Source organism: Beta vulgaris, chromosome 3 (genome assembly GCF_026745355.1).
Source record: "Beta vulgaris subsp. vulgaris cultivar EL10 chromosome 3, EL10.2, whole genome shotgun sequence".
NCBI classification, from domain to species: Eukaryota; Viridiplantae; Streptophyta; class Magnoliopsida; order Caryophyllales; family Amaranthaceae; genus Beta; species Beta vulgaris.
The window spans coordinates 45,067,344-45,139,432 of NC_079204.1; the positions used below are offsets into that span (position 1 = coordinate 45,067,344).

General features: G+C 36.0%; 3 protein-coding genes, 1 long non-coding RNA gene and 1 other non-coding gene across 6 annotated transcripts in view; 3 read left to right on the forward strand and 2 right to left on the reverse strand.

The window, feature by feature from the left end:
* Positions 1 to 2,267, reverse strand: part of LOC104888716 (hypothetical protein) — a 6,726-nt gene extending 4,459 nt beyond the window's left edge. The window contains exons 1-2 of the mRNA XM_010673755.4: positions 2,070 to 2,267; positions 384 to 469 (exon numbers count right to left, since the gene is read on the reverse strand). Of these exons, the coding sequence (XP_010672057.1) occupies positions 384 to 411 (28 nt within the window). The 5' untranslated portion in view covers positions 412 to 469; positions 2,070 to 2,267. The remainder of the gene's footprint in view (positions 1 to 383; positions 470 to 2,069) is intronic.
* A 17,695-nt stretch (positions 2,268 to 19,962) lies between these two features.
* LOC125496161 (small nucleolar RNA R71) lies at positions 19,963 to 20,069 on the reverse strand. The gene has a single exon (XR_007272863.1). It is a non-coding gene; the product is annotated as a small nucleolar RNA R71 (small nucleolar RNA).
* Positions 20,070 to 33,628: 13,559 nt separating this feature from the next.
* On the forward strand, positions 33,629 to 43,025 carry LOC104888715 (casein kinase 1-like protein HD16). Of its 2 annotated transcripts, none has more exons than XM_048641546.2 (17): positions 33,629 to 34,088; positions 34,732 to 35,214; positions 35,521 to 35,646; positions 35,725 to 35,798; positions 35,881 to 35,950; positions 36,040 to 36,095; positions 36,247 to 36,318; positions 36,427 to 36,521; positions 36,874 to 36,940; positions 37,034 to 37,163; positions 37,239 to 37,457; positions 37,555 to 37,688; positions 41,101 to 41,275; positions 41,366 to 41,456; positions 41,579 to 41,736; positions 41,823 to 42,005; positions 42,572 to 43,025. In XM_048641546.2, the coding sequence occupies exons 2-17, from the start codon at positions 34,789 to 34,791 to the stop codon at positions 42,629 to 42,631; spliced, it is 2,136 nt and encodes a 711-aa protein (XP_048497503.1). In that variant the 5' UTR covers positions 33,629 to 34,088; positions 34,732 to 34,788; the 3' UTR covers positions 42,632 to 43,025. The 2 variants fall into 2 exon arrangements, with proteins under 2 accessions (XP_048497503.1, XP_010672054.1); XM_010673752.4 differs by having other exon boundaries at positions 33,631 to 34,088; positions 41,823 to 42,011.
* A 2,594-nt stretch (positions 43,026 to 45,619) lies between these two features.
* Positions 45,620 to 48,080, forward strand: LOC104888714 (receptor-like protein 46). The gene is made up of 2 exons (XM_048640503.1): positions 45,620 to 47,159; positions 47,296 to 48,080. The coding sequence occupies exons 1-2, from the start codon at positions 45,620 to 45,622 to the stop codon at positions 48,078 to 48,080; spliced, it is 2,325 nt and encodes a 774-aa protein (XP_048496460.1).
* A 22,806-nt stretch (positions 48,081 to 70,886) lies between these two features.
* On the forward strand, positions 70,887 to 71,576 carry LOC130590642 (uncharacterized). Its single transcript, XR_008968475.1, has 2 exons — positions 70,887 to 71,281; positions 71,425 to 71,576. It is a non-coding gene; the product is annotated as an uncharacterized LOC130590642 (long non-coding RNA).
* The last annotated feature ends 513 nt before the right edge of the window (positions 71,577 to 72,089 follow it).

Here is a 72,089-nt window from a genome sequence, read left to right on the forward strand (position 1 = left end):
AAGCAAGCAATAAGACAATGAGTTGCACAAGGAGTTTGAACGATGAAAATATTCAAAAATAAAACAAAAAGCACAAGTGCTCCTAAGCAAGAGACCAATAGAATCAGTAATAGATGTCTCAACACAATGTAACAGCAAGAATCATTCAGGGACTCCCAAAGAAATAGCCAAGAGAGCAAAATTAACGACAGAAAACAACAATGGCATGGTGTAAAGTATAAGAATTGAAAGAACGAGCAAGAGGACATTGCTTGACACGTTCAAAGATATAACAAACATGGAACATAGTGTATAAGCAAGCTAACACCACAAAGTAAGGTCAAAGAAACATACACAAATAGGAGACCAAAAGACGAAAAAAATATATAGTTTTTGGAGATTACCATTAGAAGGCGTTCCAATAGCTGCCATAGTTAATGCAAGGGAAGGTAGATTGAGCTTTGATACGTCCTCAAAATATGCACGCAGGCTAAGCAAAGAAATAATTGGTTAATCTAAGTTTCAATTTGGAAGAAAAAATAATTGCAAATTTCTAAACAATGAGACAGCCTATTTACACCAATGTGAACAAAGACTGCATATTCAACACTAACAGTAAGTAACTGGAACATAGAACATATTACCAAACAATACAAATCCAAATAGTTCAACATTAGAATGGCACAAAAACAATTAGTTTCTCATTTGAACAGCAGAGAGAAAATGCGATTCCAAAACAAAGCTGACATTTCAAAAGGATGAAGCATAAATTCAAGAACGAAAGTGACATCAATAGGAGGCAAAAACACCATCACTCAGTAACAAACACACATGCCAGATATGAACATCACACATAACTATTTAACAAGACCAATGAACGTCCAAGTATAAGACACTAAATTCTAGGGTGAATAATCAAGTGCATCAATCTCATACCAGTTGACAAAAAGAAAATCAACACACTCAATACACCCATCATATTTGATACACCCAGCCAAATATAGCTCTTTTATCTCTTTCTATAACTTCACTTTTACTATAGTACTGCACAGTATCCTTCAGGCCACACAGTAAAGTCTCAACATAAGGTCATTTAACATAATTACCAAACTGCTTCTTCACCATCCTCAACATCAAATAAAAACCAATCAAGAATAAACTGATATTTCTCAAGAACACCTCCAGAACAACTACTCATATCGACACTAACAGTGACCCCCTCAAATTCTTTTTTAACTAAAGACCAAATAGAGGGGACTCAAGGAACATCAATTTAGCACCAATCAATCATGAGTAAACAAATACACCTTCATATTTCTCAAAGAAACACCTCCAGAACGACTCGTATCAACACTTACAGTTGACCCCCTCAAAATAAGACCGTTCTATACTACCAAAAGATCCAAGAAGTGAGGAGGAGCCTCAACTTAGCACCAATCAATCATGAGTAAACAAATAAACCTTCATATTTCCCAAACAAACACGCCCACAACAACGATTCGTATCGACACTAACACAAATCTAAATCATTCTTCTCTACCTCAAGACCCAAAAAGACAGGACTCAAAGAGCATCAGCTTAGAACCACTCAATCATCTCCACAACGACGATACGTATCGAAAACTAACAGTTGACCCCTTCAAATCCATACCATTCTTTTCTCACAACAAACCCAAAAGGAAAGGAGCAGCATCAAATTAGCACATCTGAGTAAATCAACTTCCAAAAACATCACTACTACATCTAAATATAATCAACAACACCAAAACATACAAAACTTTAAGAATAAAACAATCATCAATCAAAACAACAATAATTAAACCCAACAAAGAATTCAACTTAAAACCCTTCCTCTTTCCTCCTTCCACCAATCAAACAGCTAATTAAAAACCGAAAAGAAACAAACAAAACCAACTAAGAAACAAGCAGGATCAAACAATAAACCCCAAAAAAATCCAGTTTTGGTGGAAAAAAACAAAAACCCCAAGTTTATAGCTAAAACCCTAAAAACAGGTAGAAAAGTAGATCTCAAAACGCAGAAGAAAGAATAGAAGAAAAGTAGAGATAGTGAAGAAGGTTTAAAGAAAAACCTGAAGAGAGAGATCCGTCGAAAATGGGTAGAAAAAATTGGGAGCCTCTCAAAGATTGGGGCGGTTCAGTAAGGAAAGAGAGAGGCTTCGAGAAGAAGGAAAAAGAGAAAGAGAGGCTGGCCGCCAAGAAATTTTTTGGGTTTTTAGACAAAAAGCGGTGAAAGGTTGGAGGGCAACCAAAATATAAAGCCCTAACTAACGTCAACCCCTAGTTTCCTTTCGATTTTTATTTGAAAAACTTTTCACTTTCTTATTGTGGCCGACTACAGGACTAGTACTTCTCAATCTCTTTTGAGATAAATCATAATAAACGGATGAGTTTTTTCTTTAGATTATTTGCTCCTAAATTTCTAAATTCTAATAATCAAAACCTTTCATCAATAGCAGATTATAAAACAATTTTTTGATTATTTTAAAATAAAGTAATTTTTATATCTTATTGATTTTGAGTCAGTCAAAATCAAATATAACTTGAATGATAACTGAAATGTTAATGTATCGTCTAATAACTAATTTCCATAAACAAATTGAAAAAAAAAATTGAAAAAAAAAAGATAAAAACAAAAAAAAAAGATAACCCCCACCCCCTTCACCCCCACCGTAAACACGCTCTCTATACTCAAAGTTAATGGGTTATAAAGGTTGTTTTATTCTAAAATAATCAAAAGGTTGCTTTATTATCCGCAAATCGCCAAAAAGTTGCATTGTTAGGAACAAATAATCCTTTTTCTTATTCCCTCCTACTCCTAAAGTAGAAGATTGAAAGTTAGCTTATCATTAATTTACCTTATTTTTACTTATCTGAATTTATCTAATCTGGTGTAAAATTTCTTTTTTCTTATCTGGTTTGTTAAACTTTTTTTATCTGATTTGAACTTATCTTTTATAAAGACATATTATTACTTTGTAATTCTTTACCAGTATATACCATAATTATCACTTTATTACCATCACAACTTTTAATAATAATAATAATAATAACGGTTTTTTCACCAAATACCCCCAACAAATCGCGAAATTCACCATATACCCTCAATGTTTCAGATATTCACCATATACCCATGAGTTTTACTATGCACCATATACCCTTTTTCTAACAAACGTTAGAATGCCGTTTGCTTTATTTACGATTTTGCCATCATTATTTACTAACCCTAATCCCTAAAATCTAAACCTAACCCACCCCCCTCCCTACACCACCCCCATCCCAGCCCTACCCATCCCCCTCCCCCACCGCCGCAGCACTGCCCCCTCCCCCTCCCCCTCCCCTCCGCCGCAACCCCCCGGTCAGCCTGCCTCCGGCCCATCTTCCCGACAACGTGTTGTTTTCTCCTACCACCGCAGCACCACCACAGCTCCTGCTTTCCTCCCTCTTCGGTTTGTGTTGCCGCTCCATCGCTCGACCACCAGGCGTAGCACCTTGCTCGCGTCGATGTTGCTCCTGCACCATTCTTTTCTCTCCTCCTTCACTGTCACGGGGGTCGGGGCTGGGGAAATCACGGGGGAGAGGAGCTGAGCTGGCAGAGGGAGGGCAAATCACTAGGGAGAGGTGATGGGTTGGCAGAGACAGGGGTTACGAGGGAGGGGGTGCGGGAGGGGGAGGGGTGGGGGTGCTGCACCGGTGAACGAAGAGGGGGAGGGGAGCGATGTTGCGGCGGTGGGGGAGGGGGAGCGGTGTTGCGGCGGTGGAGGATGGGGAGGGGGTGGGGGCTGCCAAGGGGTTAGATTTAGGGTTAGGGAAAGGGTTTAGGGTAGGGTTAGATTAGAATTAGGGTTAGGGTTTAATGATGGCAAAATTGTAAATAATGCTAACGGTGATAACGCAGTTACGAAAAGGTATTTGGTGAACGTTTTCGAAAACTCAGGGGTATATGGTGCATTTTTGAAACATTGAGGGTATATTGTGAATTTGTTGATTTGTCGGGGGTATTTGGTGAAATAACCGTAACAATAATCATAATAATAACATTAAGGATTTTTTAACAAAAATAATACAAATTTTCGCCGTTCAGTGAGAATAATACAAACTTTCAATTACACCCTCTATTTTTTTCTTTCTCACTTGGAATCTTGACACTATTCATACTTAGAGAAATCTTCTCCATCTTTTTCAATTTATAAGAAAAAAATATAGTCTTGTGGTGTCTTGTTTGATTTGTCTCAATTAGTACATTGTTAATATTCAATCGTTATAATTTTTACTAATATATAATGAAAGATATTTAAGTTCAAATAGGTGCATTGGAAGACGCATACATGAAAGTGATAATGATATAAAACAGAGGGAGTATTTTATAATATAGCAAACTTTACATAAAATTCCTACAGTAAGTCGAAATCGGATTTAACCTAATAAACAGGTAAAATAGGACACTTATTGCGATTTCATCGGTTGCTTTTTAAATTTGGTGCAAATAAAAAACTAAAAGAGTTTCTTATATATTTTCCTCTCTCTTCCTCCTTTCCTTCACTGAACTCTCCCTCCTCCTCCTTCCCCACCCCAACCACCGGCAAAACCACGTCTCACCTCCTCCACCCCAAAAAACACACCAGTTCTCCCTTCCCCCACCGCTGAAACCCACCCCCTCCACTCCTACACCCCTCGAAAACGATCAAAAGCAGCCACCCCACCCTCGAAAACCACCCAACCTAACCACTCTACCCACGAAAACCACCCCCCTCCACTCCTTCACCTCTGAAAAACACAAAACAAGGCCACCCCTCCCCTGAAAAACCACCCCCTCCACTCCTTCACCCCCGAAAATCACCAACTCCAACCACCCATGTCCTGAAAACTACCAAACCAAGCCTCTGTGTAACTGGGTTCCAGTAAAAGCGAGATGAGAGAGAGAGTATGGCGATATTTTAGGTTAGCTGAGTTGGAAATCTCCTAGATTTTGGGTGATGAACACGAGGGGGGTTCGTGATGTCTGTAACTTGTTATACACGATGGTGGTTTTATGATGAACACGAGAGTGGTCTTGGCGTTAGGTGAAGTGGATTAGGAGGGAGAGAGGGTGATTTCGTTGGTAGGGGAGGGGGTGGGGGAGTAGCATGGGGTGGTTTTTGGACCTTGGTGGAGGGGAAGAGAAAAAGAGATTTTGGGCTTTTAAAATTTTTTTAAAAAATTTGTTACTTGTTTTACAGGTTCCAGGTCATATTGACCCTACTATAGGAATTTTAATATAAAGTTTGATATATTACAAAATAATCAAAAGGTTGTATTATTTTGAGCAAAACGACCAAAGTTTGTATTTTTCTAGTTAAAAGACCCTAATGTTAACAATAGTTATAATAATCATAATAACATTAGTAAAAATAATAATCATCATACAAATAACAATAATAATAAGTTTCTAAATACAAGCATGCTATGACTTAACTTATCTGATATGATATGAATTTATTATTTTCTGATTTGATATAGTCTGCCATGATCTATCTGAAATAATTAAAGATAAAGGTGAATTAAACATAGCCTTGTATTATATAAACGACAACAATATTGGTCTTGTTTAATGAACTTTATTAATATATTTAATGTACAAAAATATTCTAAAATTTAAATTTTGTATTATAAAATAAAAATATCCACACATTGACGTCATTGAGGTAAAATCAAAGCTACACTTTGAATAATTTATCTCTTTAGTTTTGGACTCCATTCACCATAGTTTATAGGATGAATAGTCATGTGTTATAATCTTGCTTTATACTATCTATTTGAATGTTTTAGGCCCTATGTTTTTGAACTTATTTTGGCTGAAATGAAATTAAAATAACTAAATTGAAATTAACTAAAATAAATTAAAATTAACAAAACAAAACTGAAACTAACTGAATTGAAATTTAATTAACTGTACTAAAATTAAATTAATTAAACTGAAACTAACTAAACTCAATTGTATATTTAATTTTCTAAAATAATAACAATCGATAAGAATCAATGAGTATTAACATAATATTATTAATCCTTATTATTAATATTATTATTAAAAAAAAAATAACAACAACAATAACAATAAAAATAATAAAATGACAATAGAAATAAATAAAAAAAATTTGTTGTTATGATTATAATATTAAATATAATAATAATATTAATAGTAATATTGAAAACAAAAATAGTAATTAAAACATTAGATAAGATTGAAGTGAAATGAACTAAACTGAAATTAACTTGATTAATATTAAATTAATTGAACTAAAATTAACTTAACTATACTGAAAGTAAATTAACTGGACTGAAATTAAATTAACTGATATGAAATTAACTAAACTGAACTGAAATTAACTGAAAATAAGTCCAAAAAAACAGTGCCTTAATAGTTAATAAACTCATGATTTCACGATTACCCTTAAGGATTAGTTATATTCTCCTTATGACTTATTTTATTATTGTATTAATATGAGTCGTCTAATCTCATTAAAAGGTTAAAAATTGTGAAGAATTATTATTTTGAACTACTCGAGTGTTAGGAGTGACATAAACTTTTAGTTTTAATTCGGGAGTGTATGAAATTATTGCTTGATAATAAAATTTGGAGTAATTTAAGGGAATCAAAACCGTAGATTAGATAATCAGGAGTGATATTTTGATTAATTTACCATCTGGCCCCATATGGCCATATGAATCATATTTCTATAATAGAACTATGCATGTATGATAAATGAGTCATACACCAACAATGAAAAGTTTTTCATATAACGAGTCACTATTTATTAATATAAAATAGTATAAGAGACCCTAAATTTTATGATCCCTGTGCGACATCTAGATCGTATGTGTTTAGTGTGCACCTGTAAAGCCCCGATCCTCAATCACAATTAATACAAACCTTAATAAAATAGTCTCCTAATTTGACTCGAAATTTCGCCAGCACTTCCTCTGAAAATTGGACAACCCAAAGTGAGAAATAATTTAAACCTGTTTACAAACTCAACAAAATATAATATTCTTCATCTCAAAACCTAAAACCGTCAACGCTTTCGCGGAAACAACCTCAAGAGGGAATCAAACCAATGACACTAATCAGTATTACAAACTAATCAAAGAAATCTTCAATCAAAACCTCAACAAGACTAATATAACTAATACATATTTAAACCCAAGTACAATTTACATTTGGAAGTCTTCGAATACAAAGTTCCGCTATGAATTTCCGTCCTCACCTTAAACTTCGCGAATCCAACAAGAAACATGCTCTAGTATCAACTGCTCATCATTATACAAAGTATATGGATCATTACAGGTTCAACCCCATGGGAAAGAACAACACAAACAAAACACACGTCAGCAAAAGCTGAGTACCAACACTTCACCTTAAGCAAAACCAGAAAACATCAAGATATATACTTCAAAAGATAAAAGTACTACTCAAATTCTCCTTATATTCTTATATGAAGTTTCCGCTATATAAACTTTCTCTGTTAATCTATATTCATTCAAAGCCAAAAGAATTCGTATCTCAAAACTACCTTAATTATGTTCAATACTCGTAATCCTCAAGTTCCAAAACAAATTACATAGTCATGATAAGTAAAATAACCATGTAAGTCATATAGACAAGAATATAGTCAACTAGAGTTACCAATAAGTTTCATTACCGAAATCACAAAGTAATCGAGTAGCATGTCCACGACGTTTGAGTATCCTAATATATAATAATGGATTCATCGAGTCCATATTCACGAGTAATTCATCTTTGATAATCAAATACGAGACGTGGAATAAATATCAATTATTATCAAGTTCAAAGATTATTTCATCAAACAAGAGTTATCAAATAATCCAAAGACAAAGTCAGAGTGGATCCGGGAACCCCGGCCGACCCACTAAATAGCAAATGATAGACCCGGGAGTCCCGGCCGGTCTATAATAATGTAAACCCGGGAGTCCCGGCCGGTTTACCAATAATATCAATGGCCAATAACCTATAGGGGTCGTTTGGTTCAAGATATGGAATGGAAAGGGAATGGATACAAATAGAGGAGGGGAATGGTAACAAAGATGGTTACCTTTATTGAGTGTTTGGTTCAAGCCAAGGAATGGAAATGAAGGGTAACCATTAACTTCAAGTAATGGATTTTGTTACTTGAAAAGGAGGGAAGGTAACAAATTGAGGGAATCCATTACCATCAAGTAATGGTAATAGATTGATGAGGGGTTGAACCAAACAAGAAAAAAGAGAATCGGTAATTGATTCTGTTTCTTGAAATCCAAAAATAGGGAACCAAACGACTCCATAGTGTGCACACCCCTCAACTCAAGCTTTTATGTGACCCGGGAGCCCCGGCCGGCCACACTAGAGAAGAGGACGGTTTAGTATCTTGCCACATACGGTGAATATCAATCAATCCAATATCTCCCCAATTCGGGCGAAGATAATATAACAAAACATCTATATTTCCAATAGTTAGTCCATGTAATCTCTCATTTTCCACGATTAATATCTTTTAAGAAATCAAGAGCAACTAGGGTGCAATCTTTCTTTCACAATGATCCAAAAATCAATAACCTTCTCACGTATCAACCAAATAAGACAATATTATCAAAATTCCGTAATAACACGAGTTCATCGATGTGACATTGTAGTTCATACTATGCATTTCAATCCAAATCAATTCTATACAATTCCATATACGTTCCAAGTAAATGAGAACTAGCCACAACCTATAACATACCCACTCTTGTGAGTCTGTTAACCAATATATATTCATATGCTCAACCAATTATTAAACATAATATAACTCGAAATTAATTCTCATAATAGTCGCTAATGTACCTTTCATAGGTTCTTAACTCGTTAATGCATTTATGGTATTCTAGTCAAAGACCGAATAATGGATATCACATACTACATAAAGTATCTCTAAGTCAACATATCATCTCAACTCGAATAGGTAAATATTCTAAAGTCAATCACTCTAATTCAGGGATACATGAATATAAATTCCATGACTTTTCATGTTTATTTTAAGTTAGTCAAGGTATCCAACAATAACATGTTCTACGGTACTAAACATAATGAACTTATAACTTATGAATTCTGAAAATATTCAAATTACACTCTAGAACTAACAAAATACACCTCTTCACAGAATCTCGTTAAGAGATGTAATAAAAATCTTATACCAAATAACTCAAAATCTCCTTGAAACTAACTAGCTTCTAGTAATCAAATTTTAACCACAATGTTGTAGCATAAACTATGCTACTATCCTAAATGGTAAAGATTCAAGTCACCGAAAGCATCATATAATTTAGAACAGAATATTCGGTTTATTATACCCATTTAGACTAAGTTATTACCAAAACTTAGGCTAACCACTCATATTTTCCATCTTAACCCATAACTAAGTTTCACATTCCTCAAAGAATAACATCATACGCTTAGAGAATTACAACTCACAATGAAAACTTTCAAACGATTTAAGGTGATATCTGAAATTTAACTTCATTAAAAGCTTTATGAAATTCAATAACTCAAATATGAACATCTTGCACACAAAACCAGAATCTCAACCAGAATTACTAAATACTACTACTTAAAGAAAGATTAATTATATAAAGGTTATACATACATCTATTTCTTGCTAACACACTAATCAATTAGTCATTAATAATCTTAACAAACAACAATTTATAAATTCAGAACACGTATATCAACATTCAACATTTTAAACTTCACCATAATTCACAAGAAAAATAAGAACACGCGTCAAAAGGATGAGTGTGGCACAATTTCAGTTTTTAAATCATTAACAAACAAGAACTAATATACTCACAATCAAACATCTTTTAAGCCGACAAATTAACTCAATCTTCAAATTCACCATAAAAGAAAATAAAGAAAAGAGGATAAGTGTGGCACCTCACTAGCGGGCCAGAATTGAGCTGCAAAAACCATGACAGTGGCGGCAGCAGCAACGCGGGACAACAACAGCAGCCTTAGAGGCGGTAGCGGCAGCGACACCGACACAATAGCAGCAACACGCAACAGCAACAGCAACAAATCGAGCAGAGGAGAGAGAAAAACATAACAACATCATCACCGGCACAGAGGCGACGTAAACAAATGGAAAGGAAAACTTCGGCAAGCAAGTCTGGCGGAGTGGCGGTGTAATAGCCCTGTTTTTAAGAGCGTTTATTTAAAAGCTAATTATAATTATTAAGTTAATTATGTTTCGGATACTCTTATTTTATTTGAGTTAGAGTTGAATTATATTGACGTGTTCGTTATGTATTTATTTATTTAATTGTATGTGATTATTATTATTATTATTTTATATTGTGGGTTTTGTGCAATTAGTTCACAAATTAGAAAACCAAAGTCGGTTTCATTCTCGAACCATCCGATCATTAGATATTATTGTCGGTCAATGAACTTTATCACATTCCTTAAGTATCTCTCGTGGGTTCTAAAATCTCAAAACCCAAAAACATTACTTTCTCTCTCCCCGTGCCACTCCCAAAACCCCAAACCCAAAATGAAACCCCTCCCTTGTTCTTTCGGTCAGCGAACCAAAACCCCAATCCCAGCGAAACCCCAGCGAACCTGACCTCCTCTTTCTCGTTCGCCGTCGCCGCACGACTCTTCTGCCTCACCGAAGCCGTGTCGAACCACCGCAGCGCTGTCGTCGCTGCTGCTCTGTTCTCGTTTTCCCCCTACTCGCGCTGCTGCTACGCCGGTGTTGCTGTTGTGTTGACGATGTCGTCGCGCCTTTATCGGTGATGGGTCGCGCATCCTCTTTGGTGGTGCGACCGTGAAGACAGCCCACTGCTCGTGTTCTCCCTCTTTTGCCGTCGTGTTGTTGTTGTGATGATGCTTTGCGGTGCTGTTGGGCGATGGGTACCGCCACCGCGCCTCCCTGTTGATACTAACCCATGGTCTTCTCTCTGTTTTAGTTTTATGACTTTTAGTTTTGGAATCAAATTATCAATTTGATTGTGGGTTGTTGTTGTGTTGTGTTATTACTGTTGTCATGGAACCATAGTTATGAGTTGTTAGTAGTTTTGTTCTGTTTTTGCTCTTGAATTGTTGGTGGTGATGTTATGTTGTTGGGGACTTGGGATAGTAGTTTTTCTGTTGCTGTTGTTGCCACTGTGGTGACTCTTTCTGGTGGTTGTGATTCCTCTTATTTGCAGTTGCTATTGCAGGAGTTGTTCTTAGTTTAGTTAGCTAAGTCGCAAAAGAATCCATTCTATGATTATGATTACGTTGTTTGAAAGTTTATCGAGTTAGATAAGTAACTTCGGTATATGCTGAGTTTATATTTGTAAAATATATAATTTATATTCTTGTTTTGGCTATGATAATAACTTGGTCTTTGATTTGAAAATAATTTAATTAGGGAATGTTAATTGATGAGTTTGTTTAGAAAACTTACATCTACGAAGTATGATGTCATTCTAAACTCGCATTTTAAAACTAATACTTGGAGTTATGTGAGTTTTATATGTCACCTTATAATTAGAATTTAGCTAAGGGTATAACTAATTAGATGGAAGAGTATGAAGTGTGCATAACTAGTATAGTAGCTCTCGTTAGTTTACTCTAGCTAAAGGTTAAATTGTTATTGTTGTTGGTATTGATTACATATGAGTGTTTATGAGTTGTGGTAGTTTATAAATTTATGATTGGATTGAGTTGAACCTAAACGCATAAATATATTGAACCTGAATTACGTATGGAGGTACTAGTTTTGAATCACTAGTTGGGGATAAGTTGTTAATTACGTTAATGAAGTCTTAAATATATGTTTTAAGGAATCTTTGTTAGCGTTAAGAGGTGTGTTGTTTATAAAATACATTAATGTAAGAATGAAGTCATGTTCTTGGTTTTGTTTCTACAATCTATGGAAGTCATCTATATGTTGTTATTGATAGTAGTTTATCGAATTGTGGAAAGGTGACATACCTAATATAGAATAAGAGTTTTAGTTATGAGTTGCTAGTTTATCAAAGTCTTTATTATAGTAATAAGTGGAGGAATTTGGTAATCATACGACAACGCACTAATTATAATTAGATTGGTTAAAGGTAATTCTAAGAAGTTGTTTACTTAGATGAGAATTTACAATATAGTGTTCTCATGAACTAAAAGCATTAGTTGTGAGAGGATTACATGATATGAGGGGTGTTGTCCTATATTGTTATGAGAAATGATTACTGGACTAGACTTTAAGAGTTAGTAAATCCAAATAGTTTTGTCCCATGAAGTTAGAAAGGGATTACCCAATTGCTATTTATAATATGAAGACGACTGATGTTAGTTACCAAATTACGAATTAAATTATTAAGGATGTGTTCAATAAAGGGTTCCAGTTTAATGACTATAAAGGGAGTAATATGATAAGTTATGTTGTTTAATTAGAATTACTAAGCTAAGTTAATACTTTATATTACTGAAGTATAAGCTCCTAGATTACATACATATAGCTATGTAATCTAATTGGAATGAGGTTGACTCGTTCTATATAACTATGCGTTTGGTTTGTAATTGCGTTATTGTTGAATATGTTAATTAGAACTCAACTAATGGTATAACTTGGATCATATTTAGTTACTTATAATCAACCTATGATCGAAGAAGCTTGAGTTGTGTGTTTTAAGTTAACTCTCCTTAGTTAATTCTAAGAGAGAGACTTGTATATTGTGATTGTTGTTAGGACTTGATAAATGATTATGGTTATCTACGAGGGAAATCACTTGGTTTGGTTCGTTATTCAAAGATCGTTACAAAGGATTACTAAATCATTGGATGAGTTATATGAATGATCCGATTGAGTTATGAACGATACTCTAAAGAAAGCTTAAAGGGGAAAGTAGCCTCGTCTGAGTCGACGGATGAGGTGACATGAACAGTGCCCCATGGACTGTGAACCTTGGGGGCCCCACAGGGAAACTTGCCCATTGCTCTGTGGGGCGATAATCGGGCGATATATCAGGTAATGTGAAACCTGTGGATGGCTGATGAAATCAGCGGAAAAATGTACTCCGGACTAGTCGCGGTTATTGGCCAAAAGTAAAGTGAATGGTTGGGTGACGACCCCCACTGTCGGAGTGTAAGCTTTGTCTCCTGCGCCGCGTTCTCTTTCCCCCTGGTTGAAAAGAATGTTATCGCAAAATATGAAAGTTATATCAATAATGGATTCTCGATAAGGAATCGTATCGTGGTAAATTGCTTCGATATTGGATTCCCGATAAGGAATCATATCAGGTAAGTAATAAATGTTTATTCAGTATATGAATATGAATATTGATATTGATTTCCTGATAAGGAAGCATATCATGGTAAGTTATATTGATGTTGGATTCCTAATAAGGAATCGTATCTCGTTATTGGATTCCCGATAAGGAATCGTGATAGGGAAAGTTATTATGTTGCTGATGTCCTGATAAGAATTAATGTAGTAAAATATAAAAAAGTGATTGATAGAGTATCAAGGCATAAGTTTGGATTTCTGATAAGAAGTCAATTAAAGAAAGTAAATGATATCATCTATATCAGAATTGGTTGACTTAGATTCCTCATAAGGAATCGTGATATGATTGGATGGTTAATTAAATATATATATGAAATATGTCTGTGTTATGATTGCTTAGAAATATTTTTGTTGCAGATGTTGTTATGTGAATGATGGTGTAGTACTAAAGGAAACAAGTAGATAAAGATAGAATAAGTATGTTGTCAAAATGAGTTGACGCGATGCATGTTATGACAGTATGACTATGTTGACTGTTGAGTCGTTTTTATGTAAAAGCCACCAAAGCATGTGTTATGTTTATTTACGGGTTTAGTACTCAGCTTTGCTGATGTGTGTACGTTGTTTTATCATTTCTGTGGCCTGTCACTTGGTGGGTGGCAGTTATATGTTCCAGGTTGAAGCCGTGAGTTATTCTTTTCCAAGCTGAAGCGAATACGAGATGGTGCAGTATTATATATGTTATTGAAGTGAGGACGCTCCACTTGTAATAGTTAAATCGTTTATTTTCTATAATCTATTTCTTCATTTAAGAATTGTTAGCTAGTGCTCCTGATTCTCTGTTGGTTGTTGCTCCGCGAAAGCGTTGAGGTTGTTGAGCTTTGGGATTTGGAAATATTTTATAAATTGAATTTGCAAACAGGTTTAAATCATTTCTCGCTTTAGCGTTTTCTTATTTTCAAAGGGAACTCTGTCAAATTTTCTGTAGAAATTTATGGATATAAAGTCTGAGAATCAGAGTGTAGTTATAATAGTTAATCAATTTGAATAGAATTGGGAATCGAGTCCCACACTCTCCGATGTAGTTCGGTGAGTGTGATGGTAATAGTTCGGGTTATCTCGACCAGAGTCTCTTTCGCTGTGCTTAATCCTCTATAAGCTGGTCGGGGAAATCCGGGCTGTTACAGGCGGAGTAGTAGTGCTTGGGAGATGCGAGTGAGCGAGAAAAATGGTGAGGAGTTGGGGTTTAAGTTTTGGGGCTTGAGAGATTCGAAGACACACGAGAGAGAGAAAGAGGGTTTAAGGGGTTTTTTTTTTCAATTCATTGACATTGGGGCGTCTTTGGTTTATGGACCGACTAAAACAATATGATTTTCAGGTTTTCTTTTCTATTCACATCTAAAATGTCTACAACACGACCTATTAACTTAATACTGTAAATGTTTGTAACTACGATAAACTAACATATAACGATCTTATCCTTTTGAACTCCAAGTTATTCAAAATCATTTTCCGAAATATACTTGTAGATTAAACGCGTCTAAAATATTGTTGAATTAACATATAATATCAACAATAATAAACTACTAGAATATCGTTAATAAAATATAAACTTCATATTAGAACTTAAATATGATAAGAAAATCTAATATATATATATAATTTTGAATAATAATGATTATTAAAACACCCTTAAAAATATGGGTTGTTACAGCACCCCTGTAAGACAACCATAACATCAACCCCTAGTTTTGATTTTGATTTTTATTTGCAAGTTTTGAGTTTCTTATCAAGGCGAACGAGCCATTTACTCTTCTTTAGGAAATGAATCGGATTTTCTTACTCCCTCCATAATCATGAGGTAAAAAGACTAATAGTTAGTGTCCGATAATACAAACATAAGCTCGTGAGACATGGCAGTGAACGGATGTGGTGAGTTAGTTAAATGTTGGTTAGCGTCCTAAATTTCGTGTTAGGTTGTGAAAAAATCTATCTCAAAATTTAGGGTTTGAGTATTTGGCTTTGGACATCGAGATTCAGGTATTGGGTTTAGCGTCAATTTTCTTATCTTAGATTTTGGGCTTTGAGTTTAAGATTTTCAACTTCGAGTCTTGGGTTTTATAACAGCGGTTTGGGTTTTGGGGTGTAAGGAGGACGACTTATACAACTTGTCACTTATAAACTTGATGCATAGCGACAAATCTATCTCTTCTGCACCACTTTCGATTAATTGAAGGGTTGAGTTTTTCCTCTTTCGCCATTAATTTTCCTTTAACTCCAGCGTCACTAAGAGCCTTGTAACAACAAAAGAAAATAGAGAAGAAGACGAGTTATTGTTGCTAAGATCTTCACTGGACTTCGAGCTCAGGACAATTGTAAGTTCCTTAAACACTATGATAATAACATGGTGTTGTATCCCTTTAAGGGGAATCCAATCGAATGTTGATTGCTTTATATTTTTTTTCTTGATTAGATTGAAAAGTTTTAGTTTATAGATCTATTTCCAATTACTTCTTTTTTAATCGATTTAATGGAAAAATACAAGCTTTTTGTAAAATTTGAAAGGAAATGGTATCCATAGATACTTAAATCGTGATTTACTATGTTCGAATTGGTGACGTGAGCTTTTCTTTTCGAATCTTATCAAAATAACAAAACGACACATTGTTCTTCGTTAGATCCGTAAATGGCAAAAAGAAGAGAAAGGAAAAGGGTGTGCGTTAGAGTGAAAGGTGAAGCGGGGAAGTGTAGATAGTTGGATTGAGATACAACACATTCTATCTCCTATTAACTTGTTTTATGTTGCTACAACAAATAGAAAATTCTTTAAATTAATAGATACTAGTTAAAACTTATTTTTACTTACTGAAACTAAATTGCTTTTAAAACCCTGTTAATTTCTACTTTTATTACAGAACTCATTATTAGAAAATAGTTTTTGATAGTTCTAGTCGACAAAAATATCAGTGCTACTCAGAAAAATAAATATTAGTTGATAAAAATCAATTTCTAATATGGAAAAATCAATAAGCTGCATAAGGAAATTAACAAAATCATTTTACTTAATTAAAATTATCTACAACACTAGAAAAAAAAAATCAATTTAATTAGTCAAAATTATTTGCAATCAGTAAAGGTTAGTTATGATAAGCAAATAAAATTTTGATCAATAAAATTAAGTTATGATTTTACTAAATATAATTTCAGGTAGATGAATAGAACAAGATCTAAACTGATTTTAACCAACCATAGTTGATTTTACGAAATATTAAATTTAAATTTTAAATCGACATGGCATGTATGAACTTACTTTCGATAAATGTAGGACTTGTTCACTTCAACTTAATAAATACTTTCTCTGTTTCCTAAAAATTTTCCTTGAAACTGTTCCTACATATACCAAGGAGGATCTATTTGTGTGGGGTGTGGGGTGGGTAAAGTAGGAAAAGAAAGGGGTTAAGATAAATACACAAATAAAAGGGGTTAAATTAAGTAGGAGAGAGAAAAGGAGTAAAATTGAATTAATAATGTAATGGTGGACCATATGATAGGGACATGAGAGGGTATAAAGGAAAAAAAAAATATCCAAATAAGGAATAAAGTAAAAGAGGGAATATCTTTTGGAAACGCACTTAAACGGAAAGAGGGGAGATCTTTAGGAAACGGAGGGATTTGGTATTGTGTAAAGAATATTTTAAATTTGTAAGTACAGTTTTAGTATGTAAAAATGTGTTTTAATCAACGAAATATGCTTTAGTAATTAAAAGATTAGTTTTGACTTGTGATATTGATACAGAATAAGAGAAAATCATATTTTATAAATTTTAATTTGTTATAAGCAGTTATAGTTAAAAAAAATCAATCAATAAATATATCTCGTGTTCAATATATATTAGCTTCAATGATGGGGCCTTCTTTTATATTTTCTCAATAACATTAACTTACTTTTACTGTAATGTATAATATGAACAATGTAAGAAATAACAAAAGCATGAACAAGACATAACACACATATATATATTTTTGGGTAAGAGGAAGTGATCCGAACCCCATTCGGGTCTTAATGGGCCAGACACTTGAGAGTAAGGGGGAATGGTAAGGGGAATCCCTAATTCCCTACCCTTAAAGTGCCTCTAGTGGGGATTGAACCCCCAACCTCGGTGCTCTCCTTACCACTAGACCAAGTACTACTTGGTAAGACATAATATATGCATGAACATATATATTAGGTACGAAATTAGGGATAGTACAAGGAAAGCAACTAAAGTATTACTAATATGGGAAATAACTCTCTAAACTTATCTTTATTCTTTATTTTATAAATTATTTAAAATTCTCTTTGTACTCTTTTGAATTTTCCTTACATCTCTTAAACTATATAAACTTTTCATAGTAGATTTTGAACTTTTCTATACATATTTTTGTATTTTATTTATAACTTTCCTTAATATAATGTGGATTCTTCAAAAGTTATTTTGATTTTTATAAAATTTCATTCTTATTTTTATGGAGACTATAAGTTTAGCACGTGCGATTGATATGTCACAACTATATATAGTTTTTAGATGTATTTGATTGCATTTGGAACTCTCTTTAGAGCATTTAGGTGCATAATGGAATGAATTACGTAAGTTGTGCTCTACTACTCCCCGTTTGTGTTTTGATCATTTTCAGGTTACTTTGAGGTAAATTGATTATGATTACCTAAGATCAAGCCTATTAATCATTGAAGATGAAGATATCTTGCACAAGGATCACAATGCATCATTTCGGGGCAATTTCGAGTTAGAATGAAGCAAAGAGTTGGTGAAAGAAGTGTCAAAACTGACACCTGTTCACTATTTTGGCCATAACTTTTGATATACAATTGATAATCAAGAAATTCCAGTTGGGTTGGAAACTAGACTTCAAGGGCTTTTCAATGATAGGTCACACGCCCCAATCCGACATCTGGTTCGAGAGATACATCCTTCACAAGTTGACGCAAAATCACTGTTTCTCCGCCCGGTCGACTGGGCGGTTTTGCCCGACCGGGCGAAATCAATTTTTCACCAAAATGCAAGGAATGTTAGCCCGGTCAACCGGGCGAGAAAAGATCCAAAATCGCTTGCGCGCCCGACCGGGCGGATTTGCTTTTTTGTCGTAAGTTGTGAATCACCGTCGCCCGACCGGGCGGACTCTCAGGACGCGATTTTTCGGGTTTTTTAGCCGGTTTTGTATTTAGTATAAATAGGTTTTTAGTATTTTCGTTGAACCTATCTTATTTTCTACGTTTTTTTAGAGCAAAACACTTAGTTTATTCTCTCTAGTTTTGTTGAACCTTTACATATTGAAGATTATATAGATCGTCGATTTCCTTTTTCATCGTTCTTCAATCATTTGGTATTCTTCTCTACTTAGTTTAATTTCATGAATTCTTTTACTTTGATTATGTTTATCGTTTTCAATATCATCATGAGTGAGTAGTCTATTTCTAGGGTTTAGAGAGGGAAGCCATGTTTATACCTTTTTGATTGTGATTTGATGTTCTTCAATAATTGGATTGAATTAGAATAATTCCTATTGATTTGTTATACTTGTTTATTCATGTAATTGCGCAATATCATGAGTTATGTTTAGCTAATAAGAATTAGAATCGAAAGATCATATTCATTAGAGGCTTTTACAATAGGTAGATTTGATTATGTTGAGCGACCGTACTGGCATATGTTAATCTAGGAGTTGTTAATGCCTGACCAAGGATTAGCGAAATATTTCATTTATTCGAACCTCAATCCAAGTGTTGTTGAACTATATTATATTGATTAAACTGGTATAAGCATGGTGGACCGATCGATTGCCCTAGGCTTTTAATTATTTGATAAATCTCCATTTTTCGCGTTCTATTATTCTAGTTAGTTATTAATTCTCAATTATTTTCCTCTCTGGAAGTAGTTAGATAATTGATATAAATCTGTAGAACTCCTCTCCCTGTGGATCGACCCGTATTTGCCAGTTTCTGCTAAACAGACACCGTGCACTTGCGGTATATTTTAAAACACATCAAGTTTTTGGCGCCGTTGCCGGGAGACGGCTAGTTTCTATATCTTTCTGATTAATTATTTTACTATTTCTGCTGTCTCATTGGAACTTCAAGTTCCAATTGAGGCCATCTCACTGCACATTTTTCTTTGTTTCTTTTATGCCCAGGTCTAAAAGAACAGGTTCTCCAGTTCAGACTGATCCTGATCTTGAGAAAACCATCCGGCAGCTCAAGAAGACACAAAAGAAGAAAAAGCAGTCTGCTAATCAGGAAAAAGCCACGGAAGAACCAACTGAACCAATTATGCCTCCTAAGTCACTGAAGTCTTATGGGTACCTTCTCCTGGCAATGTTCCCACAGGCCCTACTATGCCTGATATACAAGCAGTCAACTTCGAAATCAAGCCTGCCCTCATCAACTGATCCAGCAGAATCAGTTTGGTGGCCATCCATCTGAAGACCCTCAAATCATTTACAACGGTTTCAACAGCTTTGTCGTACCGTTAAGCACCAAGGGGTCACTCCTGATCAGTTGAAGGTCATGGTCTTTGAATTTTCACTAAAGGACAAGGCACAGAAGTGGCTGAATGATGTTAATGAAACTGAGTGGAGTGCTATATCTGAAGCATTCCTGAAAGAGTACTACCCTCCCACCAAAACTGCAGAAATAAGACACAAGCTTGCCACCTTCCAACAAGAACCCGATGAAACACTGAAGGAAGCATGGAATAGATTCAAGGATCTGCAGAGAGAATGCCCACACCACAATCTGGATAAGTGGTTCATCACCCAAGAATTCTACAATGGTCTACAACCCCATATCAAGATACAGCAGTTCATCTGCGGGGAGTCTTCTTAGATAAGGAGGTGGATGAAGGGTATAATTTTCTGGCCAACTTAGCAGAGAATGATCATAGTTCTTCCAGGACTATTACAAAGAAAAAGTTGGATGTTGATGCATATGCCTTGTTGTCTTCACAAGTAGCCCAGTTGAGCATGAAGATGGACTCACTAAATCTTTGCAGTCTAGTATTCCTCCTATGAGTATTAATGCAATGTCTTCCATGGCTCCTATTACTTCTTCCTTTTGTGAAGTGTGTGGTGTTCAAGGCCACTTTGGTCATGATTGTTGCTACAATCAACCTGATCCGAATCAAATGGCGCATGCAAATGTTTTTCAGCAAAGACCTCCACACAACCCATACTATAACACACACAACCCAGGTTGGAGAGAACATCCTAATTTTTCCTACAAGAGCAACAATGTTCAAAATCCTCAACCTCCACCACAATCTTCCTACCAACCACCACATCAAAACATACCACAACATGCTGCTAGACAACCATATTATCAAGGGGCTCCTCAAAACCCCCTCCTGGTTTCAATAGGCCTTCACCCCAGGCTATCAGCAGCAAACTCCTCATAATACCAGCTCTCAAGAGCCTACTATGTCTGATCTAATGAAAATGATGGTTTCTATGCAGAAAAATCATGAGGAGAGCATCAAGGAGTCTGAAGAACACCAAACACTTGGAGACTCAACTTGCTCAAGTGGCCGAAAATAATGCACAGAGGCAACCAGGTTATCTGCCGGGACAACCCATCCCAAAGGAGACTGTCAATGCCGTTACACTTCGTAGCGGCACTGTTTATGATGCTCCTATGCCCATTGATGATGATGCTCCTAGCAAGGAGAAAGAGGTGGTAGAGGAAGAAGCGGAGAAGAGTTCGATGTCTGAGGTCGAACTAGCTAAGGAAGATCAGACAGGAAACGGAGGGAAAAGGTTTCTGAAACGCCTATTACACCAAGGCTACCTTTTCCCCATAGGATGCAGAAGTCGAAGGTCGATCAACAACTTGGTAAGTTCTTGACTATGGTCAAGAACCTTGAGGTAACAATTCCTTTTACTGAACTTATTTCTCAAGTGCCTGTTTATGCTAAGTTTTTGAAAGACATGATTACTAAAAAGAAAGACTTTGGTGGGGTAGATCGAGTCGCTCTAACTGAAGAGTGTAGTGCTGTTTTACAAAATCGAACCCCGCCTAAGTTGAAGGATCCTGGTAGTTTTTCCATCCCTTGCCATGTAGGTGCGTTATTTATAGATAAGGCATTGTGTGATTTAGGTGCTTCTGTATCTGTCATGCCTTTAGTTTTTATAAGAAACTGAATATGGGAGCACTTAAGTGCACTCAAATTACTTTGCAAATGGCCGATCGTTCTATAAAATACCCTCTAGGTGTTTTAGAAGACGTCCCTGTTAGGGTGGGAAAGTTTTATATTCCTGTTGATTTTGTGGTGCTTGATATGGAGGAGGATGCCAAATTCCTATTATTCTTGGTAGGCCGTTTTTGTGTACAGCTGGTGCTGTTATAGATGTCAAGTCTGGGTCTTTAACTTTGAGTGTTGGTGATGATAATGTCACTTTTAAACTAACCAATGCTGTTAAGTCTCCTATGCTTGAGCAAAATTGCTGCAGGAGGAAAATGTTTGATGAGGGGGCACTCATTGCCAAGCCCTCCGATTTGAGATTGAGGAGGTAATATGGTCGTGCGGGACCTTTATAAACCAGCGCTAAGCGGGAGGCAACCCGTAGTTTTTTTCTTATCTTTTTTTTATTTTTTCATTTTTTTCCCTTTTAGAGAGTGAGAGAGCGGAGCGTACTAACGTTAATTTTTCCTCTAAGCATAGTCCTATAGTTCATCTTGCGGCACTGAGGACATTGCCACGTTCAGCTTGGGGGAGGTTTTTGTATGTATTTTCTCTCTTTTACTACCTTTTAGTGTAGATTTTTGCTTTCTTAGGCCAGATTTATTTGCTTTCAGAAAAAAAAAAAAAACAAATATTGCTGAAAAAATACCAAAAATACGATTTGACTGGATTGGTGTGATTGCTTCCCTATGCCCCATGATTTTTTTGAAAGTATATTTGGGCTCTTTATCTGGATAGTTGGGCACTTGAGATTGTGATGCTGGAATGTGAACTCTAAATGCCTTGACCCTCAATGAGTTTTGATAATAAAGCGCTTATCTTGACTGCATACTTGAATTGGTTAGACTGTGAGGATTCATTCTTGCCAATGGATTCATTTCTATATCCATTCTGTTTTCTTGTGTGTTAGTTCCTCATTAGCTGACTGATCTTGACTTTGACATCGTACGCATTGATATCTGATGACTTGTGGCAATTGTTGTGATAGAGGCGTTCTTTTGTCTGCTTTTTGAGCCTTAAAGTAATTTTTGTGATATACTTTTACCTCCTTACCCCGCTGAGCCTAATGACTATTTCAGGTTACTAAACCTCATTACATGCCCATGGCCCTTTTTTGATATTAATCCAAGCCTAGCTTGGGGGAGCATATGTTTGAGTTAGTATCTGAGATAGTTTTTATGAGTTACTTTGGATGGAGATGATTGTATTAAGGTACAAAAGTTGAGAAAAAGAAAAGAATGAGCAAATTGAAATACATGTGATTATGGGATTGAAAAAAATGAAAAGAAAGAAAAAGAAAGATTGAAAAAGAAGAAACAACAAAAAGTAAAAATTCTTTCTTTTACAAGTGCTTGCAAAGAAAAAAATTCATCACACTGCTTCAAGGATGAGTTTATTGAAAATTTTGTGATTTATAGAATTGGGACACTGTTATTGCTATATTCAGGTTGATACTTCTAGTAACTTGTGCTCCCCTATTCTTGGTTTTTCCACCACATTTCCCATACATAATCCATACCCATACCTAAGCCCCATTACAACCCTGAAAAAGTCCTCTTGAGCTTGCGCTTACATTGTCTATCAGATTGATGTGGTCAGTTTGTCAAGGTTAAAGAGTACGTTCGCTACTTGAGTCGACATGGTTAGGATGATGGCATTATTACCTTTCTAAACACATGAGAGTGTGAGTGGGAAGGGTTATTATGGTTGGGATGGTGAGTGATCGGGCACATTTTTTGCCTGCCACAAAAATGTCGAGAGGAGTGACACCCTAGTGAGAGCCTTCTCGAGATTTGTATGTCATCTAAGGCAGCTGCATTTGATTGCTTATTTGGGCGATGGATAAATAGAGTAATCTGAACAGTTGAACTTGAATTGTGCCTGCTTGAATGATTTATGAGCTTTATAAAAGATTTTGATCTCTGTTTTCATATATAAAGGGGCGAAGCAATCATATTCATGTTCATGTCTTGTTTGCTTGAGGACAAGCAAAGGTTTGACTTGGGGGAGTTTGATATGTCACAACTATATATAGTTTTTAGATGTATTTGATTGCATTTGGAACTCTCTTTAGAGCATTTAGGTGCATAATGGAATGAATACGTAAGTTGTGCTCTACTACTCCCCGTTTGCGTGTTTTGATCATTTTCAGGTTACTTTGATGCAAATTGATTATGATTACCTAAGATCAAGCCTATTAATCATTGAAGATGAAGATATCTTGCACAAGGATCACAATGCATCATTTCGGGCAATTTCGAGTTAGAATGAAGCAAAGAGTTGGTGAAAGAAGTGTCAAAACTGACACCTGTTCACTATTTTGGCCATAACTTTTGATATACAATTGATAATCAAGAAATTCCAGTTGGGTTGGAAACTAGACTTCAAGGGCTTTCCAATGATAGGTCACACGCCCCAATCCCGACATCTGTGTTCGAGAGATACAGCCTTCACAAGTTGACGCAAAATCACTGTTTCTCCGCCCGGTCGACCGGGCGGTTTTGCCCGACCGGGCGAAATCAATTTTTCACCAAAATAAAGGAATGTTAGCCCGGTCAACCGGGCGAGAAAAGATCCAAAATCGCTTGCGCGCCCGACCGGGCGGATTTGCTTTTTTGTCGTAAGTTGTGAATCACCGTCGCCCGACCGGGCGGACTCTCAGGACGCGATTTTTTCGGGTTTTTTAGCCGGTTTTGTATTAGTATAAATAGGTTTTTAGTATTTTCGTTGAACCTATCTATTTTCTACGTTTTTTAGAGCAAAACACTTAGTTTATTCTCTCTAGTTTTGTTGAACCTTTACATTTGAAGATTATATAGATCGTCGATTTCCTTTTTCATCGTTCTTCAATCATTTGGTATTCTTCTCTACTTAGTTTAATTTCATGAATTCTTTTACTTTGATTATGTTTATCGTTTTCAATATCATCATGAGTGAGTAGTCTATTTCTAGGGTTTAGAGAGGGAAGCCATGTTTATACCTTTTTATTGTGATTTGATGTTCTTCAATAATTGGATTGAATTAGAATAATTCCTATTGATTTGTTATACTTGTTTAATTCATGTAATTGCGCAATATCATGAGTTATGTTTAGCTAATAAGAATTAGAATCGAAAGATCATATTCATTAGAGGCTTGTTACAATAGGTAGATTTGATTATGTTGAGCGACCGTACTGGCATATGTTAATCTAGGAGTTGTTAATGCCTGACCAAGGATTAGCGAAATATTCATTTATTCGAACCTCAATCCAAGTGTTGTTGAACTATATTATATTGATTAAACTGGTATAAGCATGGTGGACCGATCGATTGCCCTAGGCTTTTAATTATTTGATAAATCTCCATTTTTCTGCGTTCTAGTTCATTCTAGCCTAGTTATTAATTCCTCAATTATTTTCCTCTCTGGAAGTAGTTAGATAATTGATATAAATCTGTAGAACTCCTCTCCCTGTGGATCGACCCGTATTTGCCAGTTTCTGCTAAACAGACACCGTGCACTTGCGGTATATTTTAAAACACATCAGCGATACATACTTTTTTTAATAGAGAAGTATTATTTAATAAATAAAATTTCAAGATATATTCATCATAGTACTAGTACATATATGTTTTACTAAAATGATGATTTTTTCGACTTTTTTATTTGGCTCATGTACTTTATAAAGTTTGTATTGGCCAACGTGCGCTGCATACAGGGGTGTTCATTTCGGATATCCGATTTGAAACTTTGGATCGGGAAAAATGTAACCTGGATCCAATCTGAAAAATTACGAATAAGAATGAATTAAATATACCCGAAAATTTCGGTCATGGAAAAATGCAATCTGAATCCGCAATGAAAAATTTCGGCTAGGAATTGATCAAATATCTGAAATTTAACATCGATCGAATATCTGAAAAGTAATAAAAGAAATTTTTAAGGAAAAAGTTCATAGAATATGTTTCGGATCGGATCATCATATAATTCGAATATCCGACCTTGAAAAGGGATATTCCGGATCGGTTATCTGAAAATATCCGAGAAATTTCCATGTTCCGGATATTTTCGGATACCCAAAAATAAAATCCCTGATCTGTATCCATTCCGAAGTATTCAAAATTATGATAAATCTAGTCGAATCGGCCGGGTCATGGATCGGATTGCACAGATCGGATATTTATGAACACCCATAACCACATATGATTCTCCTTACCTCTCAAACTATTACAAACCAATTTTGATTACCCCAAACCCTATAACGTTAGTGACACTTGGAATTTTGGCGCATGTTTCCATGGCGAGTCATATTTCTTTGTGACTTAATTTTTTTATTATTGGGTATTCCAAGTTTCTCCATTGGGTGAGAAAAGCTCAAATTAAAGACTTCTATGAACTCTCATATCTTCCAAACAAGGAGCCTCCTCGAGACAAATATTTTTGAAGTAAGATTTAAACAAAGTTAAATCTCGAACAATAATCCGATTGGCAGCAAACCTTAACACTTAAATATCTTTGTAAGATATATTTATAAAGATTGGAGGAGGAATTGAGTATAAACAACATAGGATACTTCTTCTTGAATCAAATTCACTTTCATCATCAACTTAAAAGATTGTACACCATTCTCCTCTGCAACACTTGATAGACAACCTCCAGCAAAGTCGCAAGCACCACGAAAAACCATGCATAACCAATAACTTAAAGTAAAAGACTTCCTTTAACAATTAAAAAAATTACCAAGCAAATTAAGGACAACAACTCAAATATACTTAACAAAATTAGAGAAAGCATGAACAGCTGAAGTTGCAAAAATGTCAGTAGCTAATCTATTTGCTCACAAAAGGTTGTTGGCAAGCAAACCGTTAATAGCTACTTCACCATCTTCTCTTGCACTCCCGAAGAAGACACCAGCAAAGTACAGTGTTCAAGTTTGTTGATTTCAAGAAAATTAGAGAAGGTTTAAGTGATCACCTACCTATATCAATTGTTTTAAGTGTTTAAGATCTATATTTCAGGCAATCTACACCCAAAATCATACAGCCAGACTCTAAGTCTACCAGCTTGAGTTAGCTAGAACCTTATTAATTCTAGACATAACTCTTTGATCCCCTTCCTGCTTATTACACTAAGTAAAATACTTCACTGTAGCCCTCACATCATCTAGTTGACACACATTTAAACACTCCCTCATTTGAATGATTTCATGAACTCTTATAGGGGCCTCAACTCTATCTTCCATACAACTCAAAGCATTAAAGTCCCCTAACAAGAGCCAAGAGATTTGACATGTTGCAACAATACATTTCAGACCCTCCCATAACTCCATTCTACCGTGACCATCATTAAAGCCGTACACAAAGTGTAGTAAAACATAACACCATGTTTAGGAGTGACATGACAATGGATAAACTGACTTGTAACTTGCATAATTAACATTTCAAAGGCATCAGGGCACCAACCAACAATTATTCCACCATTTTCATGATAGCTAAGATTATGAGTGAAGCACCAACCTTGGCAAATGTTTTGATAAACTCCCCTAAGATTATGTGCCTTCACCTTAGTATTTAAGAGGCTCAACAATTTAATGTTGTGAGAAGAGATAAAATTCCTCACCTGAGACTGCTTCAATTTAGGAAAAATTGACAGAAATAATCCTAACTATGACCGGTCCGCTCAAAATAATTCGAACTTTGGGTTATTCTAGAATAATCCAAACTATTTAGGGTACCTTCCCAAAATAATCCAAACTTTTATTTTTCTTGCCTTCAATGATCCCTTTTGGGTCTACTATATATAGGATAATTAAAAGTTTGGATTATCTTGAGAACGTACTCCTCATAGTTTAGATTATTCTAGAATAACCCATAATTGGGATTATTTTGAGAGAAACGGTGATAGTTTGGATTATTCTTGTCAATTTTTCCTTCAATTTATTATTTAGACCTCTTATGTTCCATGTGAATATCAATTAAGGTTAGGGGGAGCCACCCCCGACCTTCATCACTCATATTCACCACCTGAGCTCCTTCGTTGACAGAACCACTAGTATCAGGATCATTATTGCCTCATGTAGCTATTGTGTTGACAACAATCTTAGCATCAACTTTGTCCCCTTCTACATTTGGTGGCCCTTCTTCCTCAGCTGCTGCCAGCAAGGCATTATGCACATTAACCATAGGTTGTGTTGAAGTGTTCAAAACAGGTTGAGGTTGGACACCCCCACCATCTAAAATCCCTTATCATTTGTAATATGCTTCTTCTTTTGAACCCAAACTTTCCTCCCAATATTCCTCCTACATTGCTTCTTTTCATGGCCAAATCCCTTACATCTGTCACATTTTTGGACAGGTTTCCACTCAGATTCAACTTTTTGCTCCATTATCACACCTATTTCATGGCATAATTTAATCGTATCAGGTAATTTATGTTGCAGGCCAACCTCAATCACAACCCTTGCAAAAATAAGCTTATCTTTCTCTTTTTTTGCATGGTCCATTTTCACAAAACTCCCAATGATACCAGCAATTTTGAAAAGACTTTTTTCACCCTAATATTTAAAAGGTTGATTAGGAATTTTGATCCAAATAGGCACAATTTTCACATCAGTTTTATCAATTAACATGTTAGGGTCCCGTATTTTAGTGATTAAAGGTTTTTGATCAAAAAATTAAAACCCCTCTGTCGTAACCTTCAAACACGACTCCATTGCTGCAAAGCTCACAATGAACGCTCCTCTGCCAATACTAGCAATCTTGTCTATGCCTAAACTTCCTCAAATGCGACGAAAGTAACCCTCCATCACATTTAACGGTGGGTTAGCCCCTAATACATAACAAAGGACCGCCGATGACCAATACTCCACGTCATCCTGAATATCCTCTTAATCGATTTTAACAATGTTAGGTTTAGATCTTACCCTCCCGTTGCTTCATTAGCCTAAGACATTCTTTGCGAGCTAGTGGCCACCTTAGATGTGCTGGTAATAACATTCAATCAGTCCGACAAAATCGCCTTCTCCATTGATTGATGGATACAGTCTTCCAAAGATGCTGGCGGTATAACTTCAGTCACATCATTGAAATCATCCTCATCAGAATGAGGTTTCTCCGGAATAGTACTAGGAACCTTCAAATCTTGAATTGTAGTCACTTCATCAACACTTTTAGTCTTCATTATCGGCGACGATGATGGCCCGTTCTTTTTTCTCTTTCCTTTATGAGCACTTTTCTTAGCTCGCTCTCTTGCCATGGCGCCAACACAAAATGAGGCAAAATCGCCTTAACCTACGCCGAGAGAGAAAAGTTAGAATAGTTTGCTTCACACTTATTGGTGCAATTATGTCCTTTAGTGATTATATTGCATTGAAAAATCCAAGATCCAAGACATTCATGTCAGGTGACCGTGATGCTTAATTGATTAGCTTTATGACAAAACTATCTTTGGTTGCCTTTGTTACAAACTCTGGTCTATCCCCTAAAATATGTGGCTTGACAATGTCTTGCATTATCCATATTTGTTTACATGTCTAATGTGGTCATTTAGATCTAATTGCTAGTAGTATGTATTATATGAGCTTCCCTTTCATGACCTCTTTTATCACACTATATAGAGGTATGTCTACCAACCTCTCTGTTTTTGCTTCATCTTTTTGTTGGTACCATTTTAGTGAATGGGAAAATGCATATCTTTCCATCAAAAAGATACCTCTCCACTTGATGTTATATGTGGTTTTGCCAGTGCACCTTTGAACTTTATTTTCACTATGAATCTTTTGCTTTTGCATCTCTAGTATGGCTCTGGCTCTCCTGGTGCAAGATAATATCTTTGGCTGATTTTAGTCAAACAAAACCACTTCCCATCAACATGTATAACATTTTACATGTTGTTAGACTTTGGAATTGTGCTGACTATGCTTAGTATTATTTGTAAGCACCACTTAACCCTTGCAACCTTGTTTGCTACTGTTAGATGAGGTCTCATGGCATTTATGAGTTTCTTATTTTTCACATCTATGTTGGCATTGCAAATTAGTTGTACTTGGACACTCTTTCATATTACATGCACTGTCCAACTTGAAGTCTTAAAGATCTTATGTTGATTTGTTGATTGTTCCTTGAGGTAACCTGTATCGCCTCGATTGTTCTTTTTTTCTACAAAATGTTGGAGCTTGTTTACTACACTTGCTCTGTTGTAGTTGGTCAAAACATTTTTTTGTTTCCTTTAATCTTATTATGTTGTTCTTTTTCATTTTCAGATTTATCATATGTCCAGTCATAATTCGTTACATAGACATATGAACCATCACTAATCACTCCATTACTAACTCTTCATCTAATTAACAACCATTTTATTGAATTTATTATTTTCTTCTTGCTCTTAGAAGCCTCTATTGGTTGCAGATCAAGATTAAAGACCTCCGATAGTGGCTCATTTAGAACAAATTGGAGAAGAGGTTCTTGTTGTCTTATTGGTTCAGTGTATATGTGCAATATCTTATGTACATGTCGTGGATAAATTCTTAGTAGTTGTCAATGGACGCTAGACATATTCAAGTCAAGAATTTGTCAACAACTTAAGCCTTCTTTAGTTGAAGCTTAAAAGATAATTAAGTGCAATAATAAGTAAGCTTAATCACTCAATGATGCTAATGCTAAGAGTGATACTACCTCGATTCCCCCTCTTGTGTAACTTTATTTTTTTGGGTTTTGTTTGTTGAAGTCGGATGCTTCAACTCATCAATGACTGCAAGAGTTTTTTAATGGCTGGAGATGAAGGTTTTGAACATTGTAATAAGTGGGGAAAGAATAATAAACGGGTTGGTTATTTATAAAAGTTGGATTTAAAATTTTCTTCAATTAAATTTTGGTGGGAAAAAATTGAGTACCCTGATGTAATTGGTGGTGTTTAGGAAAACTTGACCCACTTGACCTGACCTGATGACTTGCAAACCCGCAACAAAATAATCGGGTAGTTTTATGAATTTTTTTTTCAGTTTTGACGGGTCGACTACCCGACCCGGGAAAATGGACATAAGTCAGGTTGGACAATGGGACGACATTTATTGCTTATCGGGTATCTGTAAAATTCAAGGGCAAATGACTAAAATTTTTATTTGTAAACTTTGTTTCCATATTACTCCTACATTCTTCCTTTTCCCTCCTCTTTAGTGTTCTTAATTAACTCCCTCCAAGGCTCCATTACTCACCAGCTTCCAACCGCCACCTCGAGACTTCAATCCACTAATTCAAACCACAAATCTCCTAAATAGTTGAAGCTGAATTCAAAGGTCCGAAATTTTTGTAATTTCTCGTTCTTCTTGTAAATTGGATGTATCATTGAGTTATGAACTATTATATTGGAGTTTGGCTGCAATATTTGTTTGCCTTGGTTTTTTATTATTTGAAATCTCATAAATATTAAACTGCTCTAGAAAACTCAACTATAGTTATTATTTTAATTTTTGGGTTAATTTTGGCCTAATTCAGGTGATTAAAATCTTCCCCAAACTATTATGTTTCTTATATGCAAACCCAACTCACAGAAACCTCCCATCTCCCTCTCTCTCGTCATCTATGGAAGTTTTTTAGAAAAGCACATTCAAATCGGGTACCCTATGACCCGACACAAGAAAAACGGACACCCATTTTTTCAGGTCGGGTCACGAACCGCTATTTTTACTGTCGGGTTTACCAGCATCCAGTTATGAACACCCCTAGTTGTAATGTTTTTTGTTTGAATGATGTATGTAAAATTTTAAATTTTTGCTATGTTCAAATTCAGAGGGAGTTGGTGAATGTTTTAAAAATTTACCAACATTCCTCCTAAAGAAACACGTGCCAACTTTGAATTATTGGCTCACTTGCTCTCCTTTAATCACCTTTTGAGAAGAAGATTACCACATTTGCTTTTTCATTAGGAAGTGAACTACATAGTGGTTCCATATATGTTTTCTTTGCCAATTATGTAAAAGTTAATGTAGCAAATAAAAGGAGGGAGTACCTTTTAAAAATTCTTGGTCATAGTTGTGACCCTTAACATCAATTTTTCCTTTTAATTATTTCTTACCCTACAATTATACTCCACATTAGAGGTTACCAACATTGACTCGCATGATCGACCCAAAAATTAGTGAATCTTAGGCATTATATTTCAGCATGTGTTTTGGGGTAGGCCTAACATTACCCAATTATTGGGCAAAAAAGATAGGTCATGCATGGACAATAAAAAATTAAAAAATTTAGGCTAAAATTTGGCTTGCTTGAAAATGGCTAAAAAGTTTGTTTGGCGCATTCGAAAATTAGCGAGTTTTGGTGTAAAAAAAAGTTGGCCCAAGTCTTACCCCGATCCGGTCCATATTTACCTTGAGCCCCGCACCTTTATTGACAATGATGAGAAAATAATAAAAGTAATATTATAATATCCACTACACCCACCTACCCCAACTGAAAGACCCACGCAATTAAATATCATTATCTTTTATAAAATAAACTTTTGACAATAATATAATAAAATTCATGTCCCACTTTATCTATTTCGTGCACAACAGTGTGCTACGAATAATATAAGACGAGGGGGTGAGTATTCAACAATATGTAACTGATTCCTTAGTCTATGTTGTATTTTCCTTTGATTGCGAGATCAAACATAAACTAAAAATAACCACTAAGAAAAGATCTCAGACAAATACGAAAAACTAAAACTTGGGTAATATGACAATAACAAAAATTAATTTAATTCTACTTTATCTTGACCATCCTCTAGGTTATATAATATAATGTGAAAATAAGGTGAACACAACAAACTCTTAGTAATCACATAAAATCGACTCGCACAATCTCTTATGCTATGTACCCTTAACCATACTTTTCCAAAACACATATGTTCTTGCTTAAGACCGGACAACAAGTTTCGCTGGTTGGGTATGCTGGTCCAATGAGCTAGTTTGCTCGACGAATGACGATTTGGACGGGGTTTTCACGGTTCAAGAAATGGGTTTTGTAGGTTGGGGTTTAGTAGGCTGAACTAGACTATTTTTTTAATCTTTTTTTTAAAAAATTGTTTAAAATATTTGAACAAATCAATTGAGAATTAGAATTATTGTTACATAAACTTAACAATTAATTAAAATTTAGATAATTAGTAATTTATATGATTAATAAATTATAATCATTATATTTTAAAGTTATACTTTCAAACTAATGAAAATCATATAAGCCCACACGACTTACCTTCCGATTTCATAGTTTTCACGAGTCTATATCAAGCTTTTCACGAGCCTGCCCCGCTCGACCCACGAGTTGGGTTGGATGGACTGGATTGACCCACACCATTGACCATCTTTACGTGTAAGATTTGCATCATCGACTAACACTACATGATCAAGTAGTTTCATAATATCATTTCTTCGCCGTTTCTATTTTCTTTACTATACTTTGTAGTTTTGTTATGATACAAATCGAGACTCACTATATGTCCACGAACCCATTTTTGTATTGATTTTGTAAAACTAACAAACCAAGGCTAAAACTCAAAATCTTCATAAAGTTAGAACAAAGATGACTAATTTGGTCATAATTTTGAATCATAAGTTTACTTCTCTTTAAAAGTCAATTTACTTTAAATACCCCAAACTAACCTCAACCAAAGAAAGTATCTACTAACACTTCTAGATTATCAAGTTCAAATGAAGCCATTGGTAAACTGGTGAACGGTGGAGATGAAGTTTAACTTTTTTGGTTGGGAAGAATACACCTTTTTAGGGTATGTGCAAACACACAGCTATACTACAAGTCATGCTAATGTCATTACAAGCTACTACAACACTATGCATTGTAAAAATACATGTTTATATTTTACTAAACCCCTCTACATATTATAGTCTATATATTTACCAAAAATTTATTTCTCCTAGGTCGGTAATCATGTGTTCAATATATCTACCATAAAAACATTTATATAAGGTAATAAATTTCAAAAAAGGCAATAATATTTCTTTTTTTCAAAAAAATAACAAAAAAAAGTAAAAAAAAAAAAGTAGGAAAATACCACTATCGCTTGGTTGATCATAAGGCCACATTGCATGCTCCATGTTTCAATTTTCGTATAAAAACAGAAGGGTTTTCAGACACCAGACAGAGGAGAGAGAAAGAGGCAACATAAAAAAGAGGAGAGAGAAAATAAAAAGAAGGCCAAAATATATTTTTTTTTTAAAAAAAAAAGAGAGATAAGCGTTTAGCGAAGCAAAGCATTGGCATTGCAAAGAAAGACGCCCTCTTTCTCCTCACCTACAACTTTATCTCATAAATTCATCAATACCCATAAATTTAAACTATTCATATTCTTTGATTATTTGGATTTTTTCCTCTCATTTTCCCAGAAAAATCATTTTTTTGTTGTTCAAGCTTTAATAACCTAAGTTTTCATCTTCCACCGATTATAAAAAGAGAAGATTTTTGTTGTTATCTTTTTCTGGGTAAATTTGTTGCAGATGTAAGCAAGTGAAGATCTGAGGCCGATCTTCATAATATTTGAAGTGTAATTTTATTGGGTTCTTGAGGCCGATCCTTGGTGTTTTTGTTGCTTCAAGGAAGGATCTGTGAGTGTAATTTTTTCCCGTTTTGTTTGTTTTAATTTGATGGTTTTGTTTTTCTTGTTTTTGTTTGTTAATGTTTAACATGATGATCGTGCTGTTTTGGGAAAAAAAAAATGAAACATATTGATACTTTATGTTCACTGAAAATATTTGAATTTATTTGTTTCTGGAGAGTAGTTTAATCTGTTTGATTGTTAAATTTTTGGGTTTTTAATGTTTTTTATTTGTTGGGTTTGTTAGAGGTGGATGGTACCTGGCATATTTTAGACATGGATGACTAGTTGTTAGTTCAGAAGTATAGAGAACTTCATGATATAAGTAGTTTTTCAGTCACATCTTTCCAGATTTTTTTTTGGAAAAAAAGAGATATTAGTGGGCAAGATTAAAAAAGATTTTCCTTTTTTTTTTACCATGACTGGTATGCTCTTTGAAATGTATGTGGTTAGAGTATTTGTATTAGACCATGATTTCTTGTTTTAGGAAAGTTTGATGGGCAGTTATTTGACTTGTGGAAATGGGTAATTGCAAACTTTATAGAGCTGTCCTCATAGATTGGCTTGAAAGAGCAGATGAATCTTTTTAATGATGTACCATTTCTCGTGCATTCGTTAATTAACATGGGTTTTTATCTGCTTTTCTTGGGCAGGAGAGTCCAAAGGGGTTATGTTGTAATCACCAGGGGGGTGAATTGTATGGGTGGACGATGCCAGAGCTGCGAAGTGGAGCCCGAAGATCGAAGAGGCTTGGTGATCTTCAGCAGCCTTCCCCTGAATTGAATGACCAGGGTGAGAATTGTCATCCACCTACGCAAAACAAAACAAGGCGAAGAGGTGGTGGTAGAGGAAGAGGTGCGAATGCTGCAGCTGGTTTAGCCAAAGGGGCCCAAGCAGCAGTAGGAGCTAGGCAAACTGGTGGTGCTGGTCGAGGTCGGGGTGTTAGAGTGATAGATTTAGACCCAGAAATTCCTGGTGAAGTTCTTCCTCAAGTTGCACCCGCCGTAGGAGCTGCTGGTGCTGCTCAAAATCGAGTGGAAGGTGGTGCTGATAAAGATATTGCAATGGAGGGAGGGAGTGGAGATAAGCTGGTGGTTGCTGAAGAGGATGCTAACCTGACACCTGTTCCTGACAAGGTATAATCTCTTTCCCTTGGAATTGCTGTGTGTTCCTATGTTTTTAGGTTGGTAATTTTATGTGGTGTACAATGGTAAGGGTGCTTACTTTAATCATAAGATCTACTATTGCACTTTCGATGGTAAGTTTTGTTGGTTTTCATATAACTTTCCCTTTAAAGTATATGCAGATTACAAATTGATGCCATGTGTCTTTATATTGCCATTGTCGTAAATGCATGTTGTTGGAAGATTTATTTACCTTCTTCTGTCTGTATTCGTCACGTCATCCTCTTCTTGGAGTTGAGTTTCAATCTTTTCTTCCAGGTTCAAGTGGGCACTTCACCTCTGTATAAGGTAGAGCGGAAGTTGGGTAAGGGTGGTTTCGGCCAGGTTTATGTTGGTAGAAGAATGGTGGGTGGTGTTGACAGGATAGGACCCGATGCTCTGGAGGTAACATCTGTTGTGAGATTGCATTATTTACATCTTTGCATGTTGAGGAGTAGGTGTTTGATTATTTTTTGGAAGCAGGTTGCTGTTAAATTTGAACACCGCAACAGTAAAGGTTGCAATTATGGCCCTCCTTATGAGTGGCAAGTTTACAAGTAAGTTTTGGATTTGTATTTTACCTTTTAAGTGATAACTTTTTTTTTTACGAGTAATTAATGTCTCAAATTGTTATTGTAGCTCCTTGAATGGATGCTACGGTATTCCTTCAGTTCATTATAAAGGCCGTCAAGCAGAATTCTACATTTTGGTAAGTTTTTGGCGCTATCAGCTCCTTATATAAATGGATTAGGAACTTCATTTTTTTTATAAATGTACTCTTTTTCTTTTTGGTCTCAGATCATGGACATGCTTGGACCAAGTCTATGGGATGTATGGAACTCCTTAGGACAATCGTAAGCATATTTCTCTTTCTTGTCCCTCTCTCCCCCTGATGATGGATGCATGCTTTTTGTGTCTTCACATTTGTTATAGACTTTCTTCTTTGCACGCAAACGTTCTCAAGTATTTTTTTTGTCCTGTATTATAAATTACTACCTTAAACAGGATGCCTCCAAATATGGTAGCATGCATTGCTGTGGAGGCAATATCAATCTTGGAAAAGCTTCACATAAAAGGGTGAGGACCTTTTGACGTGTTTGGTTATAATATATTCATTCTCCTTTCCTTTCTATATATCTGTATTATACTTTGATGGTAATAATAGTTTTCTGTACTTGTTTGAAGTTTTGTGCATGGGGATGTCAAACCAGAAAATTTTCTTCTTGGTCAACCTGGAACCGCCGATGAGAAGAAGCTATATCTTATAGATCTTGGTCTTGGTATGTTATCTAATTTTCATAACGACTACCTGCTAGGTCTGCTACCCTTACCTTCAAAGAAATAGTTTGAGGACGAATCAAGTTTTTTTTTTTTTTAAATTCCTGTACATAAATATAAATGAACTGTCAAATACTGTTGGGATAAATATCATCTCCTGCTAGGTACTACCTTTTTCTGTTTTACTTACTGTTGTTGGATATAAGCCGCTAAGCACAATTTTGTTGCTGTTGTAAGGGTAATTTGGATTTATGTTGGTAGGGTTATTTTGACTTCCTGAAGCATAGTTTGGTATGTAATATTCTAAATTTTTAATGCTGTCTGTTAATTTGTGATCACCTTTTTGTGGTACAGCCTCTAGATGGAAAGATGTATCATCTGGTCAACATGTTGAGTATGATCAGAGGCCTGATGTATTTAGGTATGTAAAGTACTTATATATTTTTCATTCAAAGGCTTAAAATTCTTGCATTACATGTTTTAGCATATGACTGGAATATTGTCCTCTTGGCAGGGGAACAATAAGATATGCAAGTGTCCATGCGCACTTGGGTCGAACAGGCAGTAGGAGGGATGATCTTGAGTCATTGGCGTATACTTTGATCTTTCTTATTAAAGGGAGGCTACCATGGCAGGGTTATCAAGTGAGTTTTGCTTGTGATTTTAATTATTTTGAGCGATATTGCAACTTGCTTATCTTTTCTCTTCTTTTGGGGCAGGGAGACAATAAGAGTTTTCTTGTTTGTAAGAAAAAAATGGGCACTTCTCCGGAGTTGATGTGTTGCTTTTGCCCCGCTCCATTCAAACAGTTCCTTGAAGCTGTGACTGTCATGAAATTCGATGAGGAGCCAAACTATGGAAAACTTATTTCTCTTTTTGATTGCCTGATTGAACCTTGTGCGCCACTTAGACCTATCAAAATTGATGGAGCTTTGAAGGTTGGGAATTATTGTTATTATTTTCTTCCCGTTATGTGTTCATATATGTTTTCCAAGTTTGAAGTTATCATTTTTGTCTTTAAAAATGCGACACCAGGTGGGCCAAAAACGGGGACGGTTGCTCCTTAATAATTTGGAGGAGGATGAGCAGCCGAAGAAAAAAATACGTCTTGGTAGTCCTGCGACTCAATGGATTTCAGTTTATAATGCTCGTCGCCCCATGAAGCAGAGGTAAATTGGAGAAAATTCAGTAGCAATTAGGATACTCTTATATGCCTGTTTCTTTCGCGTCTGATGTGCTGTCTGGTTACATCTACTGCCATTATTAAGTTGTCTAATATGAGGAAGATGGGAATAACTGAAGCGGCAAGTTGGATTTGTTACAAAATACATAAATCTTAAGTATTTTTCTGTGACATATTGATTTAAAACTCAAAGTGTCAAGTAAGGATTTAAAATCTTAAAATTTAATTTTTTTTTTCTGACATATTGATTTAAAACACGCTTGACATATGCTTTTCTAAGAACTTTAAAAGGCTAAAGTAACTTGTTCTAGACAGAACATATTTTATTTCGACCAATCTGGTTTGCTTGATTGTTATTTCTTAGTTATTGACATCATTACATAAACCTGAGTATCCCATCATCTCCATATATAGTATAGTATACTCTCATGGAGTAGATGAGCTGTCAAATTTTGGTATGTGATTGCTCTAGATTGATTTTGTTATATGGTAAAATATATAAAATTTATTTTTTATTTGGATGCTGTTGAAGTGTTGATGTAGAATGAGCAAATATGTAAACTTGCTGACCCTATTACTATATAATAAAAGGTTTACTTTTGATCATATGGATAATAGAAACTGAACTTTGTTAATCAATGGAGGGAGGCAAATTGTCTAAAGGTATGTTTGGACTTAGAGAGCAATTAACTTGTTTAATAAATGGAGGGAGGCAAATTGTCTTAAGGCATGTTTGGGCTTAAGAGAAGCTGACTAACTATAATGATACATAGCAGTTAGTGTTTTACTAGCTGTTGGTGGATTCTGTGAGGTGCTAGTGATTGGATGCTAGCTGCTAGCAGGTAGACAAAGCTAGTTATTGAGGTAGATTATGGAACTAAATAAAACATACATAACTGACATGATAATTTTAGAGAATTGAGGGTTTTTGGGGGTGAAATAATGGAATTATCCTTCTAGTCACGTCAATGTTAGTTTTATATAACATTCTAAATTACTTTATGAAATACTACAATCTACTGTGAAACAACAACCACCACTGAAGCGCTTAATTCCAATATGGGGTCGGCTGCATTTTAATATAATCTACTTTGGCAGACACAAAAGAATATGGGCTAAACTAGTGGGCATTTCTTTATAGTTTATACAGATTACTGACCTTTATTTCAAAAGCTAACTCAAAATCTGTCTTTAGTGATGTATTAATATCATAGAATGGGTTTGACAGCAATATATGCATCTCTACTATATGGTCGTATTAGGTCGCTTTATAGCCTTTTACAGCCTTACTGGGGCGTTTGTTGAGGTTGAAATATAGAAGGTCAATTGTTAACTGTTAAGCTTGGAGGAACAGGTGTGTTGTCCTTGGTCGAGTTAAGCTTAAGAAAGATTGCAGGTTTACCACTTTGTTGAGTAGCATTACAAGCCTGTCTGCTATTTCTTCCCAAAATGCTCATTTTGGGAACAACATTATTTATTTTTATAAAATATATAGGGTATGGGTGTGTGAGAAGGTTTATGTTATTTCCACAGTACGGAAGACTTGCTCTTTCCTACAGGATAAGTATTGAGTTCATGCGTGCCTGCATATTTGCTGTTGTTGATGTCCTTCTGATGCTAATCGGTGCGTCTGCAACTCTGCATGGTTCTGATCTTGATGAGTTTGCACCTTCCAAAATTCGCAGTCTGTCCACTTCAGCATGTGTTGTATTTTGGTCCATAAAAGCAACATTGTCTTTGAGGATTGTTATTCTATTAATGAGGAGAAATTAGTGATGCAGCAGAACATCTATTTCAACCATTGGAGTATAGATATATTTGGAGGAGCCTTTTAGTAAATGCTGAAAGTTTCTGGATTTTGTGATTGTGATAAAATCCTCTAGATGGTATTTGCCGCGTTTGTTGGAACGATGACAGCACTGTTACTTTCAAATAAGAGAACTGTGAGTACATATTATCCTAGGCAAAGAATGTTGCAAGAAATATATTTAAGCCATTAGAGCCTAGCAAGAAATCAGCTATATAATTCAGTTATGTAACCCAACTATCTACAGGTATCAAGAAAAAAAATTGATCTCGTAGGAAATTTTTTGTGTATAGAAGATAAGCTGAATTTGAGCTGCAGCCCACTTTTTTCTCATCTTTGGTGACAATTTTCCAGTATCTTTTCTATAGACAGTTGGGCTGTATAACTGATCATCCTCCTGAAGCTAGCAAGGGGGATAATTTTTCTTACAAATAATTAATCTTTGACATCTTAATATTCTAAATTTTATTTGTTTTGATTCAGGGAATTCGCACCACCTCTAGATATATCGGGATTAGCTTCGTTGATCTTTAAGTAAAAGATTTGTGTAGTGAATATGTCCGGAATATTATTTCTTGCCTTCGAACTCTATCCATACACTTCCTCTGTTTTTCATTAGATAGAAAATAGAGAAAGTGGGCTAGTTTTAAGAAAGGTAGAGAGAGAAAGTGGGTGCCCACATTTTTTAAAGTAAAGTAAGGATAATGTGGGGAAATTAGGGGAATATTAAGAGTGGAAGAATAAAGTGAGGGTAAGGTGGTTTTTATACTAAAAGTGTGGAGGAATATTTCCATTTAGGTAATGTATCAAATACCATGACATAATAAAAGAACATGGAGGAAGAATGTACCAGATCAGGTCTCATGAAATTTCCTGTTAATGCTCATATGTTATAATGGTAGTGGGTGATGGCATAATGAATACATCTGTGTCGATGGTTGGTTGATGTACAAAAATAATGCACAGTTCTGTCTCGTGGCTCTTAAGCTCAGCTATGATGTATAATTTTTAGATGTTAGTTTTCGCTTTTTAATCCCCTCCCTTCCCTATTCTTCCCCTTCTTTCACGTGTAGAGCCCTTTCACAAGATCTGATTGGCTTTTGGACATCTCAGCGTTCTATTGTCTTTTCTGATTGAAAAAATCAAGAATGATGATCGAGGGTTGAGAACAGAGGAGCTATATTGAATGGATACTGATTAAAAGGACAACTGTGCAAGCTCTTTGATTATCATTGATTTCTGTGCTATGTATAATTATAGTTAGCTGTCAACTCATAATGGTCTTTTAGCAAGTCTGTAACTCTCTTAATAAAAATAAAATTTTCAAGTTTTCTAGCATATGTAACAAACTTGCTTGAGATTTTCGCATATGTAATACCAAAACTTTAAGTACTCCCAGAATATTCATTTTTGTAGCACATGCCAGCAAAATTGGAAGTGATACTGGGAAATAAGTGTAGAGTCCATTTATGTTATGTACTTCAATATTCTAAGCATGTGCGGTTATATTGTTAGGGTTTCTATTAGCTCGTGACATGACAAGTGGATATAACCTTTTTGCTAACGTAAATTTAAATTCTTGTGCTTGCAGATATCACTACAATGTAGCTGATGCTAGGCTTAAGCAACATATTGACAAGGGAAACGAAGATGGTCTATATATCAGTTGTGTGGCCTCAGCTACCAATCTATGGGCCCTAATTATGGATGCTGGAACAGGTTTCAGTTGTCAAGTGTGGGAGTTGTCAAACGTCTTCTTGCATAAGGTTTGATACATTAGGATATCTTGTCCTGTGTGCAGGATATACGAGTTATTGAAATTACTCACTATCTGCTATTGTTTTGGATCTTGCTAGGATTGGATCATGGAACAGTGGGAGAAAAATTTCTATATCAGTTCAATAGCTGGTGCAACTAATGGAGCTTCCTTGGTGGTTATGTCTAAAGGTAAGTTGTCAGTATATAGTCTCTTACTAGATTTCCAGATAAAATGGAAAAAATGGAAAGAGAAACTTTTTTCCCCTTTGGTTATGATCCAAATTGAGGTTTATTCTTTTTCTGAAATTCAGGGACTCCTTACACTCAGCAGTCATATAAAGTCAGCGACTCATTTCCATTCAAGTGGATCAATAAAAAGTGGAAAGAGGGCTTTCATGTAACTTCCATGACGACAGCTGCTAGTCGATGGGGAGTAGTAATGTCAAGAAATGCAGGATTTACCGATCAGGTATGACTGTTAACCCTCATGCTAATCTTCTCCTTTTTGGCAACTACCTACTTAATTCAATCTGACTATCAACATCCCATGACAAGGTTGTCGAGCTAGATTTTCTGTATCCGAGTGAGGGTATACATCGGAGATGGGAAAGTGGCTACCGAATAACTTCCATGGCTGCGACACCAGATCAAGCAGCCTTTGTACTTAGCATTCCAAAGCGTAAAACGATGGATGAAACACAAGAAACTTTGAGAACTTCTGCCTTCCCTAGTACTCATGTAAAGGTGTCTGCCTCTTCTGTTTTCAATATTTATTGTTCTTGATTGGTTTGCAATGTCAAATATCTATTAATTTGTCCGAGGATCACCGTCCATTTGATTGGGGATTTGGGAGTCAGTAGTCTTTCTAAGGAGTTCTATCCTTTGTTAACATAAATCTTGACATCTGCACCATCGTCTTTTGAATTCTTTGGTAAGAGTATCACTTAGGCTAATTATATAGAGGATTAAGCTATAAATTGAAATGGTGACCTCTATTTTGAGATGGCATAAGTAGAAAAGCAAAAAATCGTCTAAGGTTTGTTTCCTAAACTTGTCTGTTTTCTTCACCTGATTTTACCTAGTGATTACACCTGGTCAGGCCTTGATCAACACAGATTAGACCTGATGAACCCTCGAGTTTTTTTTTAATGTGAAGAGAACGCTGCCTTGGGGGCAGAGGAGTATTATATGTAGTATGTACTGTAGATAGGATAGAGCTTTATATGATTAAGCTGTATTGTGACATGTGACTACTCCAATGTACTCTTCCAAGTTCTTGACAATATTTCTCTATCTTATGGCAGGAAAAGTGGGCCAAAAATCTCTATATCGCATCAATATGCTATGGCCGAACTGTATGCTGATTTGCGGCTTGTACATATATCGCTGGAAGAGTTTTGAGTGCGCTCTCAAAGGCTGGAGTGGGTGATAACAGCTGCTAATTTCGGGGTTAGGGGGGTTGAGCCGCCTTCTCACATCCGAGGGGTATAACAGGACAGGCTTCCATAATGATTTTACCCCTCATGTATTTTGTAAAAGGTATCCGTATATATACCATTTGAGAAATAGAGAAACATAAAAAAAAAAAGAGAAAAAGGCTGAGAAAAGCGTTCAAAAATGAGGAAGAATGCAACCCCGAAGCCAAGCATGAAGTAGAGGCTGTAAAATTCTGCTTGAAAAAAGACCGAATGATATCATCCGATATGGAAATGGTATTTGATGTTTCATATTAATGGGAGAAGAAATTTTAGCAGAGTATTTTTAATGAGACTAGTAATCTGCTGGAATATAATTATTTGGTAATGGAAAAATCTTTCTTAAAACATAAAATCTCCTGAATTATATTTTGCTTGAAGAAGGGTGGTTTTGGTAAATGTCTAATTATCGCTTTTTGAACCTCATTTTGATGTGGGAAATATTTAGGTGACCTTTGAGCCTTAACGATCCATTTGGTAGTTGTTAATAATTTGCGGTATTGGGAATGAGTTAAGTGAAATTTTATTACAAAGCACCCTTAAAATCTTTGAGGAGGTATTTTTTTTCCATTGGCAAGCAATCTAAAATTGTGTTTTTGTCTCCAAGGGAAGCAATTTTCATTGTAACTCATTACCACTTATAAGGTGGTATTAGATGAGAATGAAATTCAAGAAGAAAAGTGGACATTTTAGGATAAATTAGCATTATCATGAGAATGAACAATAATAGTTTTTCAAATTTACATACAAGTACTATCATTTATAACTAACTACCAAATGGGCTGTTAGGGTTTGCCAATCCTTGTGAGAGATTAATAATACATAATATCTCATAAGAATTGACAACCCTAATGGGCGAAGCTATGTATAGGTCAATGGCGGCCTTGGCCCCCCTTCATCATTGCTTGGAAGTCTGGTACTTTTATTGAATATATATTAATGTTCAATAGGTGTATGAAAATTACTTTCTCAGTCCCATAATATTTAAGAAAATAGTAGTTGTAGTTTTTCTCAAAAAAATATTTAAGAAAGTGTTTATTTGATACTTTTGTCTAAAAAAAAGCTTTGTATTTTATTTTTCCTTTTAGAAAATCAAAAGAATGTTTCTTGGAATGATGTAAAACAATAAATATGGATACATATTTTGAAAGAAAAGTAGGGGTATTTTGAAAAATTTGTGTAGAAATTGAAGATAATTTAGTCTAAGCATATTAATAAAAAAAAACAAGGACAATATTTTGGAACACTCAAAAAGAAATGTGAGCGCTATATTATGAGACGAAAGAAGTATTTATTATCCAGCCTCTTATAAAAATTGTTTGGCGTCGCCTCTTCTAAATCCTTAGACTGACCCCGTTGGTGCAAAATCAGCTGGATTAGTTTGCAAATAAGTCAATGCATACCCAATAGTTAGATATCAAGTGTGACATGAGTCTTAGTCCTCGGGGGTTACCGGTTTTAATTAGATAAAATCTTGCTAACGTAATTTGTTACAGCCTAATGTAAGTAAGCTACAACACCTAATAAATTCAGGGGATTGGTACTAAAGGAGTCAGTTAATGAAAGGAGTTTTTATTAATTCCGATATGAAAATGAGAGGATGGATGTGTAAAGTTTGTTTTGTAGGGGGGGTCATATGGTTGTGTTCGAGGTTGATGATGTGTGGAAGAAATTAAGATGTTAAGGGGAATGATTGGAAGGCTAAGATGGGGTAGGTGGCATTGTTGGGTGGTATCTCAGAGAGCTGATCTTGTCTTTGCTCTTTCTCCTCTTCATGTTCAGCAGCAAGAATAGAATATGAAATCAGCCTTACATGGCACAGTTCCTTGTTGAAAAACACCTTTTAATATATTAGTATATTTAATACTTTTCTATATGATTCCCAAATTCATTTACACTAGGAAAATTCGGTTAATGTTTGGTTTGGATCAATTATGTTAGAACCGATGTCCGTTCGAATTATTTTGGTTTGACTCCGATAACAGGTCGGAGTTAGTTAATTTTATGTCACATTGAATTTAATTTGGTTTATTTTGGGTCGATCGAGTTATGATTCTCAATTTTAGTTTAGGTCCATAATAAAATTTCGGTTCGTTTGCCATATTTTAGCCCAACTTCGTTATATAGTCATATATTTAATAGCTTTAAGTATGTGGTTAACTTATGACAAGAAACAGATGTCTTGGCCTGGTTAAGATTGAGGTGCTGTGAATAATAGGTCATGGGTTCGAATCCCCCCTCCCCTTCTTTGTACTTTGTACCGCCTTCGTGACTCATATAGATAAAAATAAAAAAGAAACTTATGACAAGAAACAAGATAGATAGAGAAGCTTCTACCTCCAAACATGAGAACCAGAATAGTTCTACTAGAAGTACTGACTTTCCTCCCATATATTGCCGACATAAGAGCCACTTAGTGAAGAAAGTGTTTTGGCATCAACTATCAAGCAAAACAAGCATGTGAAAGATATCATGAGATATTTTGGACAATTCTTATATGAGCCATGTAAAGGAGAAGTAATACTACAGATTTCCAGCCAAAAACTAGGACCTACGCGTAAATCCATAGTGCAAATTCATAGTGCAAAAGTGGTCAAAAACCACAGTTCCTTGCCAAATTAGATTCCCGTTTACCATTGACGACAAATAAAATGGATAGTGATTTGTAGTCATATATGTAAGCAACTTTACTTAAAAATTCGTAATGCAAATTGGTCAATTTCTAAATCTAATCAATACTACACTATACAGAATGTACAGTTTGACGTGGATGGCTTACAAACTTATAGTAGTTGACTTTGACTTACATTCCCTTGGATAAAACATCAATGAGCTGAGCTTATTTTGCCATAACTTGAAACAGAAGAGTGAAAAACAATGGCCTTAATCTCACTTTTAGTAGCCATTGTTTTACTGATCTTCTCATACAATCCTTGTTTGAGTTGCCCTTTACACCAAAAACAAGCCCTCCTTCATTTCAAACAATCTCTTCTTACAGAACTGACACTAAACCAATTTTCTGATGCATCTCTTGCGGGCTTAGAGACATGGAACTCAAGCTCAGATTGTTGCGAATGGGAACGAGTTTCTTGCCTTTCATCATCATTATCATCGTCGAAACAAGTAACCCGTCTTGATCTTTCCTCACTTCTCCCTTCGTTACTTGTAGATGCAAGTGATAGTTCAGTGGGGGTTGCCTCACATGTTTTAAGTCCTCTTTTTAATATAACAAGTTTACTGTCTGTTGACTTATCATATAACCTGATCTTTAGTGGTGAAATCCCAGTGCCTGGGTTCGGAAACTTGTCTAATCTCACTCATTTAGACCTCAAACTTAACCATTTTACCGGTTCAATCCCTGAAGAATTGTTCCTTTTGAAGAACTTACAGTACCTTGATATGAGTAGCAACTCACTTGTTGGTACACTGAGTTCTGCAGTAAATGGTTTAAGAAACTTGCAGTTTCTGAACATAGATGGGAATTTTCTGCATGGAAAAATACCAGAAGAGATTGGATATCTTACTAAACTACGCACGTTATCACTTCGACAAAATCAATTCTCAGGTGGGATTTCATCGATGCTGCTGAATTTGATCAATTTGGAGGTCTTGGACTTGCATAACAATTCTCTGTCAGGTGAAATTCCACCTAATATTGGCAATTTAGCAAACCTGTCAACACTGTCCCTAAGCAGAAATTCTCTGACAGGAGGAATTCCTGCATCAATTCAAAAGATAAGCAATCTTACAAACCTTCAGTTGAAAAATAACTTGTTATCAGGAAGAATTCCTTCTTGGTTGTTTGATATAGAAACACTGAAAATTTTGGATATTGGAGGAAACAGGTTTGTATTAGATAACTCAGTGCAACTTTTTCCTAAGTGCAAGTTATCTCAGCTCATTTTGAACTCTTGTGGGCTTAAAGGGCCAATTCCTCGTTGGATTTCGAATCAAACAAGCTTGGATTTCTTAAACCTTAGTGAGAACGAGCTCGAAGGTGGATTCCCTCTTTGGCTTGCGGAAATGGACATTGGAAGCATCATTTTATCGGATAATAAGCTATCAGGTTCACTGCCACCAAGATTGTTTCAATCAGAAAGTTTATCAGTTCTTGCTTTATCTAGGAACAATTTCTCAGGGGAGTTGCCTGAAACAATTGGAGAGTCTGCACTTATGATATTGATGTTATCAGACAACAATTTCTCCGGTAAGATACCTCAATCATTGCCCAACATTTATAGGCTTATTCTCTTGGACTTGTCCAAAAACAATCTCTCAGGTGATCAATTTCCTACTTTTGACCCTGCGTTATTCCTTGCTTTCGTTGATCTTTCTTCCAATCGCTTCTCCGGTGAAATCCCCACAGGATTTGGCCCGGGTGTTATCATTCTTTCACTTAGCGAAAATGAGTTTTCCGGTACACTCCCTGAGAATCTGACAAGCTTTAGTCAGCTAAAACACCTTGATCTTCATGATAATAATATCTCAGACATCATATCTGTCAAAACTTTTCTCACTTCAAACACTAAGCCTTAGAAACAATTCTCTTACAGGATCAATCCCTAGTGATCTCTCAAACCTCACCCATCTCCAGATCCTTGATCTCTCCCACAATAACCTTGTTGGGAGCATCCCTACAGAACTTGGGAGCCTTCACGGCATGATCAATCCACCTGATACATCCGCGCTCTCATCTGCATTGTTTAGCTTCGCCATTCAGTTCCAGGACTTGATAGTGAACTGGAAAAATTTCAAGCAAGGTTTACCAAAATACAACCTTGATTTCTACTCTTTACTGGACTTGTCAAACAACCAGCTTACCGGCCAAATTCCTAGCTCATTAGGTGGTCTTAAGAGTCTCAAGTTATTAGATCTTTCTCACAATTCTCTTCATGGAAATATACCAACCAGCATTGGAGATTTGCAAAGTGTCGAGAACTTGGATTTGGCATATAATACTCTCTCTGGTGGGATCCCAACAACATTTGCCAAACTGCAACAGCTAACTACTTTAGATTTAAGCCATAACAAGCTTCAAGGAAGGATCCCGCGAAGTTCTCAGTTGGATACTTTGAATGATCCTAACATCTATGCTAATAATAGTGGCATATGTGGGGTGTCTATACGAGTGGATTGTCCTGAGGACAAACCCCCTCCTGTCGCTGAGCCTACGGAAGAAGCCAATGAATCAATTTCATGGCAGGCTGCTGGTATTGCGTTTCCGGCAGGATTCATAGTGGCAGTTGTGATTTTTTATATTGCTGGATTTTTCAGTGCAGGGACTAATCGCCGTAGTTTGCGTATGGCAGGAAATGGAAGATGCAACAGCAAGAACTAGTAGCCTTGATGCTTCAGGGTCTGTTGGTCTATTGATCTACATGTACAACCATGTATGTTAAATATACTCTTCATACTACCAATTGCAAGCAACTTAGTGACTAAATGTAACTTATGTTTTAATGTTAGTACAGGCATAAACAAGACATTTATAAGTAATGTTTTGGAGAAAGTTGCTCTGACCCAATTCTATTACTAGTTAATCCTCCCATCAGGTAAACCCACTTTAATGGTGCATTCAAGGAGGTAATATGATGTTATAAATCTCAGTGTTGCAGCAGGAATGAAGAAATATAATAGGAAGAGTAATCAGTGGAAGACAAGCAGAATTTTCTCCATCATTGCTCTACATTGGGAGCTCAGGCTTAGAACTAATTCATTATTGACTGAATTATTACAGCACTGAGATATGCTAATTTTCTGAATGAATGAAAGAAGATACAAGACAATCTATTTATATATTTACAGGAGAGAAAAGAAACTAACTAAAGAAAGAAAGAGAATAACAGAAAGGACTAACAGACTTAACAAACTCTCTAACAAACTTCTCTAACTACTTATGCTGAGGTGGCTGTATCATCAGGTGGCTTTGGCTGTTGCTGATGATCTGGCACCTCTGGACAGCTTGTAACACTATATTTAACACCCCCCCTCAAACTAGGCAAGGTGTTAACCATGCCAAGTTTGGACAGCAAATATGTGAACTGTTGAGAAGGCAGAACCTTTGTGAACACATCTGCAAGTTGGGAAGTAGTTGGCAAATATGTAAGCTGCAATAACCCTTCCAAGACCTTGTCTCTGGTGAAATGTACATCAATCTCTATATGCTTGGTTCGTTCATGATGTACAGGGTTTTTAGCAATGTGAATGGAACTTTGATTATCACAATGCAAAGTCACTGGCTTCAGCTTAGTAATCCCCAATTCTTCAAGAAGCCTGACAAGCCAAGTAACTTCACTGGCAGAGCAGACATAGCTCTGTATTCTGCTTCAGAGGAACTCTTAGAGACTATACCTTGCTTCTTAATTTCCAACTAACTGGTGACTTGCCCAGGAGAAGAATATACCCTGAAATGGACCTTCTTGAGTCTATGCAAGCACCCCAATCTGAATCTGAATATGCTTGTAAGGTAAGCTGATCAGAAGCATTCAACAATATTCCTTGCCCTATTGTGGAGGCAACATATTTAAGAGCATGAACAAGAGCCTCATAATGTGGAACCCTTGGTGCCTGAAGAAATTGGCTGAGGTGTTGAACTGTATAGGCTAGATCTGGTCGTGTGTGTGTAAGGAAATTTAATTTCCCTACTAAGCACCTGTAGGTACTAGGATCCTCAAAAAGATCACCTTGATCAGCAGACAACTTTAGATTGAGAGGAAGAGGAGTAGCTACTGCTTTTGTATCTTGTATACCAGCAGTATGAAGTAATTCTTTTGTGAATTTCTTTTGAGTGAGACAAATACCAGACTCCAGATAACCTATTTCAATGCCTAAGAAAAAACTCAGCTTGCCAAGATCTTTAATACTGAACACAGCATCCAAGTGTGATTTAATATCATGTATGACCTCCAAATCATCACCTGTGATGATTATATCATCTACATATACAGCCAAAATTGTGATATGGCCATGAGTGTGTTTGATGAACAATGAATAATCATTTTTAGACTGATGAAAACCTTTGAGTAACAGCTCCCCACAAGCTTGGCAAACCATTGCCTACTAGCTTGTTTAAGACCATACAATGATTTGACAAGCTTGCAAACCTTGTTGTGAGGATTAGGCAGCCCTTCTGGAACATGCATGTACACTTCTTCTTTCAAGTCCCCATGGAGAAACGCATTGTTCACATCAAGTTGGAACAAAGTCCAACCCTTGCTAGCTGCTAAAGCAATTAAACACCTCACTGTTGTCATCTTAATCACTGGAGAAAATGTTTCTTCATAATCAATGCCCCACTTTTGATTATAACCTTTGGCTACCAACCTAGCCTTGAATCTTTCAATGCTACCATCTGATTTCTGCTTAATCTTGTACACCCACTTACACCTATAGGCTTTTTACCATGTGGAAGATCAACTAACAACCATGTGTTGTTATGTTGCAAAGCAGAAAGTTCTTTTGTCATAGCTTCAATCCATCTAGGATCAGAAATTGCTTCTTTATAAGAAACAGGCTCAATGAGAAGCTCATTAGAAGAAATAAGAGCCTGATGAGCAGGAGGTAAAGATGCGTGTGCAATAAGAGCACACCAAGGAGGAGAAGACATGGTAGTATTGCATATAAAATCAGATAGATGAGCAGGAGGAACAATTGTTCTGGAACTTTTTCTAATAGGTAAAGGTGAGCTGATATCAACCAAATTGTCAGTACTGGGAATAGAAACAGGTGAAGTGTGAGTTGGTATAGAAATAGGAGAGGAAGGAGGAGAGTGGATGGTATTAGAAGGTGAAGATATAGGTATAGGTGCTGAATCATTGAGAGATTGAAAGATATCTGGTAAATCATCATATGAAAGAGGAGTATAGTCAGTGGAGATAGGTAAAAAGAATTGAAAAACAGAAGAAGATTGAGTAGAGGAAGAAGAGTGTTTATAGTGGAAAGGAAAGTGTTGCTCATGAAAGACAACATCTCTAGAAATTGTGATTTGAAAAGTTTGTAGATTAAGAACCTTGTAAGCTTTGTGGTTACTAGGATAACCAAGAAAAACATGAGGGACAGCTTTAGGATGAAATTTAGACCTGTTAGATCTTGGTGTAGAAACAAAGCATAGGCAACCAAAGACCCTTAGATGGTCTAGGTTAGGAACTGAACCATGTAACTTTTCATAGGGGCTAACATTGTTCAAAACAGATAATGGCATTCTATTCATAAGATGTACTGCACACAAGACACTCTCTCCCCAATATTGAGCAGGAAGTTTGGCTTGAAAAAATAAAGCTCGAGCAATCTCCAATATATGCCTATGTTTCCTCTCAACAACTCCATTTTGTTGAGGTGTATCAGGACAACTTCTTTGATTAATAACCCCTTTACTCAAATAATATTGCTTCAAAACTCCTTCACACAATTCAGGTGCATTATCAGTTCTAACATATTGTATAGTAGCTTTGAAATGTGTCTCTGCATATTGTATAAACTGAGGAACAATAGTAATGACATCAGATTTATGATGTAGCAAAAACACCCATGTCATTCTTGTAAAGTCATCCACTATGGTGAGAAAAAATTTACAACCATGACTTGTAGAAATTCTGTAAGCTCCCCACACATCTATATGCAACAGCTGGAAAGCAATAGAGGTTTTTATACTGCTAGAAGGAAAACAAATTCTAGTTTGTTTAGCAGTAGGACATATTTGACAGAAACATTCTAATGTTGTCTTATTGTCAAACATAGGTAAAACATGGTGTAGTTGACCAACAGGCAAATGTCCCATTCTAAGATGCCAAAGTTTGGCCTTATTGACAGTATGTACATTCATCAAAGCAAGTGAATGACCTGAGTCTGAACTGGAAGGTGTCAATGAAGCTTCCAAGTAGTATAACCCATTCTGTAGCCTACCAAGAAGCTGTGGCCTCGTTGAAAGGCCCTGTATATAGCAAGCATTGTGATCAAAAATAGCAGAGCACTGTAAATCCTTACAGATCCTAGGTATAGAAACAAGATTAAACTTGAATTCTGGAACAAATAACACATTAGATAGCTTCAGACCATTCTGCAAGTCTATACTTCCTATATGTGTTACTTGTACTTTATTACCATTTGGAATTGTGATAAACTGCTCCTTAGATGCATGTTTGTAAGATGTGAACATAGACAAATCATAGCACATATGGTCACTTGCACCACTATCTACTATCCATAGTGTATTGGAAAGAGAAGTGAGACAATATGTACCTGCTACATGTGCTGAAGCTGTAGATTGAACTTCTGTTGCATTTGATTGATGCTGGTTCATCATTTGCATAAACATATCACACTGATTTGGTGTATAAGACATTGCAGTCTTCACCTCTTCCTTATCATCATTATAAGCTACAGCAGCTTTCTTCTTGAAATAGTTAGTTGGATAGCCAACAATCTTGTAACATGTCTGCTTAGTATGTCCATTCATGTGACAATGATCACAGTAAAGATTACTCCACCTCCTAGGTTCATTACCAAATTTCTGCCTGTCTGTAGTGTTGTAAGAACCACTGTAACTTCTTTGTTTATCTCCATTTTCTCTAAACCTGTCTGGAAAATTGTTGTTGTGAGAACCATTATAATTCTTATTTCTATCTCCATTGTCTCCAAACCTCTTTTTGTACACAGCAAAAGCCATGTTATCCTCAGTACCATTGTAATGGTGTGACAACTGCCTGTGTTTCTCTTCTTGCATCAACAGTCTATAAGCTTGGGATATCATAGGTAGAGGTGACATCATCAGTATACTACCCCTGATAACTTCATATCCTTCATTCAATTTCATCATGAACTCAATTAACCTCCTGTCTTGTTGAGATTTGAGAAGTTTTCTTGTGATTGCACATGTGCAATTCTTACAATCACAAACAGGTATTGGATCAATTGAATCCAATTGATCCCACAGCATCTTCAGTTTAGTGTAATAGGTTGAAATATCATCTTGTCCTTGTTTAAGATCACTCAAAGATTGTTTGAGTGAAAATAACTGAGTTCCAGAGGACTGACCATATCTTTCTTCAAGATTGGTCCAAATTTCATGAGCAGTTCTAAAATACAGCACACTTCTGGCAATATTCTGATCTAACACTCCAAGCAACCAAGAAATTAACATATTGTTGCATCTATCCCAAGCGTTAAACACAGGATCATCAGGTTTAGGTTTAGTAATTGTTCCATCTACAAAACCTAATTTATTTTTAGCAGATAAGCTAATCAACATTGAACGCTTCCAGTCAGTGTAACATCTTCCATCAAATTGCAAAGAAATCAGTTTCATTCCTGGATTATCTGATGGATGTATGTAATAAGGTGAAATAGGACTTTGTATATTCTCTATTTCAGTGGAATTAGTAGATGGAGAAGACATTGCAGATTATCAATTTGATTTCAGAAAGATAGATCAAAAGAATCAGAAGAAAAGAAGAGAGAAAAGAAGATTTTGAGATTCGTCAAATGACAGATTTCACTTTGTAGAGAGTAATCAATTCATCAATTTCGCATTTGATTACTAATTATGCAAAGAATTTTAAGAATTTGCAAGATTTTTCAGCTGGAAACTAATCAGAAGAAATTTTGAGATAATCGGAAGATTTTACCTTCAAATCCTGATTCAGATCAAATATGAATGATCTTTGTTTTCAAAATTGAGTCCTGGTGCTCTGATACCATGTTATAAATCTCAGTGTTGCAGCAGGAATGAAGAAATATAATAGGAAGAGTAATCAGTGGAAGACAAGCAGAATTTTCTCCATCATTGCTCTACATTGGGAGCTCAGGCTTAGAACTAATTCATTATTGACTGAATTATTACAGCACTGAGATATGCTAATTTTCTGAATGAATGAAAGAAGATACAAGACAATCTATTTATATATTTACAGGAGAGAAAAGAAACTAACTAAAAGAAGAAAGAGAATAACAGAAAGGACTAACAGACTTAACAAACTCTCTAACAAACTTCTCTAACTACTTATGCTGAGGTGGCTGTATCATCAGGTGGCTTTGGCTGTTGCTGATGATCTGGCACCTCTGGACAGCTTGTAACACTATATTTAACATATGATATCACATAAGAGCGTTCCATTTTCAGGTTTAATGCACCAGTCTATGATCCAACCAATTATCAAATGAGTTAAAATTTCAACCAACATTAATAGTAGTGAGATTACTTTGGGAAATTGGTTGTATGTTATTTTTCTCCAAAAACCCTTCATGACTTTTTGGAATTTTTTCCTTCAATAATGCCAAAAAGGGGATTAATTCCCAAAATATGCCACAAAAAATTTTATTTCCCTGCGTACCGTCCACGTAGGACAGCACGCGAAAAATAGTTTTTTTTTTGTTTTAACGGAGGTAAACCGCTACTCGGAGTAGCGGTTTACTTCAAATAAAACCGCTACTCCGAGTAGCGGTTCATTCACATAAACCGCTATTCACAGTAGCGGTTTTAATGAATGAACCGCTACTCTGAGTAGCGGTTTCCTCCCTCGGGTAAACCGCTACTCCAGGTAGCGGTTCATTCATTAAAACCGTTACTCGGAGTAGCGGTTTTGTACCCATTACACACCTCACTACATTGTTTCCACATAACTGGCCAACTGCCAGAAAGCCAAAAAAATTCCAGCAATCCCAAACAAGCATCCAACCTGCAATTCCAGCAATTCCAAACAATTATCCAACCTCCAATTTCAACATTATCCAACCTGCAATTCCAGCAATTCCAAACAATTATCCAACCTCCAATTTCAACATTATCCAACCTGCAATTCCAGCACCAAATTCCATTCAACAACACCAAATATAAGCCACACATTGATCACTCATCACCAAGTTCATACACATTCAAATGTATGTAAAAAAATTTTAGTTACAAGTTAGAGTGAGAAAATAATGTTAACTAACTACATAAACAAAAACTGAAACTTCTAAAACCCTCTCTTCTTCTTTTGTGAAGGTGTAGATGAGCTAGGCGTGGTTTCATGAGTCTCTGCAATGGCATCAAGAGAAGGGGGAGTAGTGTCAGAACGTCGTCGATAGGCCCTCTGAGTGACTGGAGGTGAAAGCAAAGCTGACGTGGTAGATATATGGGCAGCAGACGTAGAAGATGTAGAAGTCGATGTATATCCAGCAGAAGTAGGCACGCCCTGTACGATGTGGCCATGTCCAGCTCGGCCAACAGCATCAACACACAGTCCCCTCATAGTCTGCAATGTCTGCGCATACAACTCACGCACCATATCTGGAGGCAATGACTCAGAAGCCTCTAGCACAGTACCGCACCTATGAGCAATATCAGATAAAGTATGTGCCTGAATAGAAAGAAAAAATACATATTATATAGTTGTAATAAATAAATAAAAGTGCAACTAAAAATCAGTGAACTTACCAGTACTATATCTGCAGACGCAGGCTGATAATGTCTAAAAGGTGGTCGCCTCGATGGATTCGTCAGGCGTAACCTCGTGATGCGACGAAACCATATCATATACTCGTCAAAGGCATGAGTACGACCACTAAAAGGAGTGCCCTGAACTATGTGTCCCTCGCGCTCATCCCAATGTGCAATGTAAGGTCGATGTCTGAGCGGATAGTTCTTGTTCTTCGACCTCCGATCTATGGCATGAAGGGTTGTGCTCGTATCAGAAGGTGCGGGAATCGTCTGCTCGAATCCAAACTGGCGCATAACTCGACCAGGGAAATGGAACTCTACAATGTCGAAACAGATAAGTGGGGCCATTGTGCGCCATACATGTCGATCAGCTCGACATATAGCAGGTAACAACGCCAGTCTCGCATCAGTATATAGCTGCCAAGTCATCTACAAAAAATAGAATCTTACAAATATTAGGCAAAAGAAGAGTCTACCAATGTATATAAGTTAGGCAAGTACGAGCCTATGTACCTGCTCGTCCGTCTGATGGTCAAGTGCATCCCTGTAGTAAGGAAGCCCACCTGCTGTGTGGGACCTACTGATGTGTACTCGAAGCCAACTGAAAAGAAATATACGTTATTATCCATGAGAAAAATGAAACTAAAGAATGTCAACAAATATGAGACATTGAATATTACCTGACAGCTAAGGGGTCAATCCCCGGAACATGCTGGGAGCCTAAAATAGGAACGACCTCGTCAAACTGTGGAGGTGGGTCCCGCACCCTCGAAATTCGAGGTCTGCCAATGTGTATGTGCTCCCATGCCCAAATCTGTAACAACAACACAGGGCCACCTAACTCCCTCGCACCCCTATGTGATGCTCGACATAGCTGCCGATACAGGTATGCAAGGGTCGCACTACCCCAACTACATGTCTTCTGCATTAAGTTAACCGTGTGTTTCTTTCCACCTTTCCCTGCAATACGGTCTCCACGACCAGTAGTGACCTCAAATAGCCCTCGCTCATAATCAAACACAATCACCTCATGAGCACCTGCCTTCTCCATGTTCTTTTCAATGATGTTAGTCGCCTTCGGGCTATAATCATGGCCTTCCTCAAGTCTTTTTCTACCTAATTCTCTCCTTGTAGCAAAATAAGAATTGACACGATAAAATGTCATTCTTACCAAAGTAGTGATCGGTAGACATCTTGCTCCTTTTAGGACACCATTAAACACTTCAGACATGTTGGTGGTTTGCACACCATATCTACACCCACCATCATGATGTAGAGACCATAGATGAAGGGGAATGTCCAACAGATATCTAGCTGCCTCGACATTAATGGAGCCAATTCGATCCACATAGTACAAAAACTTCCTTTTCTGCCTAGCATATGCAGCTTTTCCGAATAGGTTCTTGATGGCAGCATTCTTATACTTCGAATTCAAGTTCGAAGCGAGATGACGCACACAAAAGCGGTGATGTGCATATGGTTCCTCCCATCCACTACCAGGCTCATTCATAGCTGTAAGGATACCCCTATGACGATCAGAGATGACACACAGATCCTTTCTATCTGTGACGGAACGTCTAATGCAAGCTAAAAACCAAGACCTGTCCTCCGTGCTTTCTTCCTCCACAACAGCAAAGGCAAGTGGGAATAGCTGGAAATTAGCATCTGTTCCCATAGCAATCAATAATTTGCCTTTGTATTTCCCGTACAAGTGAGTACCATCTATAGTGATAAGAGGCAGACAATGACGGAATCCGAAAATGGAGGGTTTAAAGGCCCAGAAGACCCTCCTAAAGATGTGCGTAGTAGGATCTTGTGTTGGGATCGTACTCCAGTAAACGACAGTGCCTCGATTGGACTCTTTCAAGGCTTGCAAGTACCTCGGTAACTCTTGATACGACTTCTCCCAATCACCAAAAATATTGCTGATTGCCTTTTGTTTTGCTAACCAAGCTCTCTTATATGTTATTGAAAATTGATATTGGTTCTTCACAAAAGTAAGGATGGACTGAACTTTGAATGAAGGATCAGTCCTAATGAAATCCTCGATAAGATCAGCAACGAAATCTGATGAAATGAGAGGATGGTCTCCACATGTTATGTCTCCTAAACAATTGCTTGCATGTGGACCAACATATCGTACAATTTTGAATGAGAACGACTTAGTCATGATTGCACGCAACCTCCATGGACAGTGACACACTTCCTTTCTAGCACATTCAATGACATACTTTGTGGGCTCTGACTCTAACACCCGAAACATCTGGTTTCTAGAGATCGACCATGCTTTCACAAAATTCTTTAATTGCTGCAATGAGGCGAACTCTTGTCCTATCTCAAATTCAGAAGCCACAGTTAATGAACCAGTGACATTCCAAGTCATCCATGAATCTATTAACCTTTGATCAACTTCGTCAACTCTAAGCCAATCTTGTGAAGGAACACCAGAATTATTGCCTTGTCAGCTAATTCTCTTGCATCATCATCCTCATCCCTATCAGAATCCACATGCTCCTCCTCGTTTCCCAAAAAATCAACATCATTTTGATGTAGAGTGTCAAGATGGAATGTGGATGGTATGTGGGGAGACGAAGAAGGAGAAATAAACTCATTCATGTGCTGATTTACATAATGTGGGTCTGACAACATGCTAGTAAATGATTCAAATTGCATATTAGGAGCTGATGTCGGTACCTCCATGCTATCCCTAAAGTCCATTGAAGGTACATAACCCACATTACTTTGCACATTTATCTCTTTGGGAACTTGTTCAATGTACACCTCCATTGCCATGGCTGACGTTTGTGTCACTGAAAGCCACATAGCACTCAGTGACTCGTCATCCTCTAGTGCAATTGGCACATATTTTCCCGGCATCGGATATCTCATAAACAATTTCAGTTCCACATACATACGATCACATCCAACAACGTCATATACCCTATTCAGAATCTCTTGAAACATCATACCGGAATTGATGAACAAAAACTTTTTCCTTCCACCTCTATACACAATATCAACATCATTTTGAGATAATTCACCATTCCAATAAAGGTATAGAGGATATTTAGGTTGTTCCATATTCTACATACAAAAAACATAATGTTTAATTAAGTTATTCTTATTCTACATATTCAAACAATATGAACACTATTTTTCACCTATACTAGTAGTATTTACAACATAACACAACAATTCATGCAAAATCAACCATCACAAAATGCTCAAATCCATTTTTAACCAACCAACAACTAAATTATACTAATCAAACAACTAAACAATATGCTAATAACCTTCGAATTATACTAATCACCTTCCAATTATACTAACCTTCCAATTGATACAAAATCAACCATCACAATATCCTAAATTTTTAATCATCAACAAATAAATTATACTAATCAAACTTAAACAATTTCCATCTAACAAATATGGCATGCTACACAAATTAAATTAAAAAAAAAACAAAAAAAAAAAACAAAAAAAATACTCACAAAGATGGCTGTGGTCGGAAGAGAGAGAGGAAAGTGACGGATCCGGTGAGTGGCGCTGTCGTCGAAGAGAGAGAGAGCAAGAAGTACGGACTGTCGTCGGCGGTGAGGAACGTGTGTGCGCAGTCGTCGGAAGAGAGAGAGAGGAAAGTGATTGTGAGAGAAAAAAATTTCGAGCACCTGTAAATTGGGAATTGGGATTTAGGTCTGATTTGGGGATTTTTATAAACCGCTACTCGGAGTAGCGTTTTCTTTAATGAACCGCTACTCCGAGTAGCGGTTTACAACGGGTCCAAAATCTTGTAAACCGCTACTCAGAGTAGCGGTTCATTAAAGAAAACCGCTACTCATAGTAGCGGTTGATTTTTAAATATAACCGCTACTCTGAGTAGCGGTTTTATGCATTAACCGCTACTCTGAGTAGCGGTTTTACTGCAGTTTTTAAAAAAAAAAAATTTTCGCGTGCCGTCCTACGTGGACGTACGCAGGGAAATAAAATTTTTTGTCACACATTTTGGGAATTAATCCCCTTTTTGGCATTATTCAAGGAAAAAATTCTGACTTTTTGGCATAACTTAACTGGATTTTCCCATTTAGCGAGTAATGGACTTAAACCACCAGTATGATTTTAACTATTAAATGTCCTTCTCGATATACTACTTCCGTTTCTTTTTAATTGTTACACTTACACTTTTCACGCATGCCGATGCACTACTTTGAGCCTTTATATCTCTAATTTTGTATTTGTAAAAAATATAAAATACATATTAATAAAATACATACTAATACGAATCTAACAAGATCCCACATGACTATGTTTTTATTCACGTATAAATCACAAACGAGGGTCAAAGTGCAATTTGCGAATAGTGTAAAATGTCAAAGTGTAACAATTAAAAAGAAACGGAGGTAGTATTAGCCTATGCACTCGTGCAAAATTAAATTATCAATTAACAAAAATATTCAACACCAACCATGAAAATGCATGTTCCAGTTTACTCTAAGGGTGCGTTCTGTTCAACTTAAAAAATTAAGTTTCAGGTCCAATAAGTTCGGATAAGTTCAGATAAGGGCAATAAGGTCTAATAAGGGCAATAAGTTCCAATAAGGTCCAATAAGTTCCAATCAGGTGCAATAAGTTCCAATCAGGTGCAATAATAATATAATTATAATATTTTTGCAATTCGTCTTTAAATATCTAGAGATAACATGTTTTCGTTACTAATAACAATGAAAGATATAAATGTTATCAATTGATTGCTTCATTATCATCACTGGAGTATCTTTCTTCATCGGAGTATCTTTCTTCATCTTCTACATCATCCTCTTTAATCAATACGTTTCTTCACCAACATTCACCATATTTCATCTGAATTTTCGCCCGAGTTATCTCCATATTCTTTGTTCTCGTCTTGTCAGTCAAATTAAAATCAGCTCTTGGTTCCATGGTTTCAACTACTTGCGAAACTGGAATCCCTAAATCATGCAAACGAATAAAATTATGTAGTGTGCATGTTGCCACGATGATAGCCAACTGGTAAACATCATCCATCTTCGGCATCATTCTTAGAATCTTCCATCTATTTTTTAGTACACCAAAAATTCTAGTTATGTATATTAGTGATGAAAGTTATGTATAGGCACATATATAAATAGTAATTTTTTTGTTAAATAATTATCATAAGAGATAATTAATAATAATTATTTTTTAAAGGACGAATTATAATAATTATTACTCCATAAAAAATTTTGAGGGGTAGTATTTACGTTAGTGGTAATATTTATTTTATTCATGGTCAATGTTTTTGTCTAATAAGGTCAAATAAGTTTCAATCAGGTCCAATAAGGTCTAATAAGTTTCAATCAGGTCCAATAAGGTCTAATAAGTTTCAATCATGGCCAATAAGGTCTAATAAGTTTCAATAAGGTCAATAAGTTCCAATAAGGTCCAATAAGTTCCAATCAGGTTCAATCAGGTCCAATAAGTTGAATAAGGTCCAATCAGGTTTAATAAGTTCCAATAAGTTCAGTTCAGGTTCAATAAGTTCAGTTCAGATAAGGTCCAATAAGTTGAATAGAACGCACCCTAATATGGTGTGAGCTAATAATCGGTTCAGACCTCTGTGGGCGAAGTGCAACAGATTTCAAGTCTGTCTCCTTCACCACTCGAACATGTCGACCTTCTCTTGAATGAGGGATTGCATCAGAATTGCATCTTTTTGGCATTGATTATAAGACCTTCATAAGATTTAATATCATAGTGACTATTGACAAAACCATGTTGAAGATAAAAATAATTATGGGTTGAGTAGGAGTGCAGAAAAGCTGAAGGTTGACAAGCAAGAACAACAATTAAACACACAAGATATGCATTATTGCAATGAACAAATTCCAATCAAGACAAAGAATTTGGTATGCTCCAACTTGTTTGATCACGTACATGAATAGTAGTATCTACCATAAATCTTTAATTAGCACCGCCTAATCACAAATACACATTCTCTAACTAAACTACTCGATCGACAAAAAGGAATTATTTTTTTGTCATAAGCCATTTGAATATTTACTCGCCATGAAAAAGATGTGTACAACGACTCATCTTGACATTCTCCACTTTATTTGACAACTTCTCAACAAATTGAACACATACTATCTTCACTTAACTCCTCTCCTCTTACAAATTCTATAGTTGGTTTGATCTTCGATGAACTTTTTGGTACTATTATTATTTGATCTTGTGCAAGCTTAGTACCTTTGGCTGTTCGTGAATTTTTACTTTCCCTTGATGAAGTCAGAGGTGTCGCTGAGCATGTGCGACATATGTGTCGCTGAGCATGTGCGACATATGCGGCTGCACAGGCTGCAAAATTTTGGGCCCTATATACGTTTTTATATTAATTAATAAATATTGTCTAATTGTGTAAACATTCTTCATTGTTAATATAGGACTCATATATTGTATATGCATATAGCTTTTATTATAGCAGTATGATTGATATGAAATCATATACTACTTCCGTTTCGTAAAGATCTTCTTGTTACCGTTTCTACAAATATCATGGAGGATCCATTTGTATGGGGTGTAAAGTGGGTAAAGTACGAGAGACAAAGGGGTTAAGATAAATAAACAAATAAAAAGGGTTAAAGTAGGAGAGAGAAAGGGAGTAAAATTGCTTAATAATGTAATGGTGGACCATATGATAGGCACATGAGGGGTAACAAAGGAAAAAAAATCCAAATAAGAAATAAAGTAAAAGAGGGAAGATATTTTGAAACACACTTAAATGAAAAGAGGAAATATCTTTAGGAAACAGAGGGAGTAGTAAGTTGATCAAAGTATCACTCTTGATTATGTGATTACAGTTTTGATTCCCTTAAATTACTTCAAACTTAATTAATCAAACAATAAATTTTTAATACACTCTTGTATTAAAACTAAACGTTTATGTCACTCTTGACTGTCTAATAATTCAAAAGAATATGTTTCACAAATTTTAACCCTTGATGAAATTAGACACCTTTAATTAATACTAATTATAAAATAAGTCATAAGGATAATATAATAAAACCATGAGCTTATTAAGTTTTAGAACATTAAAATAGATAGTATAAGACAAGATTGTAACACATGGTTATTCATCCTATAAACTCTTGCCTTCATGTCAATGAATGAGAGTCAATGGAATATAAAACTAAAAATATAGCTTACTCAAATAACGCCTCCAGTTTTACATCAATGATGTTAATTGTGTTAACATTTTTTTTTACAATAAAATAAAAAATCTTTATAATCTTAATATAATAATTTAGGGAGCAATATAATCTTAACTGAACCGGACCTCCTTGATAAATGAACCGCCCCTGTATGAAGTAATACTATGTTTGGCTTCTTCTTGATGAATATACAACGACCTTAAAATGCTAAGAACATGGTCATTTTATCTTCATTTTTGTTATCAACATCCTTTAGTTCGAAACATTGCATAACATTATGATCTCGCGACATCCCATGAAAAAGTTCATTCGACATCAGTAGAAACAGGCAACGTCGCGACATCCCATACAAAAGTTCATGCGGCAGTTGTAGGCGGCCTCGTGGCGGCACCTCTTGAAAAAATTCATGTGTCACCTAGGATAAAATTCACGAGGTAGTTGACAGCGGCCTCGCGTCGTCCGTTGAAAACGTTCATGCAATAGTTGAGGGAGGCCTCGAGGCATCCCATTGAAATGTTCATGCGGCAATGGCAGACCTAGAGACCTTTCATTAGTAAGATCATCGTATAGACAAAAACCCATATGGTGTGAAACATTATCATTATAGATTTCATCGGGTACGACCTACTATGGTTTACCATCAATATGAACATCCTCCACAAGAACCAATCTAGGACTAGAATGAACCCCCCAAAAAAGGCATCGAATGAAAACAGAAGCAACTCATGATATGATCGGAGACATGTTGAGCAAGCAATTCTGTTGTTTTAAATCCAAAAAACTTAGCGTCCTTAATAACTTGTTTAGGTAAATCAGCTAATTAAGTTACTTTCATTAAGAGAATGTAGCTTAAATCTGACAACAAAATGAGAATGGATCGATGTTGTATTCCATGTTTTGATGATGCCAAATATTTAGGCTTTTTTTAGTTTTATTTAGAAAAATATAAAATCACAAAATACTGTGTTATTACTTGTTACATGATAATGTGTAGGAAAAATTGATAGGAACAGTCTCAACTTTGGACGTTCTGCCATTTTCAGTCTCAACTAAAGATTATTTCTGAGCGATCCAACTACATATCATTTTTGCCAAAATTGGTCCCACGTGACGTCTTACCTATTTAACAGGTTATTATTTTTTTTTTACAATCCTTCTTCCTTTTTCTCTCTCCTATCATTTATGAGATTTTCTCAAACCCTGTTATGGGGTTTTTAGTTTCTGTTTTGGAAATTTACTTCTTCCATATGGGAGTTGTGAGTATGGTTCTTTTGTTTTTATGTATGAGAAATTATTCTCATTGGTTGAAGTTCGAGACTCAACATGAAGGTATTGGAATCTCGGATGCGGTCAACCTGACTCGATCAAGAATGTTCTTCCCAAACTATATCAGAATGATAGACTTCCTCATCAATAGCTGCTTGATTCAGCAAATACAAGAGGGTTGTGTTGTATTATTCGATCTGGTTCATTGTACTTTCTTCGGAGACGAATTTGATTTAGTCTTGTTTAATTGTATCTTGTTTTACTTTAATACCTATTGTAGATGCCGTTTGGCATTCAATTAATGAAATTTCTCTTTCAAAAAAAAAAAAATCTTCTTCATCCCCTGTTGCCCCTCCCCCTCCCACCCCCCTCCTCAGCCACCCCCGAAATCCCATTCCCCCTCCCCTGCTGCCACCCCAACCTCCTCCCAGCCACCCCCGAATCTCACCCCTCCCCATCTCACCCCCCTCTCCAGCCACCCCTAAAATTCCACCGGTAGTTATGTACAAGTCTGACGAATGATGGTGTCGGAAATGGGGATTAGCTTTGGAGTGAGGCAAATAATGGTGATTGACCAGTGGCTGAGAACAGTGTGTGACTGCGTTTTAGTGTCGTAGAGGTAGTGTTTGCCAGTTCCCCGACACTCCCATCACCTTCACCACTTGACTGATGAATGATGAATTCAAAGCTTCACCAGCACTAAATTCTGACGCTATTGTCTTCACCTACCCCATTGCATACATGCTGTCAATTGAATTCAAAGCGTGATCCCCTCCCATTGCCGCAATATACTGACGAATGATGTATTTCATCATCGAAGATTCTTGTGAGACATATCATCAAACACATGACAGTCAATTAACAAACTCAAAAATCCAGAAAAAATTTTCATTGACGCATTTCAGGTTTAATGCACCAGTCTATGATCCAACCAATTATCAAATGAGTTAAAATTTCAACCAACATTATTTGTAGTGAGATTACTTTGGGAAATTGGTTGTATGTTATTTTTCTCCAAAAGCCTTCATGACTTTTGGCATAACTTAACTAGATTTTTTTCATTTCAACATCTTTATGATAGAAAGAAGCGAGTAATAGACTTAAACCACTATTTATGATGGTTTTAAGTGCCTCTTCAATATATTACCTATGCACTCATGCAAAATAAATTATCACCTAACAAAAATATTCAACACCAACCATGAAAATGCACGTTCGAGTTTACTCTGATATGTTGTGAGCTAATAATATGTTCAGACCTCTGTGGGCGAAGCTCAACAAATTTCAAGTCTGTCTCCTTAACCACTCGAATATGTCGACCTTCTCTTGAGCGAGGGATTGCATCAAAATTGCAATCTTTTTGGCATTCATTATCAGACCTTCATAGGATCTAATATCATATTGACTATCCAAAGACCAGAACGTACATATATTGACAAAGCTATGTTGAACATAAAAAATAATTATGGGTTTAGTAGGAAGTGCAAAAAAGCTGAAGATTCACAAGCAAGAACAACAATTAAACACACAAGATATACTTTATTGCAATGAACTAGTTCCAATCTACAATAAATCTTTAATTAGCACCACCTAATCCCAAATACATATTCTTTAAATTACTCGATCCCTGAATTGTGAGGGTCCAATATTGAAAAAGTTCAACTTAGCATTAAAAAAAGTTTTGATGAGTAGTTGAGAGCATGAGCTTCCATTTTATTTCTTCTTCATTTCTTCTCGCCATTTATTTTTCCTAAACTCATCACCTTCCATATCAATCACTCTTTATTAATCCATAATTCTCATATTAATTTCAATTTCCACTTGCATTGTGAAAGAAATAATAAGATTATTTTCATGAGTCAATTATTTATATGCAACGTATATTAATTTCAATTTCCACTTGCATTGTGAAAGAAATAATAAGATTATTTTCATGAGTCAATTATTTATATGCAACATCAATCGTAGAATTCTAATATGTTGGAAAGGAAATGTAGCATTCTTTTGGAAGAAAAGAAAATGTAGTACTTCATGTATTCGCTTGGTCCACAAAATATTTGTTGATTACAATTTAATATAATTACATTTTTGTTCATAATTTCAATTTTCAGCTTAAGGGGCCTAATTTTAACATAGCACATGGCCTCTGAATTGTTCAAGACGGCTATGGCACTCGCCATGAAAAAGATGCTTACAACGACTCATCTTGAAGTTCTCCACTTCATTTGGCACCTTCTCAACAAATTGAACACATACTATGTTCACTTAACTCCTCTCCTTTTACAAATTCTATTGTTGGTTTGATTTTTGATGAATTTTTTGGTACTGCTATTTGATCTTATGCAAGCTTAGTACCTTTGGATGTTCGTGAATTTTTACCTTTCTCTTGATGAAGTCAGTGGCGTCGCTGAGCACGTGCGACATATGCGGTCGCACAGGCCCTGTAAATGTTAAAGGCTCCGTCTACGTTTTTATATTAAATAATATATATTGAATTATTGTAGAAACATTATTTATTCTTAATATAGGACTCATATATCATATATGCATATAGCGTTTATTGCAACACTATGATTGATATGAAACCAGATAATAAATTGATCAAAGTATCACTCTTGATTATTCGATTACACTTTTTGTTCCCTTAAATTGGTTCAAACTTCATTAATCAAACAATAATATTTAATACACTCTTGTATTAAAACTAAATGTTTATGTCACTCTTGACCGTCTAATAATTCTAAAGAATATTTTCCCCAAATTTTAACCCTTGATAAAATTAGACACTTGTTATTAATACAAATAATAAAACAAGTCATAGAGGGAATATAATAAAACCATGAGCTTATTAAGTATTATAACATTAAAATAGATAGTATAAGATAAGATTATAACACATGGTTATTCATCCTATAAACTCTTGCCTTGATGTCAATGAGTGAGAGTCAATGGAATATAAAACTAAAGAGATAGCTTACTCAAAGAGCAACTCTAATTTTACATCAATGATGTTAATTGTGCGAACATTTTTTTATAATAAAAAATTAAATTTAAAAAAAATTTCTACTCTTAATATAAAAATTAAGGGACCAATATAATCTTAATTGAACAGGGTCTCCTTGATGAATGAACCTCCCTGGATGAAGTAATACTATGCTTGTCTTCTTAATGCTAAGAACATGGTCGATTTTATCTTCATTTTTGTTATCAACATCCTTTGGTTTGGAACGCATAACAGTATGATCTTACGGCATCCCATGAAAAAGTTCATTCGACAGCAATAGAAACAGGCCGCGTCGCGACATCCCATGAAAAAGTTCATGTGGGAGCTGCGGGCAGCCTCGTGACGACACCTCTTGAAAAAAATTCATGCGTCACCTAGGATAAAGTTCACGCGGTAGTTGCTGGCGGCCTTGCGTCGTCCCATGAAATGCTCATGCGACAGTTGAGGGCGGCCTCAAGGCATCCCAATGAAAAGTTCATGCGACAGCCTTTCATTAGTAAGATTATCGTATAGACAAAAACCCATATGGTGTGAAACATTATCATTATAGATTTTATCGGATACGACCTACTGTGGTTTACCATCAACAAAAACATCAGCCACAAGAACCAACCTAGGACTAGAATGAACCCCCACAAGAGGCGTCGAATGAAAACCTAAGTAACTCATGATATAATCGGAGACTTGTTGAGCGAGCAATTATGTTGTTTTAGATCCAAAAACCTTAGCATCCTTAATAACTTGTTTAGGTAAATCAAGTAACTTACTTTCATTGGGAGAATGTAGCTTTAAACATGACAACAACACGAAAATGATCGATATTGCATTCCATGTTTTGATGATGCTAAATACTTCGGTGTTTTTATAGTTTTATTTTGAAAAATATAAAATTCCCAAAATACTGTGTTATTACTTGTTACATGATAATGTGTATTTTATCTTGTAGAGAAAGATTAATGAGTCTTAATCTAATTAAGATAGTATATTTTATACATGCTTAAGTTTATTATATGATATATTTAATGAATCTATTAACTTAGGATCTTTTGAACAAAAAGATTCTCAGCTATTAGATATTTTATGATTGTTGTTTTCTTAAGAAAAATCAGGTTAAATATTCATGCCTACAAATGTATTAGGCCCAATAGATCACTGGCTCTTTCACCCTTTCCCGTAAAAGGTGACTTTGTCATTGAATAGGAGTAAGATTTTCTCTAACTTCCTATTGGATGTATGCGCACAAACGGCTAGTAGAGGAGGTTGATTACTATTGCAATAATCGTGGATGATGTGCAGCGAGTTATGGGGCATGATCCCTAACTCAGCCAAAGTTTCCCAAGAAAGTACGAAAATAAGTAGAATATCGACAAGGTCAGCGACATTCGTTCTTGATGGAGAACGTGGAGTGAAGAACAAGAAATTACAGCAGCTATTTAAGAGAAAATAAGTGTTCGAAAAATCTATGACTTCCAAGCATTATAATTCTATATTTACTTAAATAGTTTTTCTGTAATTTTCTTCTTCTCCTACAATACATCCCATTGTAATATTCTTAGTGTTTTGTTGAGTGAAAATTTTCAGAATATCCTTGTAATCAAGTGAGACAAAGAAAGAGAGAAAATAGAAGACTTCGAGTGAGGTCAAGTGAGTGTCATCAGCTCAGAGGGAATTGAGTGACTGGGAACAAGTTCCTAGTGGAACAAAGAAGGGTCCAGTCATAAGTTGTAAAGAGAGTCTTTTAGCCTATTTCAATAAGAGAAGTATTGAGTAAAAATCCCTTGGGGTCAAGGTTTTTTCTTCCTATTAGACCTAGGAAGTTTTCCTTGTAGGTTAAATTTTGTGTGATCTTTCTTTCCTTTTGAGTTCTTTTAATTCCACATTTAAGTTCGAAAATTTCCCCTCAAGTACAATTCAAAGCCCCCCTCTTGTAGTTGGTCTAGTGTTCATACTAGAATAATAATTGATATCAGAGCCTAGTACCTCCAAAAATCAGTTAACCCTAAGCAACTTGTACCTGGCACCATGAACACTACATGAGAAAAACTTGATGAAGGGTATTCTACCCAACGTCCGTCCATGTTCAATGATGTTACTAACTGTTTCTTTCATGATGTAGATCTTGAATATAAAAATTATGTCTTTGGATATTATAATCGCTTTTCTATACTTTATTTATATTCATATTTTATTATTATTATTCATATCTATGCATATCATATGTCTGCCTGATTGTTCTATGCATGATTTAATGCTTTTATTATCCACATGTTATTTTTGTTAATCAAAGACCTAAAGAAATATTCTAACATTAATCAAATTAATTTGGACAACCTGCTAGGTTCCCTGGAAATTGATTTCATAATAACATGTCATTAAAAAAATAGTAATTTTATGTGTATCCTGAACCAACCTAGAATAATTATTTTTAGGGTTCTTAGAACATTATTTGGTTATTCTATTGCATAAACATTGACATGAATCGATATGGTTCCTAGTTGTGTACTTGTGTTTGTATCCTCGCCCCCGAACTCAATCTTTGGTTCATTTTGACCATCTATGGAGTCTAGACGGAGAAATCTACATTGGATAAGTTCCTAATTTGTCCCTACGATTTTTCCATATCTAATTAGGTTTATGAGTCTTCCTTTAAAAACTTGTTGGTCACTTCAAAAAGTTTTTAATACAAAACCTTTATAGTGGGGTAGTCAAATATAAATACGCACACATGCCGCGTAGACAAAATAAAAACACGTCTACACTCCCCCCCACCCCCCTTCCCGATTCGAATCCCGCCAACCAATCGTGCTCAGATAAGAGGTTTTCTGAACCAAGAATTGGAATGTTGAATCAAGCCTAGATTAATTTTGGATTTTTTTTGGGGTTTTTCGAAGGGGGTGGGGGGGGAAAGTGGTGGTTGCGGGCTCTAAAGGGGGGGGGGGGCGGGAGGGCTACGTGATTCGAAGGGGTGGGCGGAGAGGGGTTGCGGGATTCAAAGGGGTGGGGTGGGGGAGGGAGGTTGCGTGCTGGGGGTGGGAAGGGGGTAGGAGCTGGGGTTGGGGGTTTGCATGGGCAGGGGTGGGGGAAGGGGGCTGCTGAAGTGATGGGGAAGGGGGGGGGGGGTTGGGAAGAATTTCATGAATTACATTCCAAAACAACATCTTCTATTTAAAAGGAGCATCTAACTTCCAAAGCTTTGGCAATATATGTGAGATTGACAATCGAGAATTTAAATTGGGGATATAATTACAATAAGGAGATTTGATATTGAAATTGCCATCATTTGAGAAAATCCATCTAATACCATCTTTTACATCAACAAATCTTGGAAACGGGAGATCTTTAATTTGGGTAAGGATGTCTTGTGGGATAAGTGAGGTAATTTGGTTAAGGTTCCAGTTTCCATTAAGAATGATATAAGATACTCTCCAATGAGCAATTGAATCCGTAATCACAATGTCTTGACGTTCATAAAGAGGTTTCTCCCCAACCCAATGGTGAAACCAAAGAGATATGTCCTCTCCATCCCCAACATTCAAAATGGTTCCTTGTTTAAAAGTATCCCTCCCCTTAAGCATATCTCTCCAAATGGTAGAGTGGGATTGGTTAGGAATGACATCTAGGAAGTTTGTTCCCCTTACAATATCTCCCTTTTAAGATTTGAACCCAAAGGTTACCAGGATGGGTGATGAATTTCCAACCTAATCTATTTTTATAAGTCCCTTATCCCCAAACCCCCTTCCATCATTGGTTTACAAACATGGTCTCAAGAGGTTTTGAAAATATAATGTCTTTGGCCAACCTTGTTCCACAAGAAACGTTTAACATCTTTCTGAATTTCATTGAGCACCACTTAAAAGAATAATATTACTTTGCATAGCATATAAAGGGTAAGTGTTTAGGACAAATTTAATTAGGGTACATCTGCCTGCCATGTTCAGCACCTTAGTTTGCCAACTCTTTATTATATCCTTGTTTATCTAGAAGCTCAAAATAATATTTCTTACCAAAGCTAGTAGACACCTTCAGGCCACAATGAGAAGCAAGAGATTGCTTGACATTATGGCCCATCTTCTGAGGCACAATTAGGGTTGATTTTAGAACGTTAAGGAACAACCATAATGCCTACGAAACTCATTCAACACATCCATTATTACATCAAGGTTTTCCAAAGAGGCTTTTCCAAACAAAAATACATCATCAGCATAAAATGAAAGAAAAATTGACAATAGAGGTCTCAACTTTGGGTGACAATTTTTAAAAGAGTTCGTATTGTGTCGGACGAGTCCGACACAATATTCTCGTCGGACCACTTCAGTTAGAAGCACTTGTGCTTCAGTTAGACTTACTTGGGTTTCAGTTGGTCTTTATTTTTTTTTTTTCAGGTAGTCTTCATTTTTTTTCAAGTAGTCTTCTTTTTTTTTTCAGTTGGTTCTTGTGCTTCAGTTAGACTTACTTGGGTTTCAGTTGGTCTTTATTTTTTTTCAGGTAGTCTTCATTTTCGTTCAGGTAGTCTTCATTTGTTTTCAGGTAGTCTTCATTTTTTTTCAGGTTGTCTTCATTTTTTTTTCAGTTAGTCTTCTTTTTTTCAGTTGGTTCTTGTGCTTCAGTTAGACTTACTTGGGTTTCAGTTGGTCTTTATTTTTTTTCAGGTAGTCTTCATTTTGTTTCAGGTAGTCTTCGTTTTTTTCAGGTAGTCTTCATTTTTTTCCAGTTAGTCTTCTTTTTTTTTTCAGCTGGTTCTTGTGCTTCAGTTAGACTTACTTGGGTTTCAGTTGGTCTTTATTTTTTTCAGGTAGTCTTCATTTTTTTTCAGGTAGACTTACCATATCAAGTATCATGGATTCTTAGTTTTATTATTCTTTCATGTAACACTAACCTCTGCTTTGTTGTTGTTGTGATTGTGGTTGCTTCCTAAGCCGTCTGATCTAGAATCAGAAAAGCTGACAATTAGATTGATGGAGGAGATGGTGAATTATTGAACATGAGTAGTTGATGTTGTTGCTGTTGAACATGAGACTAAAAACCAAGTATGGAGGAACTCATTTCTCTCTCCTCTACAAAATGGCTGCCACCAGTTGGATCTTTCTCTCTTGAACGTCCACCGTCGACACAACAAGGTGGCGGAGGAAGAAGATGAAGAAGGAGCAGCGGCGCGGCGGCGGCAGAGGAAGAAGATGAAGAAGGAGCAGCGACACCGTTCTCGCGGCTTCGTCCGACGAAACATATTGGGTCAGACGGTCTGACCCAATAGTTTCACTTTTTAAAAAGTCTAAACTATTGATTAACCAGTGTAGGTTCCAAATTTAAGGAGTCTTAACTTTTAGCGGGCCTTAGTGACTTAAAATTGATTTAATAGGTCATAGCTTGTAAAACTTGGACCACTCTAGAAGGGTGAATTGAGGGAGGAAAGTAGGAACTATGTGATATTTTTTTTAAAAATAGTCAGTTTTAAGTCAC

What these genes read in the sequence shown, in the direction of transcription:
- LOC104888715 (XM_010673752.4), top strand. Translation starts at nt 34,789, where the DNA reads ATGCCAGAGCTGCGAAGTGGAGCCCGAAGATCGAAGAGGCTTGGTGAT. An exon ending in CAGAGGCCTGATGTATTTAG is followed by an intron (nt 36,941 to 37,033) that starts GTATGTAAAGTA and finishes TCCTCTTGGCAG; the next exon opens with GGGAACAATAAGATATGCAA. An exon ending in CAAACGTCTTCTTGCATAAG is followed by an intron (nt 41,276 to 41,365) that starts GTTTGATACATT and finishes GGATCTTGCTAG; the next exon opens with GATTGGATCATGGAACAGTG.
- LOC104888714 (XM_048640503.1), top strand. Translation starts at nt 45,620, where the DNA reads ATGGCCTTAATCTCACTTTTAGTAGCCATTGTTTTACTGATCTTCTCA. An exon ending in TAGCGAAAATGAGTTTTCCG is followed by an intron (nt 47,160 to 47,295) that starts GTACACTCCCTG and finishes ATTCTCTTACAG; the next exon opens with GATCAATCCCTAGTGATCTC.